General features: G+C 38.0%; 8 protein-coding genes and 1 long non-coding RNA gene across 12 annotated transcripts in view; 7 read left to right on the forward strand and 2 right to left on the reverse strand.

Annotated features, from left to right (window-relative positions):
- Positions 1-218: 218 nt before the first annotated feature.
- Positions 219-28,190, forward strand: LOC122649197 (sterol 3-beta-glucosyltransferase UGT80B1-like). Of its 3 annotated transcripts, none has more exons than XR_006331179.1 (16): positions 219-372; positions 831-1,145; positions 1,200-1,308; positions 5,899-6,047; positions 6,466-6,708; positions 7,594-7,705; positions 13,067-13,237; positions 14,014-14,077; positions 14,466-14,523; positions 14,667-14,844; positions 19,726-19,856; positions 21,751-21,853; positions 23,329-23,405; positions 24,620-24,735; positions 25,844-25,891; positions 26,065-26,150. XR_006331179.1 is itself a non-coding variant. In XM_043842576.1 (16 exons), exons 2-16 carry the CDS (start codon positions 1,062-1,064, stop codon positions 28,024-28,026), a joined length of 1,821 nt encoding a protein of 606 aa, XP_043698511.1. In that variant the 5' UTR covers positions 244-372; positions 831-1,061; the 3' UTR covers positions 28,027-28,190. The 3 variants fall into 3 exon arrangements, 2 of the variants coding, with proteins under 2 accessions (XP_043698511.1, XP_043698510.1); XM_043842576.1 differs by lacking the exon at positions 24,620-24,735 and adding an exon at positions 27,829-28,190 and having other exon boundaries at positions 244-372; positions 7,655-7,712; positions 26,065-26,214; XM_043842575.1 differs by lacking the exon at positions 24,620-24,735 and adding an exon at positions 27,829-28,190 and having other exon boundaries at positions 247-372; positions 26,065-26,214.
- A 2,279-nt stretch (positions 28,191-30,469) lies between these two features.
- Positions 30,470-34,538, reverse strand: LOC122649201 (kinetochore protein SPC24 homolog). Of its 2 annotated transcripts, none has more exons than XM_043842582.1 (4): positions 34,081-34,538; positions 32,812-32,956; positions 32,601-32,702; positions 30,470-30,698 (listed from the first exon to the last, which is right to left on the reverse strand). In XM_043842582.1, the coding sequence occupies exons 1-4, from the start codon at positions 34,253-34,255 to the stop codon at positions 30,578-30,580; spliced, it is 543 nt and encodes a 180-aa protein (XP_043698517.1). In that variant the 5' UTR covers positions 34,256-34,538; the 3' UTR covers positions 30,470-30,577. The 2 variants fall into 2 exon arrangements, with proteins under 2 accessions (XP_043698517.1, XP_043698518.1); XM_043842583.1 differs by having other exon boundaries at positions 32,812-32,953; positions 34,081-34,377.
- A 2,888-nt stretch (positions 34,539-37,426) lies between these two features.
- Positions 37,427-37,900, forward strand: LOC122664122 (abscisic stress-ripening protein 3-like). Its single transcript, XM_043859827.1, has 2 exons — positions 37,427-37,615; positions 37,712-37,900. Exons 1-2 carry the CDS (start codon positions 37,460-37,462, stop codon positions 37,889-37,891), a joined length of 336 nt encoding a protein of 111 aa, XP_043715762.1. The 5' UTR covers positions 37,427-37,459; the 3' UTR covers positions 37,892-37,900.
- A 3,377-nt stretch (positions 37,901-41,277) lies between these two features.
- On the forward strand, positions 41,278-41,786 carry LOC122664091 (abscisic stress-ripening protein 3-like). The gene is made up of 2 exons (XM_043859781.1): positions 41,278-41,458; positions 41,596-41,786. The coding sequence occupies exons 1-2, from the start codon at positions 41,291-41,293 to the stop codon at positions 41,773-41,775; spliced, it is 348 nt and encodes a 115-aa protein (XP_043715716.1). The 5' UTR covers positions 41,278-41,290; the 3' UTR covers positions 41,776-41,786.
- A 5,649-nt stretch (positions 41,787-47,435) lies between these two features.
- On the forward strand, positions 47,436-47,978 carry LOC122664100 (abscisic stress-ripening protein 3-like). Its single transcript, XM_043859793.1, has 2 exons — positions 47,436-47,626; positions 47,771-47,978. Exons 1-2 carry the CDS (start codon positions 47,459-47,461, stop codon positions 47,948-47,950), a joined length of 348 nt encoding a protein of 115 aa, XP_043715728.1. The 5' UTR covers positions 47,436-47,458; the 3' UTR covers positions 47,951-47,978.
- A 4,044-nt stretch (positions 47,979-52,022) lies between these two features.
- On the forward strand, positions 52,023-66,968 carry LOC122664081 (abscisic stress-ripening protein 5-like). Its single transcript, XM_043859772.1, has 4 exons — positions 52,023-52,028; positions 54,421-54,423; positions 65,720-65,966; positions 66,594-66,968. The coding sequence occupies exons 3-4, from the start codon at positions 65,724-65,726 to the stop codon at positions 66,774-66,776; spliced, it is 426 nt and encodes a 141-aa protein (XP_043715707.1). The 5' UTR covers positions 52,023-52,028; positions 54,421-54,423; positions 65,720-65,723; the 3' UTR covers positions 66,777-66,968.
- On the forward strand, positions 54,265-54,795 carry LOC122664106 (abscisic stress-ripening protein 2-like). The gene is made up of 2 exons (XM_043859807.1): positions 54,265-54,465; positions 54,602-54,795. Exons 1-2 carry the CDS (start codon positions 54,301-54,303, stop codon positions 54,779-54,781), a joined length of 345 nt encoding a protein of 114 aa, XP_043715742.1. The 5' UTR covers positions 54,265-54,300; the 3' UTR covers positions 54,782-54,795.
- Positions 57,691-58,259, forward strand: LOC122664113 (abscisic stress-ripening protein 3-like). Its single transcript, XM_043859818.1, has 2 exons — positions 57,691-57,894; positions 58,018-58,259. Exons 1-2 carry the CDS (start codon positions 57,733-57,735, stop codon positions 58,195-58,197), a joined length of 342 nt encoding a protein of 113 aa, XP_043715753.1. The 5' UTR covers positions 57,691-57,732; the 3' UTR covers positions 58,198-58,259.
- The window catches only part of LOC122664139, a 2,883-nt gene continuing 526 nt past the window's right edge, over positions 66,869-69,225 (reverse strand). The window contains exon 3 of the long non-coding RNA XR_006333297.1: positions 66,869-66,975. This is a non-coding gene — a long non-coding RNA (uncharacterized LOC122664139). The remainder of the gene's footprint in view (positions 66,976-69,225) is intronic.

Genomic DNA, 69,225 nt, shown 5'->3' on the forward strand with positions numbered 1-69,225 from the left:
CATGCTTCAGCCGCTGTAAGGATTCCATGCCCATAATAATCCCAGCCCGCGTAAAGGTAACTTTATGTCTTTTATTATAGTAGTAGCAGTAGCTTCGCTTCGCTTGTCCCTCCTTACTTCTTCCTCACTGTTATTGTAGAAACGTTTCAATCAAACTCCATATATCTCCGTTCAAAATAAAAGCAAGAATTGAATTCAATATTTGGTTTTGGATTCCTCGTTCTTGGATCAAAATCAGGGGAGGATAGGTTCATTGTTCTTCTGCAATATCTATTTCCGATTGTTGTTGTTCTTGGGATCATCGATGGTTACGAATCACGGTTAATTCAAAATTTCGGTTACTGAAGGAGATTCTTGTTGGAACAATCTGAAGTACTTGATGTTCGATTACATTCTTTTTTTTGTGCGTTTTTTGTCGTAGTAATCTTTAGTTCTCGAATTGCTTTCCGGAGACTGTGAACCGAAATTCTTGTTTTTTAGTGTTCGTAGTGCCTTGAACTATTGAGTTTGATGAAGAAAGGTCTTTCAGAGTTTAAGCATTAGTTCTTAGGGTTTTGGCGGTTTAGCAGAAGAGCGCTGAAAGTTTGAAGGTTTGGTTTCGTTTTGTTTTCTCGAGCTTTTTAATGTTCTTTATTACTTAAAAAAAAAGGTTTATCTTTCCAATATATGGACAAAGCCTGTGTCGGTGTGGATCTGCGGTTTCTTTGCTTTCTTCTTCGCGGGGAGGAGCAGTTAAATAGTTTCCTTTGTTCGTGTTGACTTTGGAGTTTGGAGTTGGACTGGCTGAAACCGTGCTTACTCGAACTTCTACTTGTTTGATTGACTGTTAGGTGTAAGATATGAGGTTGGTTACTGGTCCATGAATCGCGAGAAAGAGTTTGGAAGGTCTCTATTTTCAAGTTTCGAGGTCAAGTTCCCATGATTTCTAGGGTTTTGTATTGTCTTAGGCTTTGACCTTCGGATTGTAGTAGCTGAGGAAGTCAGAACTCTTTACCAGAAGGTCATTGGAGTTCCACTCAAGTCCAATTCTGTTGTTGAAGCTACGGTTTTCAGAATATGAAATGGAGCACAATGAAATTGCTCATTCACGGAAAGGCTTAGAAAGTGAAGCTGTTAGCGGCCAGTTAGTGGAGCCTGTCGGGCAAGCTTTTCGTGATGCTTCTATAGAATGGGGAGCCATAATGTCTCCAGAGAAACAGAGCATGCCTGATTCTTCGGATTTGGTGAAAGGAGAAAAAAGTTATTTGCGTTATTCATCTGCTCTGGAAATTTCTCAGTCCAAAGATGGCAGTTCTTCACCACGTAGAAGTAAGTGGTTAAATTCTAAAAACAGGGAGTTGTAGTTTACTTATAATTTATTATGCATCTGTGATCTGTAGAAATTTTGAGGAAAGGAAGGAGTTTGTTTTTATTTTTTTTTGTGTGGATGGGAAAGGAGTAGTTTTTCCTCACTTTATTCGGTACCTTTTTTTTTTCGTTTTCCCTCTTACTTTCCTGTATGCGTAACAGAAATTTGGTTCTTAACCCCCTTCCTCCCCCCCCCAAAAAAAAAAAAAAAAAAAAAAAAAAAGAGTAAAAGAAATTTGGTTTACTTAACAAAATTCATACAAGGAGAATGTTTACGGTGATATTGTGATATAGCTTGTTCACAGTTATTCATCCCAGCAATATACTTGCTGCAACTAAACTAGCAGAACTGGTCAATTATCCCCTGATTTGTTTGGGAAGCTTGATCCATCAGGGCATGGATTTCTAATGGTCAGTCTTGGGATTTTGTTATATTGGTCACAGTGTAAGCACACGAAGAGATGAAAATCCATCTGTTAATTGTCAAGGGGATAAATTATCTGATAGGGTAGATGTGCTTTGCAATTTGAACCTCAATCAAAATACTGAAGTATCTGAAGTATTCATACTATATGGTGATTGGGGGATAGACTTCTTCCATTTCCCATTTCATTCTGTCATGTTATCCTGGTATGTCTTCCCTGGTTTCCCGGGTTGCCGAACTATTAGAACTCAAAAGAGTAATTTCTTTATCACTTTTTTTCTGCAGCTTCCAGGTTCTATGCTTATTAGAGTTAATATTGTTATCATCCAATCCGATACGGGAACATGAATATCCACTTCTGGTGGTGTTTTTACTGCAAGCACGGTTGTGCATTCTGGTTGAACCAGAACAAGAAATTCTTGATAGTCTGGTCCTGAAAAAAAATTGATATCTTCTCTTGGGTAACAGCAAACAACAATTTCAATTTATGGATATCCTGCAGACTAGAGGTTTCCAGTTAGGAAGCCAGTGTCTCTTCTACCACCATGAAGAATTTGCCAGCCACATCTTGATCCATTATCCCTTTTCATTCTCTATGTGGCTCATCTTCTTCAAGATTTTCAATCTCTCTGGCCCTTTCCTAGAAACTTTAGCGCCCTTCTTACTGTTTGGAAGTTGGCTAACCAAAGCCAAAAAGGGTAGCAAACATTTGCATTCATTCCTAATGCAATTATTTGGACTCTGCGGCTTGAACACAACTCCATGATCTTTGAGGACCACTGTACTTCCCTTTGAAACATCTTGAAGTCTGTATGGGACTCCACTACTTATTGGGTTCATGAGAGCAAAGTTTTAGAGGGCCCGTCTAGTATGTTTCTTTGTGAAAATGGTAGTCAGCTGATCATGAAAGTAACCTCCTTTAGTGGCTTTGATCTCTCAGAGAAAGCTTTTCCATTTTGAGTGTTTTTTTTAAGGCTTGTGTCTTATGTAATTCTAGGTCTCAGCCCTTCTCCTTCTTTCCTTTACTAATTCTTAATTTAAAAAAAAAAAAGGGAGGGGTGTTCTTACAACCCAATATACCCGAGTGAACCAAGAAAACGTACTAACTCAAACTCTCTCGCTCTCAAACCGAAAGAAAGGATATTAAACATGTTTAGATATGGTTGGCTGGAAGGATATGTATTAGCCCTCACCTATCCCATATTTTCCTTGTCGTAGGACTGGGAGAGATAAATTGGATGGTTGGTGGTAGTAAGCATAGTTTTCATGGCACAAAAGCGGCCCAAGGTACCATGGTGCCTGGATGATGCCTAGGTGAGTGCCATATTACAGGTATACTTGCCACATTCAGGTATTTTTCCATATCCCAAGCATGTTTTCCATATTATAGGTATATTTGCTTCATGATCTTGGTATGGGGCGCCTTGAAACGTTAGGCATCTGGTCACCTTGGACAGCATGCCTTGTCGCTTGGGTGTTACCTTGACAACTATGATAGTAAGAGCCACTGACCCCCAATCCAAGAGGACTCTGCACTGTTCCATCTAACCTAAACTTTTAGCTTTTACTATTTACTCTGATCAGGCTGAAATTTTTTTGTTTAAGTTGGGGTAGCACCACTTGACATGAGCACGGTCAATTAAATCTGTGTTCAGGTGGTTAACTTTTGGCAGGTGGATTACTTTTTTTGTTCGGTCAATTGACATGAAGCAAATAGCTCATTTATGTATTGAACTTGGTAGACCTGAAATTACCCTATAACCATTCTCTTGCATTTTGATAAATGCTTCTTCTATCACTTCTGTGCTACTTCTGGTCGTTTTGGGTCCATTTGGGGTGCACCAACCCCAACATGGTCCATATATTAAACATGGCATTTCATGCTATTTTTGGGACAATGGGTTCTTTTCCATGTCGTGTTTATATCAAGTCATATATGTTGGTTAAAAAACAGGTTATGTTTGGTTCAATCCAGTTTGTGTTATACTCTTGTCTTGACGGAACATTAAACTGATATGCCACAACCATTGCCACTCTTTAAGTGACCATTTCTAATTTGGTAATTTCATCCTCATTTATCATCGTTTATGGTTGTCTTAGCCATTCACTTCCATGTGGGACTTTGGCATGCTAATGGACCAATATATTGTTGACATGCTACGTTATGTGCTCTATGCTATGCTGCTTTAATTCTGGTTCAAGTATCTATATCTGATTTGGTAGAGAGTGTCAACTTATTTTTTTGGTGGATAAATATATTACCAAACCCTAGAAGGGGGCAGGGGGGGAAGAAAGGGGGGGGGGGGAGATATACAAGGATAAGGGGAGAGGGAAGAAAGGAGGGGGGGGAGAAACAAAATCAGGCCATCCTAGAAAGGGGAGGCCGCAAAAGAGAGAGGTCCAAACCCCAGGTAACAATAGTGTGCCTGTTACTTGGGGTGTCAATAAAAGATCTATGGGGTAAGGTGCTAAGCTTAGAGGAGACATCGAAAGAGATGTCTTTCCAAATCGAGTCAATAGATCTTGATTTGGAAGTCCATCTCCTAAGATTCCTCTCCATCCAAATATGATGAACGGCAGAGCCAAAAACGAGCTTTCCAACCATGTCACAGAGAGTGCTGCCTTTGAAGGCTTTGATCATCCAGAGTCATTCTCTATCAATAGGTTAAGCGATCATCCAGAGTGTCTCTTGCTGCGGGGCCAAATGGATAAGATGGCTTTTTTCCAGATGGTAGATGTAAAGGTACAATGCAGTAGGGGGAGACATGGATGTTTTGGTGAAGGTGGAAGGCTTGGGTTGGGAGGCATAGGTTAAGCGATCTCCAGGTTGTAAGGCTATGACTAGGGATGAGGCCTTTGAACCAGACTAGGTTGTGCCAAGGGAGAGAGGGGGGGGGCTAGGGTTACGAACAAAATTCCATGCCGAATTAAAGCTAAAGCGGCCAGTGGGGGAGGGGAGCCAAACAACTTTATCCGCTAGAGCTGGGGGGGAGGGGGTGAGGGGCGGGAGAGTGGACCAGATCTGAGAGAGGATAGGGATGGGGGGGGGAGAGGGAGGTAACCAAGAGGCAAGAGAGATGATGGAGGATAGGGGGGCAGATTTGGAAATGCCAGAGAAGTAGATCGCTCTAGGACCAAAGAAATTGTAGAGAATTCCAATGGGGTGCTAGGGGTCGAGCCAAAGAGAGGTCAATGATCCATCAACAACGGCCATGGAGGTGGCTCTAAGGGCAAGAGGGCGAAGGAGAAGAATCTTTCGCTAGACCCAGGAGGAGTCAAAGTGGATGGGGACAGTCCAGATGGAATAATTTTTGAGGTGATGGGAATAGACCTAGTTGACCCAGATGGAGTCATGCCTAGAGGAGATTTTCCAGATAAGCTTGAGGATTCCGGCAGTATTGGAATCCCGGATGCGGCAAATGCCTAAGCCCCCTTCAGCCTTAGGAAGGCAAATGGATTTCCAGTTGATTGGATGCAGAATTTTGGAGGCTTCTTTCCCCCTCCAGAGGAAGGCACAAAATAGGTTTTCCATGGCTCTGATAGTGGCTTTGGGGATGCCAAAGATGCCACACCAGTACGTGTCAACTTATTTGGACTCTACATGGAATTTCTTAAAAGTTGGCTATTTATTTAACTAATGCAGAAGAAAATAACTATCATTATGCAATGAGATATGAATCTTATTATGTACCTATGACAAGGCCAAATTGATGTACCAGTGTAATATTTTCTAGTGAAAAGGTTTCAGGGAATTGATAATAAGTTCTAGGAAACAACTGATCCCGTTGAATATCTTACTGCTTCTTTATGATATATTCAATGAGGGACTTTAGGTGCTTTATTCCTATCATTTTTTTTGGTGAATATTATTTGGGATATTTCTTTGAATTAACAGTAATAGTGCTCAACATCCTCCCCCCCCCCAAAAAATAAAGTTTTAGTGCTAACCTTGTAGTTATTATTTTATTGTTTGATCCCATGGCCCAACTTTCATGCTTTTCAATTTACTGGTCCCATTTTATACAGGTTAGGGCATTTTGAAATATAATTTGACAGATTATTTAAAATGGAATAATTATGTACAACTTGTATTATAGAATACTGATACGAAAGAATTTATTTTGAAGTCTTGGAGCACAGTTATACTGCACCCATGGGTGGTCCAAAAGATCTGTCGGCCGAGAAGCTGGATGCTGTATTGTTTAGATCTAAGACTGAGAAAAAGGAAACTCCAAAGCATGACTTGAAATTGGACAGATTGTCAGAACGTGAAAAGGTAAACATCTGAATTGCAATATGTGCATTTATGTATGCAGCTTTTTTGCATCTGAAATTCTGAATTCATGCCTGCTCTTTCATATAAAATAACTATTTAATTCTTAAATCAGAAGGACATGCTATACAGTTTTATTTTCATGATGGGATGAATACGTTTGCGTGAATTCTTGTTGCATCTTGTCATAACTTCATGTTACCTGTGGTGTGTTGTGTGTCTCAATTTTCCTTTCTTTGTCGTCAAGCAAATGCAAAAAATCCAAACTTTCATTTCCTCATCTTTGTCTTCTACCATCACACTATCTAGTTCTTGTTGTCAGGTTATTTGTTTGTAAAACCTTTAACAAAAATTTTATCCTTTTGTTTTCCATATATTACGTGCTTATCTTCTTGATATTTACTAGTTTATTGCTTCTCAGGAAAAATTGATTGCGAACCTATTCAAAATCCAAAATGATGGGACTGTTGAAGTTGATGTGGCTCAAAGTGCACCTGTAGCTTCAGAACTGTTAGAGCTTGATGCTGTTGATCAGACTCCCACTGATGTTGAAGATACCGCTATTGAATTCAATAAATCAATTCCAAGATTGAAAATTGCCATGCTTGTAGTAGGAACAAGAGGAGATGTTCAACCTTTCCTAGCTATGGCAAAGAGACTTCAGGCATGTTTATCATGAATCTTTGTTTTACCTTGCTGAGTTGTTTTTTGACAATCTTTCTCGCAGAATCAGACGTGAATTATTTAGAACTTCTAGTGCACAGTAATGAATTTTAAATGTATTCCTAATTCAAAAGGTTTGTATGTTAAAAATTTTATGCTTTAGGATTGTCAGATGAATATATTGAATGCTAGCTTTATATTGCATTTTACAAATATGCACGGTAACATGAATGATAATTGTGAATCATTTGATTGTCCATTTTTTTTAATTCACTACGACAATCAGAAATTATGGGTAGAATTCATCAGAAAGCATGATGACAGTTTGGCTCCCTTCAAGGAATAGTAGGCCAACATACAACCCCTTGAACCGTGTCTCTATTTATTAATATATTAGTGTAAAGGACAAAAGAGCCTTTAGGTATAGCAATGGGGCAGGTTTTGTACAGGTATCAGCAACGTCATGCCCGACCCTCTTAAAATATTGTGAAACCATACCTGACCTGCCCTGACAAACATCCATGGTCCCCCTTCATTTTACAAGGCAACCGAGCTTGGTACCTTCGGGTGTGACAGGCGTGCGGACACCTGGATTTTTCAAATACCCTTATCCAATAAAGGCCATACCATACCCAAAAACATTGGGGGCTGCTTTACCGGTTCCATTGCCATCCATAAGTGCTTTATACTGGTATATAGTGGGATGGTGGAAGAGGATTTAGTGGGGATGATTTTTAGTGAGCACAAGCACTCACACACAGAGGTAGATACACTTTTGAATATCAGTATAGATAACATAGCAATTGGAGTATATTCTTTTTTATCAGTTTGTAATCGGTGGTATTTAACAACAGTTGGTTTACTGTTAACTCTTATTGAACTGCAGGAATTTGGTCACCATGTTAGATTGGCAACTCATGTTAACTTCCGCACTTTTGTTCGTTCAGCTGGTATTGATTTTTATCCTTTGGGTGGTGATCCTCGGATTTTGGCAGGATGTAAGAGGTCCCTAACGAACATTATTCTTTTCACTTTATTGTCTTAGACTTCTTTGACTGCTAGTCTGGTGAAATTTGATAAGTTGGTTTATTTGACCTTTCTTTTTGGTTTGTCCTCTCCTCCCTCAAACACCTTTTAATCAATATTTTGTAGACAAACCCTTCATAATGTGGACTAGTTATCTTTTTGCATGATATTATGCAAGTCAGACATTAGAGACCCCCCCCCCCACACACACACACACAAAAAAAAAATAATATTGGTTTTAAGGTCTAAATGTATCCAACTAAAGCTAGTTCGATCTACAATGGAAAAATGTTCTATTTCTTTACCCTTAATGGAGGATCACTTAAAGGAAAAAGAGATTGTGAATGAACCTGTTTTTAGTGTCATAAACTGATCCCTAAAGAGTAAAGATTCAAGTGTTCCTTCCTTCCTACGTGCTGCAGTTAATTGTGAGGAGAACCTCTCAGCTATTCTCTCATGAGAACCCGGCTTAGAGTTGTTTCATCCTGATGAGATCAATGAACTTTTTCTTCGGGAGACTGAAGAAACATTACTCCCTAGACCTGCAGCAAATGGTGAAGGGCAGGAACCTCCATGCTGTCTCCTATGAGAATTGAGCTGAGAGGCAGCAAAGAACATAAGAAGGCCAACCATCAATAGATAATCAAAATTTTGCCTCATCACACATGAAAGTTCATATTGGGTAAGTCTTTGTGAATCAGTTGGTATGGATGAACATCTGCTGCTGTTGGAGCCTGTGGTTCAAGTGCTCAACTTAAATTCTACTGAAGTGAGATATATTCATCTAAATGAAGTCGGCTGCAAATCTTGTTTTGGTGGTCAACTCTAATGTCATAGTTGTTGTTAACCCAAAGCCATCCATGGTGATGCAGATTTATCACCAAACTGGGTTTCTTTACTAAGGAATAAGTCTAGGATTGGGTTATATACATATTGGGCCTTTGATCCCATGGGTTTTCTATGTAATATGCCACTTTTATGGGCCTAAAATATGGGTTATTAGGTTGCATACGGGATTAGTTGTTTTAGTTCCATACTTAGTTTTATTTTAATGTTTTTGTTCATAAATTGAACCGGTTCAACCAATGGTTCAATTTAAGTGATTTTAGTAGCTTTCTTTGAAGTATTTGGTGGGGCTAGATTAAGACTCTATTTGAGTCTATTTCAGTTTCCTAGTCAGTTTAAGTTACCTAATAGGTGAAGGATTGGATTAGGCCTCTTTTTTTTAGTGTTGGAGTCTATTTTTGAGTCTTTTATATAAGGTTGTAAGGGGTGTAAGTATCGAATACGAATTTTGATATTAATGAAAAGCTTTTTGCTGCTCTTCTTATCCATTGAAGATTTTTGTCTTGTGTTCGATCAAGGCTAGTGAGATTGGTGTTTGATCCAATCGACACCTTGCAGTGTGAAGCTCGGGTGGTTCATTCAAGCTCTCTTTGTTCTTTTGAAGCCCTACTTCCAAGTTTAATTCAAGTTTTGACTTTTATTCAAGATCTACAATCAAACAAGCTGCTGCCAAGGAAATTCTGCAACAACAGTGAGTTTGAATCATCCCCACCTCCAACAATTCTTCTTCTAATCCTCTCACAGCCCAAACCCTAAATTTCCCTCTTTAGTTTCCAACTTTCCCAAGGTCTAAATTCTGTCCATATCTAACTAACCATAAAAAATTCCCATATTTGGATTGAGTACTCCCCTCCCTCAATAGGACACTCGATCCAAGCTGCTCCTTCATTTGACCATCCTAAACCCTAGGAATCCCTTTTCTCCTCTTTTTCAAAAAACCGAAACCCAAACTCTAACCTTGCTGCCGATTTATTCTAACCTACTTCCATCCATCAAAACTTAACGTAACCTTCACTGATAACTCCCTTACATCAACTTGACCTAACCCTACCATCAAACCCTAATCCTAATTTAGCCAAAAACACCTATTTTGACCTATCCAAACTACCCTGTTCATGGCAAATCTTGGTTATTGGCTTCTAATTGGTCTCCTACCAATCTAGAACTATATTACATGGTCTTATATCACTTCTACCCAGGTCGAAAAGGTGGTTGTTAGGAGCCTTATAAGGGCCTAAAGGATATGATTGGAAAAGGACATGTTTCATCAAGTTTCCCTATCGACAGTGATTGAAATCAGGATGCTTGATCGACATTGGTAGCTGGCTAACTCTGGTAGTCTGGTGTCTCACAAGCAGTAAGGTTTTGGTGAAAAAAAAGGGGGGGGGGTCCATACTCCATTCCATCCTGTCTGCATTAAGCTGCATATAATTCTACTTATTTCTACCCAGTCTCCCCCTCTCTAAGTTTTGAATTATTTCATTCACTTGCAAATCGTGCCCAGTTAAGTTTTTGTCGATCATTTATGAGAGTTTGTTGGGTTTCAACGATCCTATGAATGCTCAGTTTCCCTTCTCTTAAGTTTTGAATTACAACATTCACTTGTAAAAAGTGCCTGTCAAGGATTTATTGATCATTTACAAGAGCTTGTTGGGTTTTGGCCAATCCTATGGCATCTAAATTGGAACATCTTAGGAAGTATCGTATCAGCACTACTGCACTAGGCTACTACCTGAAATGCTGATGCAGTGGAAGTCTTTCAAGTCCTTCGCACTTGCCACCTTAAGAATTTATAAAATGAAATAATCATTTGGGCTACTCAAAATACTGTCCTTATGGAGCCTATGAAAAACTTACGATTATATTTTTCTATGACATGCCTAGTTTTGACAAAATGCATCGGTGAAATCAGCTAGGTGTGGACTTCAAAGAGGGGATTAAATTTTATTGTTTGCAGGAGGTATGTGAAGAGTAATAGGCTGGGTGCTTCTGCAAATGTTATTGCTTGGATGTGTGATTCTAGTGGAACCTCAGGACCAGTACTAAGATGGCTTACCAATGGTTTCTCATCCTAGATTATGTTTTGGGAGTAGTTGTTCCTCTGTGAGGTGTAAATCTTTTGATATTTCATATTTTCTGTTGTTGTACTGCTGGTTTTATCTCCATTTGGAGTTTTATACCACTATTCTTTCATCATCAACGAATTTTACTCATCCGAGTGAGATTTTCCTGGATGGCTCAATTGTTTATAATGTGGCATGTTGAATGGGGCCAGAAATTTTGTGGAGAGGTTGACCCCGAGGTCCCCTGCTCACATGTTTAAGTTTCAGTCCAAATGCAGCTGGCCAAGTGGCAGAATAAAGTAGAAAATCTTGTGTAAAAATGAAATTTGTTAAAAGTGATTGAAAAGAAAGGGAAACTCAAAATACAATAGGATTTGCCAAATCGGGGGGGGGGGGTTGTGTGGAGGGGGGAGGTATATGATCAAGAAAGGAAAGAGGGAGAGGACGGTGTTCTATGATTTCGTGATGGAGGGCATTAGGGTTAGGATCCCGATGTGAATCCTATCTCTGATACCATTTTGAGAATAGGAATAATGGCTTGTGACTTTATGTTCACAGCTCCACTTTATTTATAATGTTATGGAGAACATTCTAGAATAGTTACAAGGACTGAAATACCCTTAGGACAAAAATACCCTTGAACCCATATTACAACAGACACTTTATGGAAATACTTGGTATTTTAATCCCTGTTTCAAGTTTCCTACTTTTAACTCATGCGATTTCTCTCCAATTGATAAGACACACCCCGGTATCCCTGGTATGGCACGCCTGAAAAAAAAATGCTCTATCAACCTGAGATGGGCATACGTCCCAATAATGGTCCACCAGCAGCAGCAGTAGCAGCCCACTGTCACAACCACTGCCACCACCCGGCGGTAACAGCAGCAGAAGAAGGAAGAAGAAGAACTCACCTTGCCTGCAATGGCGACAGCAAAGGCAGAATTCACCTGGCCTGCAGCGGCAACAGCAAATGCAGTAGTGGCGAGGTCAAGATCGGCGGAGAAACCCTCAACCCTATGGCCATGTTACATCTCCCCTTCCTCTTTTATATTTAGGGAAATGCTCCTGTAATCGGTCCACCCATGGAAGCTTCAATGCATGGACAACTAATGTGCCTCATAGAATGATGATTTGGCAAATCCAACCTTTTGAATGGAAGGGCATGGTCTAGACTGGTTACATGCCAATTTTTCGTACAAAACTCAATCATTTTCCATCCATTTATTGACATCATTATCTTGTGTTTTAAGCCATCATTGCCTTGTGTTTATAGCCATCCATTTGTTTTTCAAAATGTAATGAATCTTCAAAGCTTCATACTACCACATGGCCGACTTTTATTGAGTTCCAAATTGACGGGTAACCATGGTATCATGGAGCATACTTGTACACAAAATTTGGGTCCTAACTAATCTTCCACTTGGCGGATATTGGTCCGACCTCCTAACATCCTATTGGTCGGGCCTAATTACTGCTTATTTATAGTGTATTATGCTTCAAAACACAAGTTTGCATGGATCCAAAGCTTATCCATGCATAGTTTAGCATCTCTCTGATACATCTCTTAAAACCATCCTTACAATACACTGAAATTTGAATTAAAACTCTCCCAAGGCTCTCCTCAATCATGACAAAACTGTATGGAGAGTTGTGAATGGTAGAATTTTTTTGACTTATTAGTTCCTTAAATGAGTTTGGATCATAGTTGTCAAGGTGTCACCTAGGCACTGGCATGGTATTCAGGCTCTTTCTTGGGTCTAAAGCGATAGCACGCCTTGTTGACACTTTATGAGTTTACATTGATTTATGTTTATTGATGAATATGCTTTTACATGTTGGTTTTCTCATATTAGGCCATTACTAGCATTATTATATCATATTGCATTGATATAGCCTCTTTGCGAAAGCAGGGGTAAGGCTGCGTACATTATGACCCTCCCTAGAGCCCGCAATGGTGGGAGCCTCGTGCAATAGGTACACCCTTTTTATATTACATATAGTCATATACTGCACGTCTAGGGCCCCTAGGTGACGCCTAGGGGTGCTCCTTGTCGCCTAGGCACCCCTCCAATGCCTTGGGTCTCCTAGTCGCCTTGACAACTATGATTTGGATAGAGATTAGTCCAGTGACTAAAGAACTGTTGTGTTGAATCAAACAAAGTGGGCTGTAGGAGAAATGTTTCTTGAATCTGTTTCAAGTGAATCCAATTAGGTTTGCAAGTGTGAAACTGTCTTTTGAGTTTTTTTTTCCTGGTGCCTGATGGTTTTGCTTTCTGTAATTCAAAAGCATGCATGTAATTGACACTTTTATGTTCTGCTGTTCCTGATCTGTTTCTAACATGTTTAGTACATTGTTGAGTTTGTAAGAACTAAGAACTTTTCCCCGTTGAGACCCAAAACAGATGTGTTTTTGAATTTCAGATATGGCAAGAAATAAGGGTTTTCTTCCTTCTGCACCGGGGGAAATATCTTTGCAGAGAAAGCAATTGAAAGTCATTATTGAGTCACTTCTTCCAGCCTGCACAGAACCAGATATGGACACTGGTGCTCCTTTTAGAGCTCAGGCAATAATTGCAAATCCTCCTGCTTATGGTGAGTTTCTCCCACGTGTTTAAAATTAATTTACAATTTCACCCTTCTCTCTTTTCCCTTCTTTTGTTTCCTTTTCTTTTTTACCCTTCCCGATGAATTATCAAAAATCTCATCATAGCAACAAGAAAAGAAGTTAATCTTATATTTTTCAGCAAAACATTTCCAATTCCTACTTTTGGATTTTTGTTACTACCGATAAGTCGATAACACACTTTATTTAATTTTTTTTATTCAATATTTGTTGCTTTAGCTGATGCATTTATTTTTCTTATGCTTTAGGAAGGAGTCAAATCGTGGAAGCCTTAATATAGACTTCAGTGAAATGTGTCATTGCTTAGATAACATATGTTTGAGATACAAAGAGAATGGATTAGTATACATAGAACTGTGTAATTTTTAAACAATAGCATGGATTGGAAGGTTTTATACCAGAGCATAGATTCATGGACTGCATTTAGGAACCAGTCAAAAGTTCTCATATTCTATAAAGGATGACCTACAATTTGATCAGTAGGGTCAAACTATGAAAGAACAGAGTATGAGTGATCTACTCTCCTATTGTCAAGAGCATCTCAATTTTGTAGAGATTATTTAGGAAATTCCTCACTAGGTTCGGGACCCTGATGTTGAATGAGATATTTTCTCTCTCTATTTGTTCGTGTGAGACATCGTAGACTATCCTGTCGTCTCCCAACCTGCCCTAGCCATTATTTGTATAGAATATCTTTCTTTTGGAGGGCCCGACTAAACATTCTAACATATGCTTGTTCTTGTAGGACATGCACATGTTGCTGAAGCTCTTGGTGTACCCCTCCACATCTTCTTCACAATGCCTTGGACGTGAGTGGAAGTTTTCTTGTGTGATCATTACCTTTTTAAAAAAAAAATACTTACATGATGGTCATTACAAAATTGTATCATGTTTAGTTTGAAATATAAGATGATAAATGTCATTGCTACTTTCTAATTTGATAGCATATTCTATATTTTGCCCAAAAAAATGAACATTCTCATTTAGATCTCCATAGCATGCTGCATTATGTGGAGGTAAGATGAATTTCTTGTGGGAGATAACAAGATAAGTTCATTTTTCATAAATTATGTCAAATAAGTGTCTTTTTTTTCCCCGTGTGTGAAATAGATATCCCCCCCTTTTCATTCTTTTAGTTTCACCTAATTGAGGTTTGAGATAGTGATGCACTTTCTTACTTATATTATATATAGGCAGGCCGACGCATGAATTTCCTCATCCATTGGCACGTGTATCTCAGGTTGCTGGTTATCGGGTATGCTTTGGTTTTCTGTGAACCTATGGAGATTTGTTAATTTTCAATAAATTGAACCTATGGAGATTTGTTAATTTTCAATAAATTGAACATTGGATTTGTTTCATTATCACTTTCTCACATTTCATTCCTTGTGGATCCAGCTTTCATACCTTGTTGTGGATTTATTGATATGGTGGGGTATAAGAGGATTCATTAATGACTTTAGGAAAAGGAAGTTGAAACTTGCCCCTATTGCATACTTCAGTACGTACCACGGATCCATATCTCATTTTCCAACCGGGTATATGTGGAGTCCTCATCTCGTGCCAAAGCCAAATGGTAATGGTCTCCTCATTCTTTCTCAATGTGTGCTAATCACTTTTTCTCATTTCTTTCTAGTTTCCAGAGTCTTTCATTCTGTGAGTTCCACCTGTTGTCTAAGATGGTCTCCTGGGCAATCAGTAATTTACATAGCTTGATGCTGTATAGAAGTAATATGAGTAGATAATACCCATCGGAAAAAAAGAGTAGATAACATATAACCGTTTACAATATTGTAAGCTATACAAAACTGCGTTCATTCAAGTCATCAAAATGGTGGAAATATGTTAAGCGATATTTTTCTTTATTTAAAATTGAGATGTGCATATTGTTATAGTTATTTAAGCAACAATCACCCAAGCTAGTTGACTAGCACCTCTACTACTAGCCATATTCTTTCTTCATTTTAATCGGAAAATTTTTATGAAGGTTATTATTTTAAGGAAACATTGTTATGTTTGGTAACTGTCGTTACATGCCATGTGGCAGGCTTGGATGGTTGCTGGTAGGTCCATGTGATAGAGGACCTCACACCCATCTCACTGGTCAAGTTTCAGATCAAAACAAGTAGGGGAAGTGCCTTAAAAGTGATTTTAAAGTTTCAGAACATTATGCAAATACCAGTTTATGAAACTTTTCTCACTTTTCAAACACTTCCTGTACTTTTTTTTAAAGCTGAAATTTGACCACTGAAATAGATGTTTGGTCATTTATCGTATGGACTTATCTGTCTCCATCCACGTTTGCTACATGGAGAATAGGTATGGAGTATGGATAAAAACATAATAAGCAGTCGTTACAATCATGGTTTAGTGAAATAAAAGGAAATGCAATTAAAGCAACTAAAATGGAAACTTTTGTAATCATTAAGATATTATATTATAATCCCTTAAGGCTCCGTCTGATTGCAAGGGAAATAAATGGAAGGGAAATGAAATTAAAACAAGACTAAAAGGAAAACTTTTGTAATCAATGCCAAAAATGATTGTGTAACTAACCACAAAACATTCCAAATCTGGTTGTTAAATTTTACTACATTTTTCAATCAGATTCCTTGGATTTATAAAGGAAAATAAAAATTCTATTTTAAAAATTCAGTTACCGCATTTGGTAAGATTTAAGGTAATTTCAATCCCTTCCCTTCCATTTACTTGCTACCCGATGGAGCCTCAATATTTCATCAATCAAGTGAAGCTACAGACTGTACCTAGGGACAGAAAATATTTGGATGAAACTGATCTGTTGAACAACATGCCATGTCCATGGCTATTTGTCCAATCAGAACCCTTTCCAAACCCGGATTTCAGATTGTCCAAAAGCATCATATTTAATGCATGTTGATGACACGGTATAATTATTTAGCATAACTTGAAGTATAGTTAATGCGAAAATATACAATTTCAAGGTTTGAACTCAAAACCTAATAGTTGAATAACGAAACTTGCACCAACCGGCCCAGGTGCCTAACCATCCTGAGTCCCCAACCTCCTTGGGGTTGTCAAGAGCAGCACTTCTAATGTCCAACCACCTTGGGATGGCTCCGCCACCACCAGGTTCTTCTCTTCTTACTGGCATTAACCTCCCCCCTCCCCTGTCCTCCCTCCCTGGCCCTATTGCCCCTTCAACCCCACCCTCTGTCCCTGGCTATACCTTCCCCTCTCTCCCGCTAACCTCCCTCCCTCATCCCCATGGCAGAGTGTCTTGGAGTTCTCTTTTTGACTAGGCAAGTCTGCCTTCCGGAGAAGGTCTCTCTCTGCATTATTTCTCTCCTTCCCTTCTCGGTGACTCCATGGTTGCCTTCTGCCCATCTTCTCTTCTGGTGTCTGAAGCAAAAAAATGGCATAATGCTCTTGTTGGTCACTTCGTTGGGAGCAGGCCTTCATTCAACATCGTCAAAATCTCTCTATCCAAACAATGGAAAGTGCATGCATCGATTGAACCATACCTTCTTGATAATGAGTTCTTCATTTTCAAGTTCTCTGATGAAGATGATAAAGCTCATGTTCTTGAAGGAGGCCCTTGGAATGTTGGATGTAAGGTTATTGTTCTCTGGCAATGGGATATATTCTTGAAGCTCAATCGAGTTAGCCTTAGCTCCATCCTCCTTTGGATTTCCCTCCCAAGGCTACTGCTGCACTTTTGGTGTGAAGAAGGGTTAAGCATCATTGGGTCAGTTATTGGGAAACCCCTCTTCTTTGACAAGAGAACCAAAATTATGGACAGATTTGCCTTTGCTTGTATCTGTGTTGAAGTTCCTGCAGACTCTTCGCCCCCTTCCTCCATAACTGTGCTCGATAATGAAGGTCACTCCTTCATCAAAGAAATCTGCTATGACTGGTTCCCTCCCATTGTCTAACCTGCAAGGTCTTTGGGCATGCCTCCAATGCTTTCTGCATCTCAGGCTCTGCTAAGTCCGCTAACCCTAAGGTTGCCTTGCCTCTTCTTCCCGTTGAAAGGCCCACAGTAGCAGTTGACGAAGCCTCCGTCGTTGAGGAGTTGGCCCCATTTCTCAGGAAAAATCTCTTCGATCCACCCTCCTCCGTCTTTGCTACCTAATGCTTCCATTGATCCTCTGAGGTCTCGTAGTCGGGGGAGAAGATAACACTGACGAAATGTCGATCGTCGCCGTGAGCCACCAACTGGTTCTTCCCGAGGCAATGAGGTGGTTGCTACCATTCTACCGCTGGTCCACAGCCCCTCGATCTGGGTCACTATCATGGTTTAAAGTATCGGTTTGTATTGTATCATATCGTATCGGTATTAGTCGACACCGATATGATACATACTGATACGTATTTAAAAAAAAAAAAAATAGTATGTCTCGATTGGTATGGCATTGTATTGGCCGATATGGCCCGATACGATACGAACCGATACTTTCGATACGGACGTTAAAGGGTTCTGTGAGAGTATCGATACGTATCGGCTGATACGGTCGATACTAACCGATACACGTCAATACAACCATTAAAGGTCCATGTGGCTATTAGACTATGATTTTGTTTTTGAGATCAAAGATTGAAGAAGATTTTACAGACAAAGGTAGTTTTCAGAAAAACTTCATATTTGTGTTTAAATCATGGTTTTTAATCCTAGTTTTTTTGCTCTGAATCAATAGATTTAGGTAAAACTAAGTTAGTTGATGCATCAAACTTGATCATTTGCAAGGATTTGTACTCAAATCGATGAAAGTTTCTTGTCTCGTCATAAGTTGTTCTCCATTTTAGTGTTTATCCATGATACATGTTATGTCTTTTTTATGTATATTGTTTTTTGCTCCAAAAATTTATTTCCATGTGTCTCTTGAGGATTAAAATCCTCTCCAATTCCTAACATGTGCAGTGCAGTGCAGTTCAGGGGTGGTATGTTGCCCCACCTGGCAGGCGCAACATCCAACAATTCAAGATCAATTCAGCCAGTTTTTTTTCTTTCTTCTCGAGCTCGGATCGTTGGATGTTGCGCTTGCCAGCTGGCGACATCCCTACCCCGAACTGCACCGCAACTGCACTTTTAGGCAATTGGAAAGAATTTTTTCCGTATCTTGACCATCTCCATGTGTATCTGTAGCGTATTATACGTATCTCTGATACGATACAATTCATCTCTTAAAATTTCCCTTCCGATACTGATACTTTAAACCTTGGCCACTACAGTTCTGCAGGCTTGTCCTCAGACGTCGTTGCAGACAGCTCTCTTCCCGAAATTCTTGATGTTCCTGCCAGCTCCTCGAAAGCCCCATCTGAGACTTCGAATGGTCTCCATCTTTCCTCTATCCATGTCCCTTCCAACCACTCCTCTGCATCTCTTGGCTTCCCATGCTCCCTTCCTTCGAGGTTCGCCTTGCCATATATGAAATCAGGCTGTTAAGCTCCTCTCCCATTCTTTTTAAGGAAGTTAATGAAACTCCCTCCTTGCCAAATCGCATCCTTATTTGAGCAGCCAGTGTTTCCAGTTACCCTATGGAGCTGCCCTTGTTTCCCTTCCAAAATCCATAGGTTTACTCTATTCTAGCATCCAACAGCTGGCAAACTTTTCCATCTTCCAATGAAGCTTCTGTTTTTCATTTCAATTGGACCTTGTTGGTAGGGTTGCAACTTGAGGTGGACCAACTCAAGCCAAGCTTGGCCTGCCCAATTTTTGTTGGGCTGGGTTGGTATATGTAGCATGTGGCACAGGCTAGGATTGAGAAATCCCAACCTGTGGCAGGCCAGGTAGGTTAGGTTTGAGGCCTAGGGAAATCTGTGTGTAAGTATGTGTATTGGGGACGGAGGCCAATCTGTGGTGTTCATCTGCAGGTGATTCATGTTGCAATTCAGGCTCAGCCAGCCCAAAGCCGAGTTTTTTGGACCAGCTCAGTATTTGTTTGCCTTAAAAGCTTTAATATGTGGATAATTTGACATATATTAAATATAGTAAACATAATGATACAAGTTTTGGCATGGTAACAACTCATGTACATATTTGTCACGCGTCTAGGCGATCCAGGGGTTGGCGGGGGCCTGGAAGCAAGGTGAAACCAACAAGGCGACCAAGGCGTTCGCCTAGGCGATGCCTTGGCAATTATGCTCGTGTCTTTGGTGAAACAGAAGGTTAATTGTTCAAGTCTTGTTATTGACATGTGGAAATTAGTTGTTCGATATTTGTGCAAAATATATTATCTATAAGAATTAGTTGTGTTCCTGTTGGTCAATGGTCCAACTGCTTGGGTTAAGGGTTCAACCACCATAGTGGCAGGTTCAGACTGTCTGCTTAATCAACGTCTGTGGTCATAAGGTTGACCTACCTGTTTTGGGACCTGGGGGGTTGGCTATCTTATTTTCAACTTTTGTTGGAAATGTTTATATTTCATATGTTGGGACTTGGGACTGATTGGAAGGATTGAACTTGATGAATGTGCAGATTGGGGCCCATTAGTTGATGTCGTTGGCTTCTGTTTCTTAAACCTTGGGGCAAAATACCAACCTCAAAAAGAGTTCACACAATGGCTTGAAGATGGATCAAAACCTATATATATAGGGTTTGGCAGCATGGTATGGCCTCTTTCTACAAATTATAATCCAAATCTGATTTTTAAACGTTTAAAGCATGGTTTCTGTGACTCTGGGTAACTTATCATTGCAAATAAGATTCCTCACCTTTCTGCTGTTGATTCAAGTAGATTCCTAGTTTGTTTTTGCCTTTTTTTTTTAAAAAAAAAAAACATTTTGAGTGTTAGTAACAGAAAGTTTTGTTACTTTTTCTATTCCCTAACTTCTTCTGAGCATTACCATCTTTGATTTTTCCAATTGATACCCTCTATATTGTCCAAGACATGCTTGCTGGAAACTTTTCAAATTTGGGTTTAAATATAACATCTGAAAATGTTGGGGTAACCATAATTTCACTAACATCCATATGTTTAGGAGGTAATCTGAAATTGCAGAGTTCAATGGCAAATGGAGTGTCCAGCTGAAGGTTTTGGAACAGAATGATAACACGAATGAAGTATCTGATTGGGTTGATTGAGGTTTTAGATAGGGTGGGGAAAATGGAAAATTTATTGATTTTCAGACCCTGTCAATCGATTCAACAGTCTAAAAGCATCTCAACAGATGAAAGTTGCAATCATCATAGTGCATTCTTCTAAATAATTATGGAGACTGGGTTTTGTAAAAATGCTGAACTCCCCTTTAATTTGAATATTATAAAGATATTATTTTGAGCGTCTGGATATAAAAAAGCGAGGATTCTCCAATTTTAAATCTTAATAGAGGGGTAAACGAGTCCAGTATGTGATCAAACTAAGGAGCAGGATTGAACAATGTCATATTCACAAAAACAGTAGACTCTAGGAGAGTATGAGCAGATCTCAATATTCACGTGATAAAAAGGAGAGAGAGGGTCTAAATTTATCTTGTTTCCAGTATGCAATATGGAAATCTAGGATCTCTATTCTAGACAAAGGGATCTAGTTCTTCATTCTCAAATTGATGTGATCACCTTCTCATGGTCATATGTGGACTCATTACACATGAATTTGATACTGTGTACATAGGCCCTAGAATCCTTACATTTTAGGTTCGTTTGTTCAAGAACTAAATGCCTATCTAATGCTATTTTAGCTTTAGAAACATGATGGATCCCTTACTGTGCTAACCAATGATCTGTAACCGGGCCCTTAGTGTAACCCATTTTAACTTCGGAGTGCCAGGTGATGGGTCACTGCATCACCTCGGAAGCGGACTCAAGGGAAGTTTTCATTTAATGGTGTCTACTTGCGTGTGTATCTTTTGGTGCATACAACTTTTACCCCCACCCCTTCTCTTCCCCCTCCCCCCAAAAAAAAAAGAAGAAGCAAACCCAACGTAACCCAAGTGTTTAAGTAAAACTTTTGACAGTTAAATAAATCACTAATTGATTTTATTAATGTGCAATAGCAGATCAATTGTCCCAGTTTAGTGATTTAACCCTCCAATTATTATAATCTCTAAATTTCTCAGTAGGTTTGCAACAAAATCAAGTTTAAGGGCTGATGTAGCTTCATTCATGTGTATTAGAAGTACACATCATTCTCCAAAAATATTGGTGCTTATTAATTGTCATTCAAGAAAATTAATGCAGATGATTGAGGCAGCAATTTGCATCTACAAGTGAATAACTGATGGAAGAATTGTATGTAGTTATGTAGTAGTGTGGGCCTCATATTATAATCCTAAACCATTATGAGCATATGTGCATTTACTTAGAATTTTGTAGCTGAAAATATATTTTGTTTTGTTTCAAACCGTTATGAACTTATGTGCATTTACTTAGAATTTTGTGGTCCATGTTCTGATTCGTATAGATTTTATTAGAAATATGATGTGTAGACATTATACTGTATGTATTTTAAACACTCTAATATAATTATTTTGTAGCTGAAAATGCATTTTGTTTTGTTTCAAGCCTCTTGAAGATGCACGGATGACAACGAATGTTATTTTGGAAGCATTGAAAGATACTGGACAGAGGGGGATAATTGGCCGGGGTTGGGGTGATCTTGGCATTCGTAAGTGTCCAACCCTTGCTTAACATCCGAGGAGTCAGTATTATTCTTCTGTTGAGGTCCTTCTTGAGCACACAATACTGGACCTTTTAACTTCCATTACTAGTTCTTCCATCCCCAATGCAGCCCCCTACCCCCTCCCTCTCTCTCTCTCTCTCATGTTTGCTTCTACCTGAATATATAAATTTTTGTTTATCAAGATAATGGTTGAACTGCACATCTACACCTATATTAACATTATTTAATCATGTCCTCCACATTATTTGTTCTACGCGTGATTTTCATTTCAGAGCTTACTATTTCTTTTTCTTTTTCTTTTGTACAATTTAAACATATTATTTAGTGTTTTTTCATCTTATGTCTCTTTTACCTGCTCCTATAATATGTTTAATTAAATGTTTGATATGCATGAATACAATTTATACCTAGCTATCTTGTTTTTACATAGGTTTTTTCTTTCTTTTTCTCCCCCCCCCTTTTAAACCAGACTGGAGGCTGGATCATTGGGGCCCAGCTGTTAGTGGTCTCAATCCAATTTCTGTTCCAAACAGTCCAGATGGTTTGAAGGTTGTCTGAAATATTATTGGAAATCAAAATTATTATATATGACATGTATTTGTCATAATGGCTAACGGTAAAGTCTCTTCTACGTTAGTATCCAAAAGGGGAAATAACATCTCTTCTACATTGATAAAGAGGTCTTTAGTTCGAGTCTCACTCAGTTGATTAATTTATTTGGATTTTGTTTTTCTAAAATGTTACACATCATAGTTATTGTCCATGATCCAGCATTTTTAACAACTGGATTGAATAGTCTGAGAAATCTGACCATCCAACCGGGCAGTCTGCTCACCAAGTTAGTTCAAGGATTTTAATTTAAAATTTTCTTTGCATGGGTTTGTCCTGGAAAACAGAGCCTTTAGAAAAGATGATTGGAGTGAGTGTGTACTACTTACGACCCTGGCAGTTGAATTGGGGAACTTCCAGTCGGGGCCATGCTCTATATATGTATTGGGGAAATCTAAATGTAACCAATGCTTAGTTATGTTCGGCCATCACCAAGTCAAACTCTCTATCAAGTGGCAACATAGGTACGTCCATGTGACAGAGGACTACATTCATCTTACCTGTCACTTTCATCACCCAACAAGTTAAGGAAGTGCCTCCAAAGTGAGTCCAAATTGACCGAAAATTGCAATGGTGCCATTAGATTTAGTTAATATATAAATGACATTCTTGTAAGTTGTAATTTTCTTAAACTTCAATCTCACTTTTTAATCACTTCCCATGCTTTTTTCAAGTTTAAATTTGACCAATGAGATGGGTACTCCTCCATGTTGGCCTTGTGATGGGTTAAATGTGACAAAGATTGGTTACAACTACTCTAAACAGTATTTTTATTGCTTGGTTATCTTGAATTCAAATGCTGACTTCTTCCTGGAACAAGTTTTACTTCTAATGTACTCTGTAATTTGCAGTTTTAGAAGCTCCTGAAAATGTATTCCTTCTTGAGGATTGCCCGCATGACTGGTTGTTTCCTCAGTGCTCTGCCGTGGTGAGTTACTTCTTGTTTCCACTTGTATAATATATTATGAATTGGATTACTGATGAACAGGTTTATTGAAGTGTGGTAGATTAAATAATAGTAGTAGTACTCCATTCTTATGCTGCTTAACAAAATCTCATCTTTATGGTCTGTCATCTTGCTTTTGAATTGCTTAGAAGTCTCAACCTTGGTGATGGTTTAAAAAGTTAATTCAACCTATTGAAACCTAGGCCTTTTTAAAGGGAAACTGAAGGAAAAACCACCTTCGGGCTTCTAATCCGAGCAATCAAAAAGTCTCTTTGGAATTCTACAGCCCAAGACAATGGAAATTCTAATTTTTTTTGTTAAGGACCTTTGGGACTCTTGGTGAATATTTTCAAAAAAGGACCAGAGGGCTGTATTGTTCTGTCCAGTGTTTGACAGTTTGAAGCAAGAAACAACAAAATGCTGGAAGAATACCATATGTTAGTTAAAATTAAAATGAGTGGTTGTACTATTGCTTCTGATATTATGATACTTATGAATAAAAGTCTTACTGATTCTTTTAGCTAATTGTTTCAAGCGCCCTTTTCTATGGGAGCACAGGTGATGCAGTTGCGAAGCACGAGAGAGAAGAGCTTGATTCAAGCCTATTGGTTGAAGTTTCCTAATGCTATTAGGAGTCCATGTTCTATTCTGGTCGTGGGGTTATGTTTGATATTGTTTTTAATTTCTGATTGTAATTAGTATTATTATTGTTATTGCTGTATTAGGAGTTGTTAGATTCCAGTCCATATTTTGATTCCTTGTTAGAGGCCTAGGTGGATAAGAACTACCATTACAGCAGGTTGATAGTGTTGGAAGTTATTTTGTTGTTTTGTAATTCTGTTTTCAGTTTTAGTCCAGGATTGAGCCCTAGAGTCAAACATAACCTCAGTCCTGAGTTGGTCTTTTTAATATTTATAAATAAATTGGTCTTTCATTTTTCATTTTCATTTTCCATTTTCATTTTCCATTACCCACTTTTCTTATTCCATTTCTTCATTCCTCTTACTTTCCTTTCCCTTTGTGAGGACCTCAGTTTTCTCTATTTTATTTTGAATGGATCCATGTAGCTGACCTCATTTAGTTGGGATAAGGCTGAGTTGTTGTTGTATAAATGGATGTAAAGGCTCACTGCTTTCCCCAAGATTTTGAAGTAATACAGACATTTCAGTCTTTCTGAAATTTAGCTGTGGATTCAGTGCCAGTCTGAGTGGATTTCTCTGGTGATGCTTGGTGGATTCCAAGTGAAGGTTCAAGTGGATTCCTGGCCTGTTCTATTAATTCTTCTATTCTAATTTTTTCTACTAGTTAACAGGTCAGTAATTTTCTAATTTCTAGAACCTGTGACTCCACTGTTTTCTGCCAGATTTTAGGTTGTTTTCCCAGTTCATATCCCTTTCATTCTTGGATAATTTAGACTCAAAATTCACATATTAGCTTCTGGTCATATCCCATCTGGATTTCTGGTTTTGTTTCTTAAACATTACTGGTTGATATATCAGTTCTAGTTCAGCTACTTGGTTCTTCTAGTATCAGTAGGATTTCTCTACAGTTTCTTTTTCTGTTATCCAATCTCTATCAAACTTTGCAGATCTATTTCTCTACTGTTCTGTTGTCCTCTATTTTGTGATCCTGCTATTACTAGTCTCTTTCTAGAATTCTGGTTTGGGATTTGTCTTCATTAACAGATCCTTGGTTTGATGTTATGACAATCTGGTTCTGGCAATTAGAACATTCCAATGTCAGAACTGGACAGCATGTTGGCTGGTCAATAGCTGTTGGCATTGACATAGTATACAATTAGGACACAGGACTGTCGTCTATCCTTTAGATTTCTAGTCTAAAGAGTCAAATCATATGGTCCAAAATACTCCACAATAATTTCTATTCTACGTTCTGCCAATATGTGGAAGACTACAAAGTGTATGCTAAAACTCTCGGAGGGACTCCCCGGAACTTTTTTTGAACAATTTGAATATCTATGTGGATCTTCAAAATGAAAAAGAAAAAAAAAAAGAGGAGTTCCTACCGAAATAATTTTAAAACGTAGTATAACTTTTAATAGAAATGCAAAAATATTCCAAAATAAGATTTTCTGTCAGACTGTAACCCTATTTGTACCCATGCTTCACTCAAGTTACATGATCTTGGTTTAATTGGAAGGTGACCAATTACCCTTTATAATGACACCAAGATGAAATTGGGTGAGATTTGTTCTGAAGAACTTTTGCTACTAGTGACGGGATTGTGGCTCAGAACCCTGGTCTTGTTTATGGTTTTGTGGTTCATCACAAATTACACACATTACTTGGTTCTCTCTCTTCATGGCAGTTTTGCTATCACTTTCATTGTTGGATGATGATTCCCACTGTTGAATTCTCAGACAAAGTCTCTTATGGGTACTGTTTACTTTCAAATTACAGGTTCATCATGGTGGTGCTGGTACAACAGCCACGGGACTAAGGGCTGGGGTAATATTTTTTTCTTTAAAGTCCATCCGTTTAAAGCATTGATTTCTTTCACTTATGGAATTACACGAGTAAATTAATATAATCTACGTTCTGTTAGCTCATTTTCTTAAAACTTGTTTTATGACTATGCATAGTTGGTTTATGTAATGCCTAATTTGTGAACTATGATATAGTGTCCGACAACAATTGTACCATTCTTTGGAGATCAGTTCTTCTGGGGTGATAGAGTACATCAAATAGGAATTGGACCAGCACCAATACCTATATCCGAGCTCACTGTTGAATCTCTTTCAAGTGCTATAACATTTATGCTTCAGCCAGAGGTAATTTGATCTACATATCTGTGCCATCTCATGCTAGTAGTTAAACTGTGTTAAGATGGATCACTTATGCCCTCTCACAAGTCTCTGGTCATCTGTCTGATATTTCGAATATAATCTTGCAATGTGATGACGGATCCCCCCCCCCCCCTTTTTAACTTTGATTGGCTAGGTCGTGTGAATTAATCAAATTGGAAATGTGACCTGGAAGGTTCTCATTGTATCTCACCCCCCTCTCCCTCTTTTTGCATTTTTGAAATCTTCTTAGATTTTGACAGATAGATTCAGGTGTTTCTAAATGTTGAATGGAAGTTTGATGTTACTGCAGTAGCAGTACATCAATTAAAGAAGCAAGACAAACAAAAAGAATAGGAACTCTAACAGAGGACAACTGTTGAGATTTCAGGGTGGTACATGCATTTTTACTTTTTTACGTGGTCCCTTTCAAGCACCTGTCAAGAATTTCTCTGTGCATCTTTCCATCCGTAACAAGTTTGCCTTCAGCTTGGCTTTTAAGTGTTGGTTAGGTTGTCTCAAGATGTCTTTTTGGGACTTGAAACAAGTAATTTTTGTGGTTTTGTATGTCCATAAAGTGTAAAAAGTAGAGAGTTCGATTTATTTTTATTTGGAAACCTCATCTTTGTTATATTAGGTTTGGGGTACTTCACGTTTCATAAATATTATGTTTGAGGTATCTCAAGTTTCTTAATATTATGTTTGGGGATACCTTTTTTTTATATATATTTTCAATCTCATCCATCGATATTATGTTTGGCGATACTTTTTTCCTGTCCTTCGGCAGATCTTCCACGACACCCACCCACTTTGCGAAAGAGAGAAAGAAGGGGGTGAGAATAAACCAAATCATTTTATTGTATCCTTTCTCTAGATCAAACCACTTCCCTATTGGAGGGGGGGGGGGAGAAGTTTCTAAAGGTTGTGGAAGGGGAAAAGTTGGAAATATGAAAGAAGGTACCCCAAACATAGTATTTCAAATTTGAGGTACGGGTGGGTCTCTGTGCACTGGTAATGTTGCTCCATTGTGATCTAGTGGTCGCAAGTTTGATTCGGAAAACAGCCTCTACGAAGCGTGGGTAAGGCTGTGTACATTATGACCCTCCCCAAACCTCGCAGTGGGGGGAGCCTCGTGCACTAGGTATGCCCTCAAGCGTAATTTCTCTAAACGTTGGGTACCCCAAAGTGTAATGTACCCATTATATTTTATTTTGTTATCCTTCATGGTAAAAAAAAAAGATTTTTCATAGCGTTTTAAGTTTAGGATCAAGCAGATTAAGAAAGTTTCTTGCACTTGAACTGTAATTCCTTGAGTCTTGGGTCGTGTGTGCTGTGGTTTATGAAAAAATACCAACCAGGACAAAAATATATCATACCTATAAAATCTCTTTGTTAAGGTCTTACTGAGTAAATTTGGCGTAAAAGAAGGTAGAACCTCCTCTCTCTCTCTTGATGTGAACATTGGATCCCCAACTTCATAATGCTTAGTTCACATGGCATTGCTGTGGTAGATGGCACATTATATTTTTCTGCATTTGATACATGGTAGGACATTGCACAATAAGAGGTCCTTGATTCATTGATGATATTTGAACCTTCCAGGTGAAGGCACAAGCAATGGAATTAGCAAAAAAGATGGAGAATGAAGATGGTGTTGTAGCAGCGGTTGATGCATTTCACCGTCATTTGCCTGAGGAGCTACCGATGCCTACTTCATCCTTGGAAGAGATTGACCAACCAAACCCAATACAATGGTTATTTCAGCAAATTGCGAAAATTTGCTGTCTTCCCTGTTCGTGATAGCATCTTTTCTTTCCTTTTTCTCTTTTCAGTTAGATGTTTACATGTATAGAAATTCGTTTATTGTTCATCAGGGGCATGTAGTCTTCCATTCATTTAATTGATGATGCTCCTTTAGATTGTAACAAAATAAAAGTAATATTACACATTAGTATTGATTTCTTCCCCCCTTCTTTTTTTTCCTGAACATTTGTCTTGTATTTCAACCCATTCATTTCTTTATAGAAAAGTTATGTTTTATCATTAGGTTTCCAGAGTCATAACATTCTACTGCCATTGGGCAAGCTTTTTGTTGGTTAAAACTTGACATTTGAGACCCTTGGGTCCACTTTTGTACAAAATTCCATCTCTTTCCAATCTACCAGAAGGCAAATATGTTTGTGTTCCTAGAGAAACCCTCGAGACCTGCTGGACTGGAGAACAGTTCATAGAGGATATAGATGATACTAGAAATTTCAGGTAGGTGAAATATCAACAGAAATTTCGGAATATTAACTTTGGGTTTAAAATATTTAACTTTTTTTTATTGACATTATTTATACCTTGATCAGTGGTAAGGTATAAAATTAGGGAGCACTTTATCTGGACGACAATTGTAACATGAAATTTATAAATGCCAGATATCTATCATGTGGCAGATCAAGTGAAACTCAAATATATAGACTTGACAAAGTCACAAGTAAATTTAGCCCAATTGATGGTCAAGTACAAAAATAAACTATAAAATAGAAAAATAAATTTTTTTGAATAGAAATGAATAATTGAAATTAAAACAGGAAAAGGCCAATGCTCAAGAACCAATGATCAGAACTGAGGCATCAATCCTTCCATGTAGTTGAACTACGTGGACAATTCACAGATTCTGTGGTGGACGTTCCATCTAGAGAAACTCTCGTAAGTTATATAGAAAAAATAAAGGAGAAAATTTTCCTTTTACCACACCATCTTAAGGTAGGGGTTCGCATATGTTCTACAAAATACCCTTCTAAAATTTTAATGTTTTTACCCTGAACAGATGAGGGTGATCCTATATCGCGGTGAAAACTCAACCCAACGCGCCTGGCGCACATGGATTCAGGAATCCAAATCGGCAACAGATCATCAAAGGGAGTAGTACCCAGTGAGTGCTCTGAGGCTCCCGCCACTGCTGGGTCTGGGGAGGGTCATAATGTATACAGTCTTATTCCTGCTTTCATAGAGGCTGTTTCCAGACTAGGGGTTTGCATATGTTCTACAAGATATCCTTCTAAAATTTTAATATTTTTACCCTGAACAGATGAAGGTGATCCTAAATCGCGGTGAAAACTCAACCCAACGGGCCTGGTGCACATGGATTTAGGAATCCAAATCGGCAACAGATCATCCAAGGGAGTACCCAGTGAGTGCTTTGAGGCTCCTGCAACTTCTGGGTCTGGGCAGGATCATAATGTACACAGCCTTATCCCTGCTTTCACAGAGGCTGTTTCTAGACTTAAATCAGTGACCAATTGATTACAATGGAACAACCTTTACTGTTGCACCAAGGCCTGCCCACAGATTATCGGTGTCACAACATTTTGGGTGGCAATATAGTAAAGAAAATGGTATCAAAATCTTAGAACGGTAAAATCATCTAATCCAGCACGGTACAGACGATACATAATAGTATTGGTTTTGAAATCGGCGGATACCTAATCAAATACCGTGAACTAAATCCCCGTGCTTTCAAATAATCAATGTCTTTAAAACTGAACTTTCATAGGACTGTAGAGCACAAAAGTTTAAGCCTTTTTCAGTTTTATGCATTTGCACACTTAATAACTGGACACAATTCAGGGATTCGGTGATATTTTTTATTGATACGAATACCCAGTCTGATTAAGGCCATAATATGCATCAAAGGTGGGGAAACATTAGGTTCATAGACATGCAATGGAAATAGCAATACTCAAGACTTTTCAACCATTTAAATGATAGAACTGCATTCCTTAGAGAGCAGGAATGCAAACAAGAACAACATTCACTTAGGGAGGGGGTGAAAAAAGAGAGGAAAACAAACATGAACAACATTCTCTTTGGAGTATTTACATCACGAAATAGAACATACAAGATTAATATATATATATATCCGCCCCTGCATCATCGCTTGTGGGGATCTGCCGAATTTCGTCCGGCTTTCCACTGGTGATCTACAACCACCCTCTCCAACTTTTTTCTATAGGGTTTCCGTTCCGATATACATACATACATACATATATATATATATATATATATATATATATATATATATATATATATATATATATGAAGTTATAAACTGCTACCACATTACATGTATCATCATAAGAGGATGCAGTCGACCTCCTCTTACATATTATTAATCATTTTCCAAAAGTCGTTACACATCTCAAAGGGGGATACCTTCGATGGATCAAAATCAAACTTCTTAACCATCTCCTTTTCCCTATCCACAATTTCTGTAGATCGGTTTCAAGGATAAGCAATTGCCAGATAATAACACAAGCTCATCTGAATCACAAATAAACAAAGCAACAAGAAGATAACGAGCAGATTAGCTAATTTTAAGGCACCACATTAGCTGCTCAGAGAAAAGGATACGGCCAGAAATTTGTGTTTCGTTAGTCAGATCTGGGATAATCTTTGTCACTGATGCATACATAGAGAGCTCCATCCTGTGTAATCAAAATAATTTCTTTTAGCATCCCCAATGCTGTCTGACTTTCTATCACTAAACAAAAAAGTGAGATAATGTTTCAAAAAATGCATTAAAAGGAAAGACGAACACAGGAAACAAATCAGCAAACAGGTTTGTGATGATCAAAGATAAGATCAAAACAACAAAACATAGTTTAATCAACTGGCTGTTGTTGGTGCAAACATAAAATTGGTCACTGTGCTAGGTGATTATCAGAATGATCACAATGATTGCAAGGCAGGGTAACATCAAAATTTCCTGAATGCAAGAGTCCCTTATGTGACCACAAAGTTCAAGTACTTTAGCTTTCACCGTTGACTTTTTAAACCAATTTTTGAATTATCTTTTCCAAGTTCTCCAAGCACCATAGCATTTAACATAACTAGAGGACAAGCTTGACAACGCAGAGTAGCGAACAGACATCAACAAACATGAAACCCCAACACATCCATCTGCAATTATTTATGTAAATAAAGCCTAAGGCTGAGACAAGGATGTTGGTGCGGAATGTTGGGCAATTAAGAAACATCACATGGATAAATTCACTGTTGCTGAGATGAGGATGTTGAGATGGATGAGTGGCAAAACTAGGAAGGATAAAGTAAAGAATGATCATATTAGAGCTGATTTGGGAGTAGCTCTCATACATGATAAGCTACGAGAAAGTTGTTTGAGGTGAATAGCCATGTTCAACGGAAGCCTTTGGAAGCTCCAGTACGGAGGAATGATTTGATTCAAATTGAAGGAACTAAAAGACCCATGGGTAAACCTAAAATGACCTTGGGAGAAGTGGTGAGGAAAGACATGCATAGCTTAGGCCTTGTATCAAGTATGACCTCGAATGGAGCTGATTGGAGGGCAAGGATCCATGTAGCCGACCCCATTTAGTTGGACAAGGCTGAGTTGTTGTTGTTGTTGATGATAATGATGATGATGATGTTGTATAAAGCCTAAGGCTGTTAAATACTTAAAACTGTCCATTAAGCAATCAATACAATTCTATGACTAGGAGGAACAAGAAACTACTGTAACCTAGTAATGCACCGAAACCCTAAATTTGGTTATGGGCCCACTAAAATAATGGAAAACTCAATTACAATGAAAAGTGGCAATTTCGTAAATATTCAGAACAATTTAGGATCCGTTTAGAAGAGATAAATTGCAATTGGGACAATCAGTAAATTAAATTAGAGGGAAAGGACGAGTGCAGAACTTAAAACAAGCTCGGGATAAAATAGAATGAACTATAAAGAGGAGGGACTTCGTGTAATAAAGGAGGTTCTGTCCTTGTTTGGAATTTAATAAACTATTCATTCTTTAATCTCACAATAGAAACTAGGGTTTAATCACATACAAATTAATTGCAGAAACAACCATGGAATAAGAATTTATTCGTATTTAAGATATGTAGATATCACCATAGAAAGACTATTAGTCTCAACACGCTCAATAGAAAGTTATCCCAGTCTCACAATGACTGCCCTCTTTTCCTTTCGGTTGGTCCCAATTTATTTGTCGACTATCCAGATCAAGTACTGGGTTTAAATGAAATTCACTACATTATCCCTTGTCATTTATTACTACATTTCAAGTTTTGGAAAGTGAAAAAAATTTCTACATTAAAAATAAGTAGGAGGGAAATAATGGATTTAATCGGGTATTCAATTCATTAATCACTCTTAAAATTTGGGATTTTTCGAAGAGGCCAGTCATTGTGGGATGGAGGGAGCACTTTTTTACAATGAAACAATAGTTAGCTAGGACAAGTTGATTTTGTACACACATTTTGGGACAAGAAAACAAATTCCAATACAAGATTGTAGCAATGAAAGGATAGCCAATAAAAAGCATATAATTAACTTATTTTTCAGGTACTCACTGTGCCCTTAATTCTTCTTTCTTTCTCTTCTTCAGTATTTGCTTTCGTCCTTCAATGGAAACCCTCTGATGTTCCAGATTACTCATCTCATCACTGACAATTGTGTTAATATAAAATGAGAATCAGTAATCAATAGCTTCAGTGTTTCTAATCATGAATCTTAGAGTTTAATTGAAAAAAGAAAAGAAAAATAAACTAGTCAAATACTGATCTAAGCTCCTCCCGAAGTTTATTCTCCTTATTAAGTTCCTCTAGAAATTCTTTCTGAAGAGAGTCAATATCTGCATCAGCAATAACTTCAGATTTTGCATTATCTATCTTTTTCTTGCACTCAGTTATCCTTGTCTGGTACTCTGCTGCACAAAAGAACTTGTCAAGCAGAGGCCTAGTACAAAAACACTTTTCAGATGTGCCAGCTGCCAGGTGGAATATGAATTAGAAAATAATTAAAATGATCTAAAACAGTCATAGCAGAAACATAGGAACTAACCTGATTGCAAGAAATGGTTATAAGCTAACAGAGGGTAGGTGAAACAACAGTTTGAGCTGCAAAGTTTAAAGCATAATACACACACAAGTTATAGGTGTTTAGGCTCCTATCCTTTTTCTTTTCTTTTGATTTGGGGAAGATTGTGTTTTTTAACGAATCTGGAATCTCAGAGCTGTCACAGATCTCTCAGAGATCTTGGATTCCATGGTGTTCCTATACCTGCAACTCATCTTCGCCAAACGATTTGGGGAAGATGAGTTGCAGGTTTTTTTTTTCTCTTTTCTTGCAAGGGCAATTTTGTCAGTTCACATCATATTTTTAATGTTGTTATAAACTGACGGAATGGGTGTAAGTGTTAACGTTTGTAAACCTCAGGGGGGTACGCAGAATTATCCAAAATTGGGTGGGTAAAATTATACTTTCGTTAAACCTCAGGGGTGGTATGTGTAAATTACCCAATTTATATTGAAAGTAGTTTTTTTTCTGGTTCATTTTGGTGCATCTGGAAGGAGAGGAATTTTGGTTATTAAGGATCAATATTCTGATATTGTCGAAGTCATAAGAAAATCAAGTGCAAGGTCGCACGCTGGGCATTAGTAGATGTGATGCAATACGGAGTGAACACAAAGCCTTTTTTTCCATATTATTTTGTTAAGGGATTTTGTTTATAACGAATCTTGTAATGGGCATGACTATAAGCTCCAAATATTAGATACTAACAGGAACACAAATTTAGTTAACTTTTTCAGTCTTAGGGACCTGGGTATATTTTAGGAAACCTAGTTCTTTTTTTAAGAGTATTAAAGTGAGTAAACAATCCTTCTAACTAATACTGTTCGGAAGATTCGAGCAGAGAGGCCATTACGAAATTGTTTAATAATATTTTAACTTGCAAAATTTCAATTGGATTTGGTTTAGAGTCTATATACCATACAAAAAATAAATAAACAAATTGATAGGAAACAAAGAACACAAAGTAAGGGGACAAACCTTCCAGTAAGTTCTTAATCTCAGAGAAATCTGTTTCACAAGATGATTGAAGCATGTGGACTCCATCTACAGATTGTCTCAACATATTGAGGTCCCTTTTGTTTTTTAAACATTCTATGAGATCATCACCATATGAAATGACTTTGTCCGTATCAAGTTTAAGGAAATCACCCATTGAAAGCACCGGGGTTCACCTCTACCTCCCTTAGGACGCCAACAAACTGAGAAAAAGCTTCACAATTCAAACAAATATTAAGGCAAGCTCTGAAATCCAAGAATTTGTGAAAACTTAATATGCAATTATGCATTATCTTTGACAGATAAAGTTGATATAAATAACTTGTCTAAATCTCGTTCTCAAGACAAAAATTCAGTGCAGATTGATCAGCTTTGAGAGGTATTAGAATTCCAGGTAATTGTGGTCATAACCCCATATTTCAATTTCCACAAAACTGTAGGCTCCAATATTGTTAGAATTTTACAGGAAAATTGAGGTTTTGGATTCAGCTCTGTGGTCGTTTTATCACTATTGTAAGCTTACATCTTAACAAATCCATGCCATAAAAAGTTCTCACAAAGAAGCAACCCAATCACTTATTGCAGGCCAGCTTCCCAAGTACTCCAAATTCCATCTGACCACCACACCATGTCCTATGGTATAATCTCTACTTCAAAACTCAATATACACACAGTATCAACAATATCCTTGATTTATCTAGCTAAAGCAGCATGCAAGCAATACCTTCAGAGAGCTCTCTGGTAGCTCCTACCAACTTTTCCAAACCAAGCTAGAAAAAAGAAAAAGGGGGGGGGGGGGGGAAGTAGGGAGAATATGCTATATGCATGTTAGAATTTAAACAAGTCTAGCACTCCACATCATTCTTTGCCAGTTCAGATTTGCTCTCACCTACATGCTCTAGACTTCACAACCATCTTATTAAAATCTAATATAATTGTCAGAGCACCTAGGCGACCCAAGGCGTTGGAGGGCCGCCTAAGCGCTTAGGAGACAATTTTTTTTTTTTTTTAAAATATTTCTACTATAACAATGATATATGATTATGCTCATATGCTTCATCAAGCATAAAAAAGAAAGCCATATCAATGCAATATGATAAATTTTTCAGTATGCAATATGATACTTTCTAATTTTAGGTCATTACTAGCAATTTTACATATTTGTATCATATTGCATTAAAATGGCTTTCATTTTGATTTTTGATGCAGCATATGAGCATAATCATATCATTGTTATACTGAGAGGAAAATCTGTTAACCTCTGCATTTGTGTTCGTGCTACAGGAAAGAGAGGACAACCCAGTGCAAACTGTACAAACCCAGAAGCTGTACTAGCATACGGGAGGAGATGTGGGAGAGGGTTTCAGGGAGGAAATGCCGTTGGTTCTTGACAGAGAGAGTTTCAGTGAGGCGATGGGAGAGGGAGAGAGAGAAGCAGAGAGATAATTTCACGGAGGAGATGGAGAAGCATAGGGAGAGTTTCAGGGAGGAGATGTCAGAGGGAGAATTCAGGGAGGAAACGCCGAACAGGTACACATCGGGAAGTAGCAGCACGAAAAAAAAGAATAACAAGGGGTTTCAGGGAGGTACGCATCGGGAAGAAGAGGAAGAAGTTACCGGTCAGCGGCGATTGCAGGAAGCAGCGGTCGGCAGTCGGATGATGTAGCAGCAGGCGACGCTCGCTTTCCCCGACTTCTCCTCTTCGAAAATCTCGTCTTTTCTTTTCTTTCCCTCTCTTTTTTTTTTTCTGTTAATAATAATAAAATGTGATTCCATGGATGATACATGATATTGTATTTAAATATCCACCACCAAATCAAAGTATTAGTGAGAGGATCGGGCTCCTCTCCAGCGAGCGCATCGCCCAGGGAGTGCCCAGTTAACATCAACGGCTGGGCTGGCATGCATGATGTGCGTCCGGACGTGTGCCTGGGAGTGGATCATGCCAGCCCAGCCGCTAGATGCCCGCTGGAGAGGAGCCTGATCTTGAGGGAGGGTGATAATATGCTTGCGTACTTGTGGGACACTTTTTCCTAATTTGTAAAGACATTTCATATATGATTTGATGAGACAGAATATGTTGCCTGATCATGTGAGGTGTGCGACTCTTGTGTTCAGATATAGGGAATGACCATGCATGATGTATGACTATGCATACAATCATTGGATGGGAGATGAAGATCTACGTTGTAGCTCCTTACCCCTATTCAACAATCGAGCACAAACAACAACAAAAAAACCTTATCCCAACTAAATGGGGTGGGTTATACGGGTCCTTGCAAAGATGAAATAAAAACAATCGAAGTAAAGAAAATGGTGCAACAACAACGACAATACCTCAACGACACCCTACTTAAATGGGGTCGGCTACATAGAACCTTGCTCTCCAGTCAGCTTTATTCAAAGATGTGCTTGAGACTAGGCCAAATGTGTCTTTCCTCATTACTTCTTCTAAGGTCATTTTAGGCATATTTTTAACTCTTTTTAATCCTTTAATCTGAATCAAATCACTCCTTCGTACTGGTGCATCCCAAAGCCTCTATTGAATATGGTCATGCTACCTCAAATGATTTTCATGGATCTTATCATGAATCAGGGCAACTCCCAACTCAACCCTAATATGGTCATTCATTCCTTACTTTAAGTCCTTCCTAGTTTTGCCCCACATCCATTTCAACATCCTAATTTATGCAATACTTAGTTTATCAAAATGCCATTTCTTAACTGCTCAACATTCTGCCCCATATAACATAACCGATCATACAATTGTTCTATAGAATTTTCTTTTAAAGTTTAAAGGAATACAAAGATCACACAACACTCCAAATGCACATCTCCAATTCATCCTACTTACGTTAAATCTCTTTGATACACCATCATTATTATGTCATCTTCTTTGTTTATCATTCACCCCAAATATCTAAAATAATTACTATGCAGTATTTCTCTTCTCTCTCTCCCTTCTCAATCTTCACCATTTCGTGTTTTTTTTTTTCTTTGTTCAAACCCGGTCAGCCCTAGTAGGCAAAAAGCTGATCGATCACCTTCATCAGCCGAGTAATTTCGATGATGTAGCAAATTTTGTCAATTTTTTGTTCATCTAAAAACCTGTGGACTTTTTCTACAATAATTCCTTAATCGGATGGAGAACACAATTCCTACTCCCGACCTCTTACGCGTCATGGTTTCGTTCTTGCATCGTTTGTGCCTTCCCCACAAGGGCCTAGCTTGATCGTTGTGTGCTTGGCTTGGGCTCCCTGTATTTTAAACCTTATATAGTCTCCTCCATCGTTCTTGCAGGTTTGTCCCTTTTTGATTGATCGTTTTCCTAATCACCTGCTTTCTCTCTCCCCTCACCGCCATGTCTGAGAAGAAGCACCACCACTTTCACCACCACAAGGAGGAAAATCCCACAAAAGAAATGACGAAGAAAGAGTACGAGAAACAAGTGAAACATCACGAGCACTTAGAGCACCTCGGCAAGGCAGGTGCTGTAGCCGCTGGTACTTTTGCTCTGGTAATTAAGTAGTCCTAACAACTATTCTCTTTCTCCACTTCAGATATATATAAGATGTTATTTTCCTTTTTCTAATTAAATATTGGGGTTTTTCAGCATGAGAAACGTATGGCAAAGAAAGACCCAAAGCATGCTCAGAGCCACAGAATCAAAGAGGAGATTGCAGCAACAATTGCAGTGGGCAGTGTTGGATTTGCTATCCATGAACGCCATCAGAAGAAAGAAGCTAAAAAACAAAAAGAATCAGCTTACGGGAAGAAACACCATCTGTTCTGAAACTCATTTCTCTAGCTACCTAGTTCTTCTCGATCTCCACCCCCCCCCCCCCTTAATTTATTTGCTTTTCGATCTGTAAGATATGATCAGGGTTATAAGTATCATCAAATTGAGGTTCACTCTTCAATTTGATTGATGGTTCTTTTTGTGGCCTTACTAATGAATGTATCTTTAGTATAATTTTGAAACTTTTTACCAATTGTACTGGTGGCATGATTGACATTTTTAGTTTTTCTTTTTAGTTAAAAGACCATAACATTTAACAGAGAAATATTTTCCCCTAAATAATTCCCTCCCAATTTCTAATCGTTACAATCATATTGTTGTGTTTGGTATGCATTCTCAGGCGATAAAAATAATTATTTTTATCATCCGAGAATACAAAATTGACTTAGAATGTGGCACGGTTCATGATGAATCCAACTCACTCACGAATGTATTGGATTAATTCCATTTGATGGTTCACACAACTCATAGATCGATCTCGACTGTTGGTGGAGGAACAATACTATATGTACACTTGAATGAGAAATGAGAGGGGAGAGGCCTAGTTCATTAAGTTCATTGTCGAATTTTCTAATGTCCCCCATAATACCATTTTTTTAATCTTTAGTTTACTCAATATAAAATGATAAAACGATCTGCACGAGCGCGGATCATGTCCTTGTACAAGTACCGTCCAATGCCCTCTAGAGCAAGTCACATGGAATCCACTGTGGGACCCATAGGAAGAGTGGCTTCCGTGTGACTGGTCCTAGAGGGCATCGAACGGTACTTGTACAAGGACATGATCTGATCTCACCCTGCACCTATGGGTGTCAATTTGGGATTAGAGCTGGGAACCATCGGTACAAACTAGAACCAGACTGTCGCATTAATAAGTGAAACAATTTTGGGGTCAAATTTAAGAACCGATTAATAAAGAGGACAAGGTAACTCTGGGATGGATTTCCCAATGGATCTAGAACTGAAAGACCAATAAAGAACCAGCTGGAACTAGATCTGCAAGAACTCGTTTGAGATGCATATATAAGCCTAGGGGTGTAAGTTTGGCCCCGTCGACCCGAGCTTGCCCTAGGCCCGAACAGGGTCTGGGCTGAGATACCCTGGCCTTGAGGGCGGGTTAGCGCTTGAAATTTCTGGCCCTGAATTAGGGTTGGGCCGGATAATGGTTTGATTTTTCAGACCTTGAGTCAGGGCTGGGCTTGGCCTGCGCCCAGCTTATGAGGATTCAAGATTGGACTTGGGTTTTAAAAGTCCGGCCCAACTCAACTCTGTTGCAGCCCTATATAAGCCTAGTGTTATGGATTATGTGGTTGGCAATATCAAAAGCTTTATTCACAAAGAACAAAAAGAGGAACAATATGCAGCCCAGCCACACATGGGCCGGGCAAGAAAACCCAACTACAACTCACGGAAACAACAAAGGGCCAAAGGCCCATACATCAACAAAGTGAATATTTCTTTCAAGATTGGAGATAACTGTACCAGGGATGCCAAAGATGCCAGACCGGTTCATATTCTTTATGGACACAAAATAGAATTAATGAATATTTCTTAGGGATTTGGAAATATTTAAGTACTGGGGGTATATTCATGTTGATCTTCACTATTTCAATTCTTGGTCAATCTCTTTGGTAAAATATTCATTCATTCATTGAAAAAATTCCCTGATAGGACTGTGGAGGGTTTTAAAAAAAAATCAAATTTCTTCTAGAAACGAAGCAGATGAGTCTAGTCAACTACCAAGCCTTTACGTTACTACAAGAAACAAAAATTATTGTTGAAGGATTATTTTTATAGAAAATAAGTTCTTATGACTAAATTTGTAATATATGTTAAAGTCATGGGAAAAAGATGTCTACTTGTTGGTGTTTTCTGTTTCCTACGCCCTCTCATAGGGCACCGTGAGATGACGCCTCTACTCCGATGGTAGATATTCAAACGTGCTCACCCATATTGGCCCAGACGCTTGTGTAGACATCATGCGACCAAATAGAGATCTCTTGCCTGTAGGTCATACTATAATTAATTATTTAATTGATTTGAAAGCATCTTAATGCACCAGGCTTGTGACATGGATTCTTTCCGCGTCTGCCACTAGAGAAAATTTTCTAAACAACAAAATCTTGAAAAGAACATACAAATATTAACCTTGGGTATGTAGAAAGAGGAAACATAATATATAACGTTTTGGACATTATTCTCTTTTCGAAGAAAAGTTATATCCACTTGTCCTGATATAATTTGTAGAGAGATGCACATTTCATATTTGATTTGCTAAACAAGTTATTTATTTATTTTTAGGGGGAGTGTTTTTTGTTGAGGAGCGCAGGGGCTACGTGCGTGCAACAGCCAATGAGAGCCCACGTTAGCATCTTGTGGGAGGGTATCAAGAAGATACTTTGAAGAATATTCTAAAACCTTACAAGACTTGTTTGTTTAGAGGGGAAGGTGGGGTGAGATTGTTGGGAAGATGAGACCCACATGTTGGTGAGGTTTTGTTTAGGTGAAAATGTTGAAGTAAAATTACTTTTTCCATGAATAGTAATCAAAATCCCACCAATTTAATGTGATTTTGAAATACCATATCACCAAATAAAGCATTTAATGATGTTATTTGAGCTTTTGTAAGTTTGTCATGCCAGGATAATCAAAGAAGGTTGGGAAGAGATTTTGAAGTGTCACATCAATATTTTTCCATCGTAATTCTCCCACCCCGGGATTTTTCTCCTCTCAGATAAGTTCTTGTAAGTACCCCCTAGAATCGAAATCGCTATCCTCTAATGTCTGCTACCTGGACAACAGACAGTTGTCCCCTCACATGAGTGCAAAATAACGATTTAACCACCCTGGCCGAACACACTGCCCGAGGGATGGTTAAATCGTTATTTTGCGCCCATGTGAGAGGACCACGCAGACAACGGACAGCAGAGGATAAAAATTCCCTAGATTTATAAACCTGAGAAGATAAAAATCCACCTAAGTCCTAAGATGATGTGGTAAACCTTCACCTTCAGTGCTTGGTGAAGGAAAGCTTTCTAAAAAACATTAAAAAACCTTTACCGCGGGGTAAATTTTGTATTCAACGTGTGAATTTTTCTCCACAATTCCTTAATCATATGAAGAAGCTGTCGACCCTTACCTCATACGCGTTATGGATGGGTTCTTTCATCGTAAGTGCCGCCTCCCCCACAAAAGCCCACCTCGTCGGGCTTGGCTGAGTTGGCTCGGAACCCTCTATTTGAAACCTTATAAAAGGTGACCTTATTCCATAATCTCTTCAACAATCAGCCTACGAGCACCTTCATATTATTCCTTATTAGTCATCTTGCTTTGCTATTTCTTCAAAGGGAAACACCTTAATTTCTTATTATCGATCTCTGCTCCCCCACCATCATGTCTGAGGAGAAGAAGCACCACAGCAACCCCTTTCACCACCACAATAAGGAGGAAAAACCTGCCGGAGAAATGACAAAGGAAGACTATGAGAAACAAGTGAAACACCACAAACACTTGGAGCACGTCAGCAAGCTGGGTACTATAGCCGCTGTTACTGTTGCTCGGGTAATTAAGTCGTCTTAATTAACCACTCTCTCTTGACTTCAAATTGCTTATATAGGTTATGCTTTGTGATCGATCCATTTCGGAGGTAATTAATAAGCTCATATTTTTTACTTTTAAAACATTTTTTTTTTTTCCAGCATGAGAAGCATAAGGCTAAGAAAGACCCAGAGAATGCTCACGACCACAAGATCAAAGAGGAGATTGCAGCAACAATTGCAGTGGGCAGTGTTGGACTTTCCATCCATGAGCACCACCAGAAGAAAGAAGCTAAAAAAGAAAAAGAATCATCTTTTGGGAAGAAACACCATCCCTTCTGAATTTATTTACTTTTTCTGTTAGTATTATTGTGTTTGTTATTCTAAGATATTGTGTGAGTGAGCAGATAGATAGATGTTCTCCACTTCTCCTTGTGGCCTTACTTAGAATAAACGCTTCTTAATTCTTAACTACTGTTTTTTATTTTTCTATTTCTATTGGGTGTCTTGTGTGTTGATGTACAAAGAACAATAGATTTCTTCCAACAATGGTGGGTCCATTTTATTTATATCATGGTTTTAATTAGAAAACCCTGGATTGGAATCGTCGGAATCCGGTGACTCGGTTTGGATTGACTGCTTCCTTAATTCTGATTAACCCCTATTTTTTTTAACTCCTACTTTTAATTAATTAATTAATTAAGAAAAACATTTTAGTAAAGCAATACATATTTATTGCACCCCCTTTTGGATCCTCAATTTGGATCATGTATGGCCGGGCAGCAGCCAAGCGGCCATTGTGCGGCCTTACACAGGCAGGGTGTGGACTCCACCCAAGCAGAGTGCTCGAGCAATGGGTAGGGTGATCATTTCATACCTCTAAAGTACTGTAACAATCCGATTTCAAAATTAAGAATGGATCATCTACATGTACCATGCATTTCAAAGCCAATCACATTTTAATTTGGTTTCCATAAAAGTAAAACCCCCTCCTCCCCTTGTAAATGGCAAAAATATAATAGATGATTGATTCTCACATGTACGTTCACCTGAACCCAACTCTTCAAAATTAGCAAACCATTATAGCAGAAACATCAAATTTTTGGGGATTTTCTGGTCGATTCAACCCAATTCATGGCTTATTAGATCAGAATTGATGGCCAGGGATTCCAGTGTCGATTCCGATCACTCGAACCCAGCTGGCTATACCAAAAAAAAAAAAAATTCAAAATGTACATCAGAAGAAGCCGATGTGAAAAAGTGAACTTCACATTACCCCAAGAAAAAAAAAAAAAAAGTGAAATTCTGATAATCTATGCCAAAGATTCTCCCATGTATGAATTTAATTTATTCAATCGCTGATGGAAGGTGCAGAAATTTCATTCCATAATCTTTTGATATGACATCTAATTATGAGAAATTCATAATGTGCTTTAAAATATGATGCGCTACTTGTGAGCCATACTTGTGGCAGGAATATATCCTCGGAATGAGGATTGTGTACAAAAGTGGCAATAAAATATTAGGGAGGGGGATCGCTATCTGGTTGCGTGGTCTTTGCACCGGATCCGGATCCTCTATTTCTGAGCTTCCCTTACTGTCGTATACCCCACACACAACAAGGCGGTAAAGAACGCCTTACCCCTGTTCGGACAAGGCGCTCGGGCAGGGGTAGGGTGCTCTTTTCGTGGCCTTGATGTGTCTGGGGCACACACGAGAGTAGGGGCAGCTCGGCAGTTGAGGACCCCGATGCCTTTGCACCAATGTGAGGTCAATGAGAGCACTCACAGGAACATCCAATAGGAGTGGAATTTTTCATTTCATGGGATGTGGGATGGTCATTTTACCCTTCATGTGTCCGGACACAAACTGCACGCAGCCTGGTAGCCTTTTTTCCTCCTTAAATATTAATATGCATGTCTTATAATTTGTGTGAAGGGGAGTTGATTCATACACCCTAAGTAATTTTCTTGGTGTCATAATGAATTCAAAAGGCTATAAACTTGACTTATCTTTGTTGATCGATCACGCTACTAAAATTCAATGTTGATGAAGCATTAGCTGTCACGTCTTTCACTGTTGTATATATTATGTTCACCATTGTAATCATAGAGTCCGAACAATGTTAGGAGAAAAATAGTAGGGTTGAGTTGTACCACCGATCACTCTCCTTAAGATAAAACGGCCCCTATTGGCTCTCTAGTCCACCTGCACTTGCTGACTAGGCCCCATCATGATACTTTGGTGCTATGCTAACTTCAGAAACACGAAATGTCAAAAAACGAAGAAATGGAGAACTCTATTTAAGAGAGAGAAAGAGAGCATTTGTTGGAGTATGGATTTTTGAAAATTTCTAACAATTCCCGGAAAAGTTGCCAATAACTTAGTCAAAACACAATAAAGAAACTTAGCAAATTAAAATGATAGGACACATCGTTGTAGATTAGCTCACCATTTTACATTAATAAATTTCATTCAATAGAAATTTCATTCTCACACATACAACGGATTTGTTTACTCCCTTTTATATCCCAAACTTTCTGTACATGAGAGGATAGATGATTGGATTAAGGTCTGAAATGTGATGACTAATACAATATATTTTTATTAATCGAATGGTTGAAATTGCCACTTCATCACTCCAAGTGGCACAACTAGAATATCCTTCTAGGGACAAGATGATAGATCAAGGGTACAAAATAAAACTAATGAAACTTTCTTAGGGTAATATTTAAGTATTGATCCCAAAGGTCAGCTCAGATGGTAAAAGACCAACTCCTCAAATAAGAGGTCATGAGTTCAAACCACCTTGGGGCCAATCCCCATCCTCTATCCCCCCCCTCTTATTATATCCTTGTACTAAAGTATAAGAATTAAATTTACAATACTACCTTTCCTTCATCTTCAACATTGATCAAGGGTAGTTTAGGGATTTAAATTTATTTAATTGGCTGACATCATGACTTAACAGGGTGATTTGAGTTTCGTTTGAAAACCAGGAGTGACGTGTAATTTACCAAAAAAAAAAAAACAGAAGAAATATTTAAGTCTTGGGTTGATTACATTTTTTTCTGATGAAACAACAACAAAGTGAAGTGTGATCACACAAACCACACACCAATCCCAAAAGGTTAACCGACTTTTGAAACCGTAGAATGACGGATATACACAACACATACACCACACTCACTCACCCTGATGTGGGACTAAACCCATCCCTTTTCTTTTTGATGAAACAACAACAAAGTGAAGTGTAAGGTTGATTACATTTTGATTTTCACTGTTTCCTGGTCAATCTCTTTCGTAAAATATCCATTAATTTATTCATTAAAAAATTTTCTTGATAGGACTGAGGAGGGGTTTAATAAAAACCTAAATTCTTCTAGAATTTAACGAAGCAGTCGAGTCTAGTTACAAAATTGAAAACACATGTGCCAACAACCAAGTCTTTACGATACCATGGGAGGACTTTGTCCTGGTATAGAGTATAGACTTTATCCAAGAAACAAAAATTATTATTGAAGGATTTGTATATAAAATAAGGGGAAAAGATCTCTACTTGGAGGTGTTTTGTATGCCTTCTCACAGGGCACTGTGAGATGACGCCTCTACCCCTTGGATAGATACCCAGGTGTACTCATCTATTGACCCAAACACTTGTGTAGAGACAATGCAACCAAGTAGAGATCTCTTGCCCATAAAATAAATTATTGCCAAGGGTTCTTTCAACATATGTCATTGTAGAAAATTTTCAAAACAACAAAATCTTGGAAGAGAACATACAGATACCTTGGGAATGTCGAGGAAATATAATATATAACGTTTTTGACATTATTCTCTTCTAGAAGAGAAGTTATATCCACTTGTCCTCTTATAATTTGCAGAGGTATATTTCATATTTGATTTACTAAACAAGTTATTTATTTATTTTTATTAGTTTAATATAACACAATAACAGAGGAATGTGATGTGTTAAAAAATCACAAGACAACTCTAAATCATCCATTTTTCTTAAGTTTTTTTTTTTAAATTTAAATAATCTTTTTCTCCCCAGAGTTGAGAAAGAGCATAATATTGTCTAGAGTATTGATACATATGCATAAACATACATGAGATGCATGCCATTACAAGGGTTATTTGACTGAATTAGACTCTGAAATATGACAAATGGTTAATCTAGATTATCTCTTTTTATTGGACGATCAACAAATTATTATTTTTTTTTTTCTGTGATAATCATTCAACGATCAAAATTGATACATCTGTATACGTGATATAATGCATGTCTTTTGACATTTGAAAAAATAGCAAACCCTTGTGACAATAATAATACGTCTAACAATTATGGATTTGATTTATGTTCCTCTACTAAATTTGAACATGGTCTATAACCTAATGGTTGTGAAAACGATGGAGTGTAAACAATTTCATCAAGACCCGAAGAGGTGATCAAGTTGAATATTAATGGAAAGTTAAAAAGGGGAAATTTAATTAAGTTAAAGAGAACACTATCTGGGTGTGTGTAGTATGCTGCCTCTACGTCCAGTCACAAGGTGCATGAAATGACCATCGCTGCCCCTAGCATTCTTTCTCCCTTTAATTTATTAGCTCCTTTTATGGATTTGTCTTGGAGATAGTGACTTCTATTGATTAACCATTGGTGGTAGGGTCTAATACCCCGAAATCGGGATCCGAATCAGTTTCAGGGGATTCCGATATGGATTTGTTGGAATCAGCTACAAAATCAGCTTATAGATGGAACAATTGCTGTACAAAGATTGATCCGATCTACCCGAATCAGCTAGCCGATCGAATCCATTTATAAATCCTTGGATGGAGGAGAGGAACTAAAATAAAAACGGACTGAGTTTTCGTTAAGCCATGGTAAATGGAAATCCATTCACGGCAGGCTTTAGATGTGTGCGACATGGTTTTAGTTCATGGTATCGGAGCGGGTATTGGTCAACATGGAAACCGATATGGTATCGGAAGGATATGCTCTATTGGACAAATTTATCCTTGATTCACCGTTAAATTGGATTTTTTGACCATATTACCCCTTGTCTGTACTATGTAACCGATATGATATTGACACGGTATCGGGATCGATCACTTGCAAAACGATACTGATATCTCAAACCATGGTATGAGACAATGGGAGGAAAGATTCTTTGAGGAATATTCTAAAACCCTATAGGGATTTGTTAATCCAAAAATGATGTGGTAAATCACAACACAGATCTTCTACGGCACGTTGCCCTGTCCTGCTTGTGCTATGTAGATACAGGGCCACGTGCAATGACCGCCTTACCCCCACTCAGGCAAGGTGCTTGGGCTAGGATAAGGCGGTCAATACGCACCGCCTTGTATCTGCGCAGCACGGCAAGACGGGCATCCTGTGCCGTAGAAGATATGGATCTGGTAAATCACAATCCAGATCCTCTACTGCCGAGCTTCGGTAGGACCGTGCAGCCCAGACACAATGAGGCGTGCAGTGACAGCCTTGCCCCTGCCCAAATGCCTTGCCCGAGTAGGGGTAAGGCAGTCATTGCGTTTCTCAGTGTGTCTGAGCTGCACGGTCCTACAGCTACTGCGAGGTAGCTCGGCAGTAGAGGATCATGATCCGGTAAATCATCACCGCGTAGGAAAGGAAAACTTTCTAATAAAATAAAAAACTTCACCGCGTAGTAATTTTTGTATTCACCGTGTGAACTTTTCTCCACATGCAATTACTTAATCATATGGAGAAGCTGTCGACGACCCTGACCTCTTTCTTACGCGTTATGGCTGCGTTCTTTCATCGGATCATAAGTGCCGCCGCCCCCAAAAAAAGCCGACTTAGTCGTGTTTGGCTCCCTCGATCTCTTTGAAACCTTATAAAAGGTTACCTTTGGATTCCATATTCTCTTCAACCATCAGCCTACGATCGATCATCTTCGTATTATTCCTTAATCCTTACGAAACCAGGTTCGTGTTTTGTTGCTTCTAGCTATAATCAACTTTCTTATTATCTCCGCTCACCAATATGTCTGAGGAGAAGAAGCACCACAGCAACCCCTTTCACCGCCACAATAAGGAGGAAAAACCTGCCGGAGAAATGACAAAGGAAGACTATGAGAAACAAGTGAAACACCACAAACACTTAGAGCACGTCAGCAAGCTGGGTACTATAGCCGCTGTTACTGTTGCTCGGGTAATTAAGTCGTCTTAACCACTATATTATATCTCTCTTCACTTCAAATTGCTTATATAGGTTATATACTTATATATGTTTTGTGATCAAATTGTTTAATTAGGTTAAGCTGATATTTTACTTTCTAAACATAATATTTTTCAGCATGAGAAGCATAAGGCTAAGAAAGACCCAGAGAATGCTCAGGACCACAAGACCAAAGAGAAGATTGCAGCAGCAGTTGCAGTGGGCAGCGTCGGATTTGCCATCCATGAGCACCATCAGAAAAAAGAAGCTAAAAAAGAGAAAGAATCTTCTTTTGGGAAGAAACACCATCCCTTCTGAATGTCTTCCATCATATCTCTAGTTATTATTCTCTCTCCCCCCCCCCCTCCCCTCCCCTCCCCTCCCCTTAATTTATTTTATTTTCTTTTAGTAGTTAAAGAAAACTGAGGCTTACCCATCACTTTGATTGATCATTGATGGTTCTCTTTGTGGCCTTACTAATAAATGTATCTTAACTACTGTATTTTTTTATTTTTTTTTGGGTGTCTTCTGTTGATTTGTATTCAGTTAATGGGAAATTAATTTTTAAAAACTTTGTACTAATTTTACTGGTGGGCATGATTGATATTGAGGTGATACGACTGTGAAATGTCAGAAAAATAACACTTAGAAATGGGATTTGACTGAAGATAAAGAGCAGAGCAAACACACAAAACCAAGGATTTTATCTAGTTCATCCCCAAGTAGGTAAGTAGGTAAGGTACATCCTTGGCCGGTCATAGAAATGATTTCACTAATTCTCTAAAACCAAAATTACAAACCTTCAGATATCTCATACCCTCTCAAGAAGATGAGGACACTATATATATAAGAGGTGGACAGGGAATATAAGAGAACCCTAACTTAGAAAAGTACAGATGAAATACCCTTCAAAGCCCAAAAGACCCATTCGATTTGGTTCGGACTTGAACCCAACATATATCGATATACATATCACTTCGAAGATCTCGACGAGCTCTACAAGTATTTGCACCATAGACGCTGATGTATGCACATTTAGGCCATTCTAGTGCGTTTTAAAGACGAAACGACTCGTCCAAAATTCGCCACAACACTTTCTGGATTCGGATCAAGCTTCACCAATAGCATGAAAGATCATCACATTTAGGACATTTAATAGAGAAATATATTAAAAATTCCCACCTAATTTGGTATGGGAGGAGCTATGCTGGGAAATAGGATCACAAAAAACGCAATTTAATAACGGTGGTGGTTTGATTTGATTTATGTCATGGTTTTAAAAAACTCGGATTGTCTCATCTGCTTCCGATTCCGATTAACCACTATTTAATTTTAAATAATTTTCTGACTGGATTAGATAAAGTTCGACTAATTCAGACTGACTCTGAGTCGTTCAAAGCGGAGTTGATGGAGACCGATCCCATCCTCCTTAAATCTTAATTTATGTGGAATATTAATCTTCCTGAAGCATTGAATAGAAAGAAATTAGGCACTATACATTTTTTTATTTACTCCCACCTTTAATTAAGATTAACATTTTAATAAAACAATACATATTGCATCCCCGTGGCTAATGGCGGCAATTGGTGGCGCCTGGATCCCTTCGTCAATTCACTAATGATCGTGAACAATATTAAGATACAATAACAACAACAACAGTTCAGTCTTGTCTCAACTAAATGGGATCGACTGCATGGATTCTCGTCCTTCAATCAATTTTATTGAAGGTCATATTTGATACAAAGCCTAAATTATGCATATCTTTCCTCATCACTTTTCCTAGGGTCATTTTAGATCTGTCCCCTTAGTTCTTTTAGTTTCTTCAAGTTGAATCAAATCACCCCTCCGTACTGAAGCATCCAAAGGCCTTCGTTAAACATAGTCATATGCCACCTCAAGTGATTTTCTTGTACCTTATCATGTGTTAGATCTACTTCTATATCATATGACCATTCTTTCTTTTATTCTTCCTATTTTTTCATGTATCCATCTAAACATCCTCATTTTTGCTACATTGAATTTATCTACATGATCCTTCTTAATTACCTATATTAGTATCCTTCTTAAACTTTCATCAAATATTTTTATTTTTTGGGATGTAATTGTGTTAAAGAATAAGAAAGGAATTCTATTCTAAAATACAATATAAATACATAAAAATTCCTAAAAGATGGGTAACACGTAAACTGATATGAATCCTATTGAAGAACCCAGAAAATTAAAAACCAAAAACAATTATATTTTATCCTTCATATTACAAATTAAAGTGAAAAAATGATAGAAATACCCTTAATATTAGAAAATGCCTATACACGAAGGGTGAGTCTGCAGGTTACAAACAGAATTCGTAACCGGATTCTTTTACCCTCATCATAATAACGTGGCACTAGAGTAGAAGCTCTAAATATGTGATTTCACACCGTATGAAAGAGAGTGTGTGAAAGAGAGATGCAATTGCAGCGGTGTCTCGTACTCTCGCCCCAAGACTTTACCTATAATCTGAATTGAAATCGCAGAGATTGCAATGAAAAGGGAATTGAAGCTTGGAGATGGAGGAATGATCCCACATCGGCATGCCAATCGGCTAAAGTTTTGAGAAACGCAGAGGACGGCTTGGTTGTTGAAGAACAGGAATGATCTTAAACTGAAAATTCAGGATAACCTGTTTTTCAACCGGAGGGATAGAGGGGCAGAGGCCTTTTTTTTCCTAATCGAAGTGAGATGTATCCCTCTGATATATATATATATATATATATATATATATATATAGAGAGAGAGAGAGAGAGAGAGAGAGAGAGAGAGAGAGAGAGATGAAAAGAACAAATTCGATCGGCGATGTGGGGCTGTAGGGTTGGTCTTGATAGTAGTTTGCAGGGGCAGTTTGGGAGGGAAGAATGGAGACGACTGTGGGATTTGCGGTTTGATCCCGTTGGTGAATTTTTCTTGGATGATCAGTTGGATTTAATTTCCTCCGAGTGTTAGGATATTCCATGATGGTGGATGTCGGTTTTGCTGAGCTTTAATTGATTATGTTGAATTTTCCTCGGGCAATGTTGATTAACCTTGAATTGCAGTTATTGGCCTATGTGGATGGTTTTGGACATGAGGCACTTGGAAACATTTGAATCCATCTTGGTTTTGCTACTTGTACTCTTGCGTTTTAATGGTGTTAGCATTACTTTGAAAGACATGTTTTTTAGGATAAAAGAAAAGCAAAGAACAGTCAGCGCAACAAAATATCCAATCCCTCAAGCGTGAATGGGTGTTTTAAGATTTTCTTCGTTTCTGCGAAGAATCTGCAGAAACCAAGTGATGAAACAGGGAAGGGCAGGACAGCAGAGGTGGGGTGAGGCGGCGGAGGTCGGAGGAGGAGTTGGATTCGGAAAGTATAGAGGGGTAGAGGGAGGGGGAGCCGGAGCCAGCGAGGTGGGGGAAAGGAGAGGGAGAGGCTGACCCGAGGAGGGGGACGGGTGCCGGAGACGGAGAGGGAGAATGAAGGCATAGGGAGAGGAGAGTGAAATTACAAGGAAAAAAAAGTCAAAAGCAGAATGAAAAGATATTAAGGGTAAAAATGGAAAGAGAAATTTGGTTACAATACAACTTGGTTACAAACAGATTAACCCATATGGAAAATACAAAATTAGAATATTTTTTTGGTTAAAAGGGAGCTTATATATCATATATTTTACATAATGAAATTACATTACATCCTTAGAATATTACTTTAATAAAAAACTAACCCATTTTATCAGGAATGCAAGTTGGAAAACTAAAAAAATAATGTAGAAAATGATTTTCAAAATTCATTTGAAAAATTACTTTAAATTATGAAAACTATCATGGCGCAGGAAATGATTGTTAAATAAAAAAAATGATGCAATAATTACCTTTCAATTATTTTATAAAATAATGGCCAACTTAAATCTTTTCAAATCGTTTTAAAAAAGAAGAATTTTTATGTGAAATGCACTTGAACACAAAGTCTAGACCAATTCAAAGTTGTGCCAATTTTTTAGAACACCAAATATGAGGTTGCAGACTATTCAATTACTTTTGTTCATCATTGTTGTGTACATCTCCAGTGAGACAAAATGAGGTGTATACACAATATCTATTATTTTTTTGGTTTTCTAACAAATGTTTTCCTGAAAATATCCATTTGTCCAAATGCCCCGTATGATTTTTCTAATTGCAAACTCTCTTCTATTTTCACAACAGTATAGCACTTTGGTCTAGTTAGTTAATTTGGGATGTTAGACATTAGTTTCAAGGAATCCAATGAGCAAAATTCCCCTCTGATTAAAACCCATCTAAATTAAAGAATAAAATGATCAAATTGCCCTCATATTTTCCAAATCGTTTAGGGTTTGAAACTGAAATTTTTTCCCCCAAATCTGTTAGGGTTTAAACCCATCTGAAAAGCAAGAGATCAGGCTTGATTCCCGCGATGCAACCAAGTTGTTCGTATATTTCCTGATTAGAGTACTCTCTTATCTTGAATCATAGCTAAAGGTCTGCTACTATTTTGATCTTAAAATTCCAGTCTTTAAATTGATTTCTGAGATTTTTTCATCTAGGGAGGAAATCTGGTTTTCTCTTTCTTATGGTCTGAGATTTCAAATCTGTTTCTAGAATAAGTAATCGCCTAATCGAACCGGGTACTTTGTTGATTCCTATTTTCAAATTTAGATCTTGCTACCGGTTTAGTAGGGTCATACTTCAGATCTAAATTCTTTAATCTTTTTCTATCGGGGATCTAATTCTGATTCTGTTTCAAATTGATATTCTTTACTTGTTATTGAATCTGGTTATTGATTGATCACGCTTTGATTAATGATTTGAGCCCATTAGATCCGAGATTGATTCCCTGTTCTGGAAACCCTAAATCTTGAATCCTATGTTCAGTAGGACATTGCTACATCACAATCTTTCATCTTCACCTCCCCTTCTTCATATTTTTGCTTTCCAGATGGGTCAAACCCTAATCGATTTGAGAAAAAAAAATTCAGTTTCAAACCTTAAAGGATTTGGGGAAGATGAGGACAATTTGATCATTTTATTCTTTAATTTTGATGGATTTTAATCAGAGGTGCATTTTGCTCATTAGATTCTCTGAAACTAACCTCTAACATCTCAAATTAACGGGCTGGACCAAAGTGTTATACTGTTTTAAAAATAGGGGGAATTTGCAATTAGAAAAATTGTAAGAGGCATTTGAACAAATGGGCATTTTTAGAGGGTATTTGTTAAAAACCTTTATTGTTTTGGTCCAACAATATAAAATACTTTGCCAAAAGAAAGAGGAGGGGGAGGGGGAAGAAAAGGCAAAATCCTTCATGGTTTTTTTTTTTAAAATTTATAGAAAATATCAATTTTATTGGGAAGAAAAACAGAAAGAAGAGAAGAATGCACAACTGCCAAAGGAACCCAATCAGTGATGGTTGACCCAGAAAACGTCTTACCGGTACCCTTAGAGATAATAGAGTTATACCTATCCATTATATCAGATTTGATATCTTTCATAATACCGGGATGAGGTCTTGTTTTGTTAAGTTAGATTCTGAAGTTTCTCTCTTGAGAATTTTGGGAATTTGTGGAATAATAGACAATTTTACTAATGGTATGTTAAGGACTTGAGGTCATAGAACTCATCTTTAAAATCTAGTCATTAAGGAAAGGCTGCTCAAGTACCTATAAGTTTTCACATTGGGCTACACACATCTGATGTGAAATTATTACTTTTGCCTTTCGCGTGGGATTATAACTTGAGATAATTCATACTTAGGAGATAGTTTTCTTTCCAATGACTGATGGGTTCGGATGGTGTTGAGAGGGTATCGGGGAATAGACAAGAAGTATTATTGACTTTGTACTACAAGAGGCCTCTATGACTCTAGAATGTAGATGGGTGTAGTTTTCCTTCACCTGCGTTGCGGGGAAATTTTTTTTCCTATTTTTATATTTGATGTATTACACAAATTATGTACTTACTTTACTTTCATTAGTTTAGTAGAATATAATGAGAATAGTCAATTAATTACTTTGACTTTATTTTATTCTTATAACACATGAACATGACCTCTATTAATTACCTAATGTTATGAAAGCGATAGTGTGTCACCAGCTTGATCAAAGATCGAAGATCTATTCTAGCCTAATATAATATCAATTTGGAAAATTAAAAAGAGGAAGTTAATCAATTAGCTCCTTCCATCGATTTTCCTTAGAGAAACCGCCTTGTATTGAATAGCCATTAAAAGAGAGATCGAGGAATTTTATAAAGAACGGTTTTCTTAGTGTTCAAACCGGTCGGCCCCGTATCCAAAAAAGCTGATCTCTAGAACATGAACAAATTGACAATTTTATAAATCAACCTGTAGACTGTTTCGATGATTCCTTAATTAGAAGGAGAACCTAACTCTTAACTTCTTACGCGCTATGGCTGCGTTCTTACATCATTTGTGCCTTCCCCACACCCACAGGTGCCTAGATCGCGCGTGGCGTGCTTGGTTACCTCGCTTTGAAACCTTATAAAAGGTTACCTTCTGTAGTCTCTTCAATTCATCAACCATAATAAGCCAACGTCCACCATAGTCGTCCTAACTACCAGGTTTGTGCATTGTTGTTTTGCAAATCACGTACTTTTCTCTCCGGTCCCCACGACAACCATGTCTGAGAAGAAGCACCACAGCCACCACTTTCACCACCACAAGGAGGAAAAACCCGCCGCCGGAGAAATGACCAAACATGACTATGAGAAACAAGTGAAACACTACAAACACTTGGAGCACGTCGGGAAGCTAGGTGCTGTAGCCGCTGTTACTGTTGCTCGGGTAAGTCTAATTAACCAATGCTCTCTTCACTTCAACTTTATATTTCTGTATTGTGATAATAGAATATTGGCCAATGAGAATTAGGACGGAGGTTAATAAGCTGATTGATTTTTTTTGGTTTCTAAACATTTTTCAGCATGAGAAGCATATGGCTAAGAAAGATCCAGAGAACGCTCACAAACACAAGATCAAAGAGGAGATTGCAGCAACAGTTGCAGTGGGTAGTATTGGATTTGCCATCCATGAGCACCATCAGAAGAAAGATGCCAAAAAAGAAAAAGAATCAGCTTTCGGGAAGAAACACCATCTCTTCTGAAACTCATCATTTCTCCCTAGCTACTAGTTCATCACCGCCGCCCCCTCTTAATTGCCCTTTTATTTTCTAGTACTGTGTCTATATATGTTGTAAGATATGATCAGGATGTGATGTATCCCTTCAATTTGATTCATTGTTCTGTTCGTGACTTTGTTAATAAATTTACCTTCATCACCAATTCGATTCTTCTACTTTCGCCTGCCCCCACTGTCATGTGCGTCCTACATTCCTACGAGGCCGAATGTACTGCCTTACCCCAAAAGGGGAAAATGCTACTGTTTGCTATGCTTTTTTTCTTTATTTTTTTCTGGGTGAATGAAAATTGCATTAAAGAAGGAATAAAATATATAGACAAGGCTATCCTAATATGGGATAACAAAGAGAAGACCAAACCCCAAAAGGGGAAAACACAAGGAATTGCAGCCAGTTTTCCTTGCTCATTGTTCAGGCAAGAGGCATGGAAGTGATTTGACTTCTGATTTAATTTCATAGTCGATGGAAATCCAAATCAGGTCCCAAGAAAGAGAAGTGTTTATATCTTATGCTTATTCATTTCACACGTACCATACGTTAGATAATGGCACAAAATGCAATCGAAATTAACCCTAATCACTCTTACAAAGTTGTGAGATCACCCTTTTGGATCACACCATTTGGCTCGATCATAACCGTTAGATTTAAAGAAGCTCAGTTATAATTAAGATTGAAATGGAAACTCTATCACTTTTATAAATTCAAAATTGAGTGGTACGGACTTTAAAGAAAGAGTGTTCGTCATTGAATGAGCTTCATCCATCGGACAATGACAAGCACAAGTGTTGCATTTCATTGGAGGATTTGTCTCTGTGAATCTCAAGATAACACTAACCTTTCTCTATTGATTTAATTGCAAATACTCTAATGCATGTGAGAAAGCGTTACCAACAATCAAATTTTGGTTTGGTATTCTACATCTCCAACATTTCACTCATGGAAGCCTCCTTGGACTGACCATCTAATGTGGCACATAGAAGGATGATTTTCTAAAACTAATTGCCGAATAGGAAGGACATAGTTTATATTGGTTACAGTCTATGTGTCCGACATATTTCCCTTGGATTTTTCAACCATCCATTTATTGTTCAATCGTAGTGCTAAACATAAACTATATGAATCCTACTAAAGAAAAGCGTATAAGATGATAAGTATGAAATCTATACCCCCAAAAAAAAAAAAGCAAGCTCGAAATCTCCAAAATTCCCCTCTAGAGATATTATATGTTAAAGTACAAAATAACTACAAAAAAAATCCTAAAAGGGTGAAAAACATAAAATGATATGAATCCTATTGAAAATCATAGACACAACCCAAAACAAATATATTCTAATTTTCATAATACAAATTAAAGTGAAAAAAAATTAACGGAGATGCCTTTAATGCTACAAAATGCCTAAAAATGTCAAACAAAATTTAAAAATACTTTAATGTAAAACTAACCTATTTTATCAGGAATTCAAGTTGGAAACCTAAAAACCATAATGTAGAAAATGATTTTTAAAATTCATTTAAAAATTTACTTTAAATAAGGAAAAATTCCATAACGCAGAAAATGATTGTAAAATCCTAAAATGATGCAATAATTATCTTTCAATTATTTTATAAAAAATAATGGTCAAATTTAATTTTTTCAAATAAGTTTGGAATACAAGGATTTTTATAAAGGAATGCACTTGAACACAAAGTCTAGACCGATTCAAGGTCGTTTTATTTCATAAGAGACATTTTTCCTTCACCCACTTTTCCCTGGCCTAGACAAAATGGTTGAGATGGTGTTGAGAGGGTATCGAGGAACAATCAAGGATTATTATCGACTTCGTACTACAGGAGGGCAAAGTATTGAGGACCCTAGATTACGGTCTAGGGAAAACTTTTTCTTATTTCATATTTGATTTATCAAACAAGTTAATTTACTTATTTTAATCAAAAAATTATTTTCCTATTTTCATTAGTTTAGTAAAAAGTAATGACAATGGTCAATTAATTAGTTTGGCTTATCTTATTATTCTAATAACCCCCGAACATATATAGTCTCTTCTTTGTAATGTTAGAAGAGGAGGGTCCCACTCTTGGATCCCATCTATGTGGCTCAGACCCATACGAGAATGCTTTTCGTACAAAAACCTGAACCAACCTTTGCCAACAGCGTTATCAAGATGACTCGATCCGGATCAGGTCTCCATCTAGAGACCATGGGGACAGATCTGGACCATCCATGGGATATGGGCCCTACAAACAAGAGATGGGTCCCACACCCCATGGAGGGTCCAGATTTGACCCCAAGCGTCCCCGGATGGGGACCTGATCCAAACTCCATCAAGATCAAAGAGGGTGATCTAGCCGAATATAATATATGAGGAAGTTAATCAATTAGCAACTTCCATGGATTTTCCTTTGGAGAAACCGGCTTAATTGTATCCAATAGCTATTGAAGGAAGAAATAAGGTTTTCTTTTTAATGTTCAAACTGGTCGGCCTCTAATCCAAACAAAAAGTTCATCATCACTAGAATTAGCCGAGTAAAGGATGATAATAAATTAATAAATAAATAAATAAATAAATAAAACAAATGGCAATTTTTGTAAGTAATCAACCTGTGTCTGTGGACTATTTCTACGATTCCTTAATCAGAAGGAGAACCTACATCTGACCTCGATCTTACGCGTTAAGGTTGCGTTCTTACATCATTTGTTCCTTCCCCACAGGTGCCTAGATCGCCCGTAGTGCTTGGCTACCTCGCTTTGAAATCTTTATAAAAAGGTTACCTTTCCTTAATTAGTCTCTTCAACCATCTGCCAACGTCGACCACCTTCGTCTTATTATATTGTTATTTCTTAGTCCTTACTATCTGCAAGTGGGAGTTTGTGCTTTGTTGGTATCCTAATTCACCTTTCTTAAATCTTATCTCCCACCACCATGCCTGAGAATAAGCACCACAGCCACCAGTTTCACCACCACAAGGGGGAAAAACCCGCCGGAGAAATGAGCAAGCAAGACTATGAGAAACAAGTGAAACACCACAAGCACTTGGAGCACGTCGGCAAGCTAGGTGCTGTAGCCGCTGTTACTTTTGCTCGGGTATGCAATTCTCTAAACTCTAACCACTATCTCTTGACTTCAAATTGCTCGGTTAATTTGTGCTCGATTTTGGACTTAATAAGCTCATATATATATTTTAATTCCTTTATAAACATTTTTCAGCATGAGAAGCATAAGGCTAAGAAAGACCCAGAGAATGCTCACAGCCACAAGATCAAAGAGGAGATTGCAGCAACAATTGCAGTGGGCAGTGTTGGATTTGCCATCCATGAGCACCATCAGAAGAAAGATGCTAAAAAACAAAAAGAATCAGCTTTCGGGAAGAAACACCATCTGTTCTGAGACTCATTTCTCTACTTCTTCTCCCTCTCCCTTTCCCTCTCCCTCCCCTTTATTTGTTTTATTTTCTCTGTTCTAAGAGAAGAGGGTGAGATCGATGTATCCTTGTAGTTATTGAAAATTGAATTTGTTTGATGCTTCTCTTTGGGGCCTTACTAATTAATAAATTTACTTCGATCACTTCTTTGTTTTTTTTCATTTGGAAGGGTGATGGTGTGGGTGGTGGAATGTGTAGCTTTGGGCTTTCGATACCTATTCTTTTTCATGTTCTATAATCAAAACATTCTTTGCACACAAAAAATCAATAAAAAAGGAAGAAGAAAGAAAATGGCAAAATCCCCTTGCCTCGTGGATACAAGAAGAAAACCTAGTGTAGCACACCTATTTGTATCATTTGGAGTTGATATGGCCATTCTAACCGAGGATAGAGAATATGGTGGTTTGGATTAGCTACATAGTCGATTTTCATAGCCTAATCCAATCAAATAGCCTTTGTATATTGGCATGCATTACCATGTATGTCCATACATGCCAATTGGCATTTACTCTACCACTACTCTACACTCTCCCATAGGGGTGCAAAAAAACCCAGATCAACCTGAACCCACCCTAACTCGTCCTGAGCTCAGAAAAGGCTGGGTTGGGTTTAGAGTTTTCCTAACCCTAGCATGGCCAGGCTGGGCCTAGGTTGAGGCCTTGACCCTGGCAGGGCTAGCCCGATCCTATCTTATATAATATATTTATAAAATATAAAACAATGGGCTTTGGTTCAATTTTCAAGGTTTTAGCAATCTAACCAAGTGGTCATTGGTTCAAATCTGAAAACAGTTTCTCTATAAAAAAAAATGATGTTTTTTATAATCTGAGCTTTGTTAAGTGGGCTATGATTGGACTTGTTAGTTCCACAACTCAATGGGCCTTGATATTCAAGGCCAATCAGCACCGGGCTGGACTTGGAAAAATCCTGTCAGAGTCGGGCTGGGCTGAGGGTATGCTTGGCCCTAGTAAGGACGGGCTAGGCTTGGGTTTAGATTAAAACTCCTAGGGTTTAGGTTAAACCTGACCGGTCTGGCCCGTTGACACCGCTACTCTCTCATAATCCCGATTTTTTGAAAGTCTATTTTTGTCATTTACCAAACCCCGTTTGCACTCAAAGTTTTAGAAATGTGACAAAGAGACTTTGGGGTACTTGCCGACAAAATTTCACCATCATCCAAACTACGTGTAATATTACCGAAAAATATATATGTATATATTACTGAAAAAATAATCTAAACTACTTGTGACAAAATCTAGAGACTTCTCCTAGATCTGTCAGGCTAGAATTTTAATTATGTTCCTAATACGTCTCGAAACCGTCACTCAATGAGAAATTGACACGCGTATAATAGACGAGCTGAGATCGTATGAAACGAGCGCAATCTGTCTCTACCTAAAGAGCCAGATGAAATTCACATACACGACCAACAACTGCTTAGCTCAGTTGGTGAGCCGTGGTGCGCTTCATGCCCATGCTCACCAAGAGGTCTCGAGTTCGAGTCTCTTGGTTGGAATCTTATCCCAACCCAGCCCTCTCACAGAGTTCTTGACGCAACAGTTCCCAAAGGAAGAACTCTGGCAATTATGGTTCGAGGAATTGGTTGGAACTTGGAACGGCTGAATTGATCGATTCTGATCAAAATCAGTCACGAGTCACGACCGATCTCGATATTGGCCTATTCAATTCGAATTTTCTAGGGTTTTTTTTAATTTTTTATTCTAGGGTTTTTTTTTGGTCAAGTCAAGCGGATTCGGATAAAATTCGACTGCTACTGATTTCCGTGCCAATTCCAATTACTCGTACCCAGCTGGCATATCGAAAATATAAAATATACATCCTAAGAGCCGAGGTGGCGATGTGGAGAAGCGACTTTATATAATCTAGGCCAAGGAATCCCACACGTACGAATTTTTTTCTTGTGACGAGAATATCCTTATTAAAAGACTAATTGGAACAAATATTATAGATTAAAGTGGCAATAAATATTTTGGCATGTCTCATCACAATTTGGATCATCTACGGCTATTGTGCGTAGCAGGGTCATTTCGTTCTTGTTTGGGTGTAGGCAGCATAATGGCCGTTATCTACCCGATCATAGAGAATCAGAACCCATCTCAATATCTATGTGAAGTGGCAACATTGTAACGTATTACATTTTTTCAGGAAAGAAAAACTTTATATAAGCATTAGAAAAGAAAAATATCCTTGTTATATTCATAATTCAAAGTGGATTCTTGGGTCAAAGGACTCAGCATCAAATATAAAGAGGAAAATATGCAATTTTCGATATCTATGAAATAAGAAAAAGAATTTCAAAATCAAAATTTCTTATCTCGTAGATCTAGAAAATTTTCCCAATGCATTTACCCACCCCATGTGTGTGACCGCAGCTTGTGCCCCCGGTGCATAGAATATTTTTTTCTTAAAATAAAATTAAAAAAATCCGTTTTATGAAAAATATTTGAAAGGCTAAAGTTCTTCTAATCTTCGAAGATTAGAGGGAATCTCCTAGGCCAACAAGTTTTGCCACATTGGAGGGTGATGTGGGAATTTTGATCGTAGAAATATCTAGAAAATAATCTAGATTGGCTGCATGTCAAATTTCATATTCAAATTCACTCATATTCTCTTATGCATTAGTTGATATCCTTTTATTTTTAGGTGTCTAGTTCTTTTTATAGATGTTTCATTCTTTCACTTATTTTTTTTAATTTATTTTGCAACTTTGATCCACTAATTCTTTTGCTGAAATGTAACATGTGAACATGGATCTTTGGAATCTAGCTATCCACAAAATTTCAACTCTATCCAATCTGTCATGTAAGAGATATTTCAATTATTTAGTCTAAAGACATGTCTAACTAAAAAAAAAAAAAGCTAATCCCTATTTGAAAATTTCAAAATTTTAATTGTCAACAACTCTATTTTTTTTGGGGGGGGGGCGGTTTGCCGGGTTGGTTGGTAAATGTATACGACCATGGATGGATGGATATAAGACCAAAATTACTTATGGCATTCACTGAATTAGGTGATTTGAACCAGAGGTGCAATTGGGCTGGATTTTTTTAAAATCCAGGCTCAACTCGTGTTCCCATTAAGTGTTGCATCCTCATCTTCATTATTATTTCTTATTGGTACTAGTTATTTTCTGCATTATATACTTAAAAAATTAGGATTGAATTCCTTGTCCGAGAGCATAGCATATGTTAGCGCTCCTTGAATCTATCTCTCTTCTCCCGCAATAGGGGCATATATGTCATTTCATAGTGGTGAGGAGAGAGATAAGACATAATGGGGAAGAGAATGATAAGACATAGAGAGGCATTAGCATACATTATGCTCTTGGATAAAGAACATTATCCTATTAAAAATTGTCTTAGGACTCTTTAGAGATTTTTTTCTTAAATTTTATTAAAAAATGATGTCTCTAGAGAATCATATTGAGGAGATATTTCCATCAAAGCAGGGTCATTGTTTAATTTTTTTTTGGTTGAACACGGTCATTGTTTAATAACTCTCATAGGATATAAGTAATCATTAGATATCCATCGAGTATTTAGAAAGGAAGGAAAAAATATATCTAAAAAAGGAGGAGGGTTTTGCTGCCAGGCTGTGTGACCCTTGCATCCATGTGGGGGCCAATAAGAGGGTGTGTAGGGGCATTCAATAGGAGAGGTAGGTTGGTCATTTTATCACCTCTTGTGTGTGGGTGCATGGGAACGCTGTCAGGAGTGTTCTTTTTCCCATTAAAAAAATATATATATATCAGTGGATATATGGTGACATGGATTGACTAAGCTACCATGTGGTAGATATTTAGGACGGTGTTAGGAGCCAGAGATTTTGTGAAAACTACTCTCTTTTTTGTTGTTCGATACATCCCTTTTGACATGTTAAAGATCACATATATCTTAACACTACAGTGTCACAATCTTCGCTAAATGTTGTTGACCAAAAAACATAAAAAAAAATGTAAAAAGAAACTTGTATATCTTAATTCTTAACAGGTGATGGAGTGATTTTTTTTCCAAGGGCAAAAGATTGTTACCTGGTCGTTGGCCCTTGCACCAGTGTGGGGTCAATAAGAGGAATTTAGCTTGTCTCCAGAGAGCCTAGCATGCCCAAGGTGCATCCAGCCATTGGGAAAATTTTATATCTATGAAATTATAAGATTACCACTTAAGGAAAACAAATTTATAAAAGGGAAATGGTTCCCTTAAAGGCAGTGTGGCCCCTATGCCAACATGAAGGCCAATAAAAGCTTACTTGGAAGCATCAATAGGGGCAAGATTTCCATTTTTATGGGTGGTGGGATGATCACGTCCTTCTATATCATAGGGACCACATTGTCTTTCAAAGTTTTTTTTCACATTTAAAATTATAAAATAATACCTTTGAAATTTTGAATCACTTTCTTTTTTCATTATTTTTCAAGTAGAACTCTTTCGTTATTTATATTTTGGTCCATTCTAATCTAAGCTACAAAGAAAAGGCTAAGACAAGCCATTAGAAACCTACAACTACCAAGGGAGGGGGAGGAGGCAAAAAAAATCCTTTGTGGTGCCCTAGTCTAACGGTGCACTGCAGTGCGGGCCTGAGAACTCGACATGTGGAAGATGCGGCATCCAATAGTGTTGAGCTCGAGAAGAAAGAAAAGAAAAGAATAAAAAAAAAAGCTGCCTTGCATCAAGCTCACATTGTTGGATGAATCTCCTTTCTCGTGTCGAGCTCTTAGGACCACACTGCAATGCACCGCTAGATGCCTGCACTGTAGATGATTTTAATCCGAAAAGAGGAAATGCTTTTTTTGACACAATATGTAAACCAGAAGGGAGGACCTTGGCGATGAAGATGCTCCCCAAATATTTTTCGGATCAGATTGGAGAGATTCCTTCATCGAAGGGGTTGAGGAGAGTCCAAACTCCAAACCGTGTGTCTATATAGTCGGTGTAAGCGTTATACCTCTGTGAGGATAGAGAGTTTGTTAGCTTCCTTCTGAAAGAATAAGATGGTCTTGGGGGTAATTTGTGATTGGACCAAGTAACCATCACAACCATGTGAGGGGACAGTGAGGTAAAGAAAGGGCAATGTGTTGACCAAACATTGAAAGACCCATAGTTTTTGGCCTATACGTGGCGCCACGAATATGGTTCTCTATGGATTAGAGACTTGAATGTACAAAAGATACCAAACGTGGTGACATGCCTTCCACAAAATCTATTTTTCTATTTCTTTAATTTTATTTCCCTTTCTCATTTGTCAAAAAAAAAAATAAAAAAAGGGTTGAGACACATGGGCCTGCCATTCAGGAGGCAGGGTGGTCATTTTGCCCACCCCCATGTGTCTGGGCATAGCCTACGCCTCCAACATAGAGAACATTTGGGTATAAAAAAATACAAATACATAATTTATTTATTAGTCAATTCTTATTTTCATAAACTTACATATTCTTAAAATATTACAGGGATTATCCGAATTGTTTAAATCGAAACAAATAATAATACTATATAATATCAATAAAAACCATTAGTGATAGTAATAAATAATTGAAAAACAGTTCTCTGACCGGGAGTGTAGCCTATGCTAGCATTCCCATGTGTCTATCTCTCTCTTCCTCAAAACAAGAAGACAAATGTATCTTTTCATATGGGGAGGAGAAAGATAGACTCATGGGAGTGCTGGTGTAGGCCACACTCCTGGACAGAGTTTTTTTTTCCTAAATAATTAATAAATAAGTAATGAAAAAAATAAATATTATTTTTTAAAAAACATTAAGAATTCAATTCATATATCCATTTCAATAGAAAATTAAAATACATGTAATGAACATTAACCACTTGAAAAAAAAAAAAAAGAGGTTCAAAAATCTTATAAACTTGTTTATAATTAATTTTGATTTTAACATGTGAAACCATTTATTAAACGGTTCAATTTCAATTTACCTAAAAAACTTGCACTAAGTGGTTTACATCTGAACCAAATCATTGAATCTATCAAATGACAAATAGTGAAACATTATATTTCACTAGGTATAGTGACATCTAAAAAGATCCTTTTAAAATTGAATAAAAGGACCATTAAAAGCCGAATGCATGGCCCATGTAGCATTTTCCGCGTCCAACTTTATGGAAAACTTACTCTTCAACTTCTGTAACCTTTATTTTAATTCATCTGTTGGCTGAGAGTGACTCCTCATCTTCAATTTGGGATCCATATATTTGAGAGACAGAGAGAGAGAGAGAGAGAGAGAGAGAGAGAGGTGTGAGTTGTGTGTTTGGAGTGAATAACTGGGGTATCATCATCTTGCCGACAGTACCCATCAACTGTTCATTTCATGGCCCGTCCGAAAGACTTTATGGACTTCTGTAGCTCATTTCTCATTGTTCATTATCTATTCTCTTTTCCAAGTGGAGAGGGGCAAAGATATAATTTCCACAGTCGGCAATCTGCATCCAGAAACAAAAAGAAAAGAAAAGAAAAGATAACACCATTAATTACTTTTTGCTTTAATTAGTGATAAAATAAGAAAAACTTGGTGAAGTTTACTCACCACCTATAATGTTGCCACTTTTAAATTAATGGGGTCATAGGCCATAAGGACTTGAATGCAGTGGTGGGTCACGGGCTTCATTCAGATAAAAGTGGACTGGTTAAGTTTTTCAGATAAAAAGTTAGATTTTGTTTGGTAAACATTTGGAAAAAGTCCAGATAATAAGTATGGATGCATGTAGGGGTGTTAAATTTCAGCTGAAATCGTTTTGATCGGTTCAATTCGAATCGAATTGAATGTCTATTGGTTCAGTTTTGGTTTGGATTTTTTATGAACCATCTAGAAAGTAAAATATATTGAACCGACTAAACACGGGAAGAAAAAAAAAAAACCCAAGAAAAAACTCAGAACTGAATCGTACCTGACATAGGACCAATAATGTAATCCCGATAAAAGAAATTGCAAAAGAAAAAAAAAAAGTTGGAACTAAAACTGACCGAACCGGTCTGTTTTATTGGTTCCACTTCAACTTGGCCCTAATACAAACATAAAATAAATTCAACCCAACCAAAACCAGACTGAACCGGAGATTCACACCCCTAGATGCATGCGCATAGCAGACAATCTCAAGCTTTAACAAACTGAAGATCCGATAGAATATGCCTTGGTGGATATACTCATATATAGTAACTCAGATTTCTTTTTCGAAGATAGAGATATCTAATGATTTCTTACCCAAAAAAAAAAAAAAAAAAAAAGATTTCTTTGTTAAGAGATGAGATATCAAAAAATAAATTAGCTCATAAAAACTTTCCATTGCCAGCTTGACTGTATTAATGGGTTCTTTACGAATCGTGGCCGTCCATCTAATCAGGGCCAGGTGCACTTGTTTCCCCCTTTGAATCCTTATAAATAGGACCTTCCATTGTCTTCCTTAACCATCAAACCCCCACAACCAGCTTTGCCTAGTTATTCTTCTTTGATTATATGGTTAGTACCATGGCTGAGGAGAAGCACCACCACTCCCTCTTCCACCACCACAAGGAGCAGAAACCCGTGGAGGAGGAGACTGTGTATGCTTCTGAGGACACTTATGATGGTGATGGCATGGGTCGTGTCTCCGCCAGTGAGACCGCCGTCTTTACCACCTCTACCGAGGATTATGAGAAGGAGGAGAAGCACCACAAGCACATGGAACACCTCGGTGAGATAGGGGCTGCAGCTGCTGGTGGTTTTGCTCTGGTAAGTTTTTCTTTACAACTCTCTTTACATCTTTCATGCAATTCTTTAGGTCATGTCGTTCTTTACATAGAACATAGAATTAAAGCCAAGATTGCTTTGTATGAAGGAGGGAGGGTTGGTGCGTCAGGTGGCAGTCCACACGCCAGATGGGTGATTTGATTCAGGTGGGAGAAGTTAAAAGAGGTCAGAGAATGGATCTTTATCCTCTCTAGGTCCTGGATCTGGCTCTCCTCCAGCCATGGCTGGAGCTGGAGGATCCAGCCCTGCAAAAACACCCAAAGACATGGGGAGGGTTTGTCATAACATAGGGGGGTCTACTACCGCCACGGCACGAGGAGAGCCAAATTACCGGTTCCCAGTGCCCCTAACAAGGGGCGCCATGACCACCCTACCTCTGCCGGAACACTTTGCCCAGGTGGGATCCACCCCAGGCAATGGTGAATTAGAGGAGATAATTTTTCTAGCTAGGGGTAGAGTTAAAATGAACAAAGAGAAAATACATGCGTAGTTTAAACCTTGTATTAAGTATGACCTCGAATAGAGCTGATTCAAAAGAAAGAATCCATGTAGTTGTTGTTACTGTTGTATTGCGTTTGAAAGCTAATAAGAAGTAAACTTTCTTGTCAGCAAGAGAAGCACAAGGCTAAGAAAGACCCTGAGCATGCTCACAGGCACAAGATCGAAGAGGAGATTGCAGCAGCTGCTGCAGTGGGTGGCGCCGGATACGCCTTCCATGAGCACCATGAGAAGAAAGAAACAAAGGAGGAAGAAGAGGAGGCTCATGGGAAGAAACATCACCATCTCTTCTAAGCATCTCTCTACTGCCAATAATTATTCCCTTGTGATTCCTAATTTCCTCCATCTTTCTCCAGTTTCTTTCTGTCTTTGTTTCCGGGTGTCTCCATTATAGGATATTAGAGTGAGATGTATATCTTTAAGCAGATAGAGCGCAATATCTCTGTTTGCTTGATAGGTATCAGTGTGGCTTTCTCCTTGTGTGTATCTAAAACTTCTAACTACTATAAATCTATAATGAAGATGTTTCCTCTGTTTCTAGTAATTGTGTCTCATACTTTCAATTGCTTCTCATTTGTTAATTAGTAAATCATAACTATCTAAAATAGAGTCGTTCACGCCAGACACAGTGGAGGGCAAAATGATCACCCGCCCCCAATGGAAGTTGAAAATTGTGGCTCCCATGATGCTTCCATGATTACACTTCTCTCCCCCCACCCCCACTCCCCCCCCACCCAATAATTTGATAAGATATTTCTAGATATTACAATGTTGAAAGGATCACACTCCTCCCTCCCCCCCCCCCCCCACCCCACCCCACCCCACCCCACCCCAATAAATTGATAAGATATTTCTAGATATTACAATGTTGAAAGTGAAGTATAAATTTTACTATTTACCACATGGTAATACATGAGTGGACCAGAAAAGCATCTTATTGGTACAACATCTGCTTAAAGTGAATAAGACCTCATCCCACCCAACTCAACCCAACCCAACCCAACCCAATCCAATAAATTGATAAGATATTTCTAGATATTACAATGTTGAAAGTGAAGTATAAATTTTACTATTTACCACATGGCAATACATGAATGGACCAGAAAAGCATCTTATTGGTACAACAAAGTGAATAAGAAAATAACTAAATTACAAAAGATGTGGGATCTCTTTCCCAATAATGGCCTCCCGAAATCCCAAGTTTTTGGACTTTGGATCTTTTTATGATGTGGGACGAGCAGTTGTTAGAGGCAGTCTATTGCAATTGTAGGGTAATCATAAAAAAGATCACTTGTGGCCACGTGGAATCATATGGGTTGATCATATAAAGAGTAGGACCCACATCGACAAAGAGATTGAATTATTCAAAAGTTTCCCCCAAATAATACAAAAGCACATAATAATATTAAAGTATGATTTAGACAGCTAGCTACCTACAAAGCTGATCCATTCTCAATGGAGACTTGGCTTGGTCCGTTTTCAACTTTCCAGCTGAAAATCATTTCCAGTAGAAAAATTTTCCCCTATATTACGATGCACCAGTAGTGATGCAGCGAATGGCATCTTTATATGGAGCTCAAAATGATTAGGAAAGAGAAAATAATAAAGACTTTATAGGAAAGTTTTTTCCATTCTTACCTGAAATTTTTTTTCATTCATATGAATTTTACCTAAGGATCAAGTTTTCCTTCACCTATGATGATGAGAATTCTCTTAATTCCATGGGTTATGATGGTTGGATGAAACTCTAAAAATAATACGAAAGAACATTTCAGATGTAGAGTGCAGAAGGAGTAATAATATCTTAATGGCTTGATTCTCTTTACCCACGGTGAAAATAAACTCTTCTCTTTAGAATTGAAATTTAGGTGCATGTTCTTTGTCCTGGACTACATTCGTAGTTGCGCCCAGACACATGGAGTGGGATAGGGGCAAAATTTTGGGTGTTCAAGGGGGGTGGGCTGGTCATTTTGCCCACCCCCATGTTTCTAGGCACACCAGAGAACTTTATCCCTTGAACTTTATACAAATTCAAATTATGGTTAGTGTTACTATTTGTTCACGGAAATTAAATCAAAATTGGTAAAATAAACATTGACTGTCGAATGGGGCTTGTGCCAGACGCAGGAAAGCATGAATTATCATCCCGTCTCATGAAAAAAAAAAAATTCATCCATGTTGATGTCCCACACTCTCATTAGTCGACCCACTGGTGTAGGAACCATACGACTAAACAGTAATCCCTTGCCCATCAAAATTATAGTTTAAGTACACTCTCATGGTGCCTGATTTGCACTGCCTGATCTTAGGTGAGATATAGGTTTTATATCAACTTGGATTATTTAGGATTCAAATAAACACTTAAATGAAATTCATCAAAAACCAACGATTTTGCTTTTAGTTCTCCATTGGGTAAATTTAAAACTGTAGAATATTTACAATGTTTTGAAACTTATAAAAACATTAGCATATGTGGATAATATCATTGAGAAATGGCACAAAGAAAACAAACGATTACAACCAACCTTCATCCCCAGCCCATGGGAAGACTGGCAGTTTCATGTCACCATCATATCTGTAATATCATTGAGAAATGAAAACCGCTATATGTATATAATATTTAGAGCCAGATTTTTGTCGATATGATAAAATAAAATAAAAAATTGCTACCAAAGGCTTTATTTAGTGGTGGTAGGCATTGTTTCTTTTAATGGACAGACAAATGGCCCTACCACAATAAGAT

Source organism: Telopea speciosissima, chromosome 1 (genome assembly GCF_018873765.1).
Source record: "Telopea speciosissima isolate NSW1024214 ecotype Mountain lineage chromosome 1, Tspe_v1, whole genome shotgun sequence".
Classification (NCBI taxonomy): Eukaryota; Viridiplantae; Streptophyta; class Magnoliopsida; order Proteales; family Proteaceae; genus Telopea; species Telopea speciosissima.

Excerpts from the sequence above, each read along its gene's own strand:
- LOC122649197 (XM_043842575.1), top strand. The coding sequence starts at position 1,062 with ATGGAGCACAATGAAATTGCTCATTCACGGAAAGGCTTAGAAAGTGAA. Across the intron at positions 13,238-14,013 it reads TGCAAATCCTCCTGCTTATG|GACATGCACATGTTGCTGAA; the intron begins GTGAGTTTCTCC and ends TTGTTCTTGTAG. Across the intron at positions 23,406-25,843 it reads TTCCTCAGTGCTCTGCCGTG|GTTCATCATGGTGGTGCTGG; the intron begins GTGAGTTACTTC and ends TTCAAATTACAG.
- LOC122649201 (XM_043842582.1), bottom strand. The coding sequence starts at position 34,255 with ATGGGTGATTTCCTTAAACTTGATACGGACAAAGTCATTTCATATGGT. Across the intron at positions 32,957-34,080 it reads GATTAAGAACTTACTGGAAG|CAGAGTACCAGACAAGGATA; the intron begins GTTTGTCCCCTT and ends TCTTTTGTGCAG. Across the intron at positions 30,699-32,600 it reads AAAGAAGAATTAAGGGCACA|GATGGAGCTCTCTATGTATG; the intron begins GTGAGTACCTGA and ends TTGATTACACAG.
- LOC122664122 (XM_043859827.1), top strand. The coding sequence starts at position 37,460 with ATGTCTGAGAAGAAGCACCACCACTTTCACCACCACAAGGAGGAAAAT. Across the intron at positions 37,616-37,711 it reads CCGCTGGTACTTTTGCTCTG|CATGAGAAACGTATGGCAAA; the intron begins GTAATTAAGTAG and ends GGGGTTTTTCAG.
- LOC122664091 (XM_043859781.1), top strand. The coding sequence starts at position 41,291 with ATGTCTGAGGAGAAGAAGCACCACAGCAACCCCTTTCACCACCACAAT. Across the intron at positions 41,459-41,595 it reads CCGCTGTTACTGTTGCTCGG|CATGAGAAGCATAAGGCTAA; the intron begins GTAATTAAGTCG and ends TTTTTTTTCCAG.
- LOC122664100 (XM_043859793.1), top strand. The coding sequence starts at position 47,459 with ATGTCTGAGGAGAAGAAGCACCACAGCAACCCCTTTCACCGCCACAAT. Across the intron at positions 47,627-47,770 it reads CCGCTGTTACTGTTGCTCGG|CATGAGAAGCATAAGGCTAA; the intron begins GTAATTAAGTCG and ends AATATTTTTCAG.
- LOC122664106 (XM_043859807.1), top strand. The coding sequence starts at position 54,301 with ATGTCTGAGAAGAAGCACCACAGCCACCACTTTCACCACCACAAGGAG. Across the intron at positions 54,466-54,601 it reads CCGCTGTTACTGTTGCTCGG|CATGAGAAGCATATGGCTAA; the intron begins GTAAGTCTAATT and ends AACATTTTTCAG.
- LOC122664113 (XM_043859818.1), top strand. The coding sequence starts at position 57,733 with ATGCCTGAGAATAAGCACCACAGCCACCAGTTTCACCACCACAAGGGG. Across the intron at positions 57,895-58,017 it reads CCGCTGTTACTTTTGCTCGG|CATGAGAAGCATAAGGCTAA; the intron begins GTATGCAATTCT and ends AACATTTTTCAG.
- LOC122664081 (XM_043859772.1), top strand. The coding sequence starts at position 65,724 with ATGGCTGAGGAGAAGCACCACCACTCCCTCTTCCACCACCACAAGGAG. Across the intron at positions 65,967-66,593 it reads CTGCTGGTGGTTTTGCTCTG|CAAGAGAAGCACAAGGCTAA; the intron begins GTAAGTTTTTCT and ends CTTTCTTGTCAG.